Source organism: Leptodactylus fuscus, chromosome 1, assembly GCF_031893055.1.
Source record: "Leptodactylus fuscus isolate aLepFus1 chromosome 1, aLepFus1.hap2, whole genome shotgun sequence".
Classification (NCBI taxonomy): Eukaryota; Metazoa; Chordata; class Amphibia; order Anura; family Leptodactylidae; genus Leptodactylus; species Leptodactylus fuscus.
Window position 1 is genome coordinate 299,899,208 of NC_134265.1, and position 72,089 is coordinate 299,971,296.

General features: G+C 41.9%; 2 protein-coding genes across 2 annotated transcripts; one reads left to right on the forward strand and one right to left on the reverse strand.

The window, feature by feature from the left end:
• Positions 1–3,812: 3,812 nt before the first annotated feature.
• On the forward strand, positions 3,813–33,592 carry NEIL3 (nei like DNA glycosylase 3). The gene is made up of 11 exons (XM_075265840.1): positions 3,813–3,930; positions 8,318–8,321; positions 11,425–11,555; positions 13,978–14,112; positions 16,798–17,011; positions 19,319–19,393; positions 19,553–19,719; positions 20,169–20,332; positions 21,379–21,769; positions 29,235–29,409; positions 33,433–33,592. The coding sequence occupies exons 1-11, from the start codon at positions 3,836–3,838 to the stop codon at positions 33,589–33,591; spliced, it is 1,710 nt and encodes a 569-aa protein (XP_075121941.1). The 5' UTR covers positions 3,813–3,835; the 3' UTR covers position 33,592.
• A 4,118-nt stretch (positions 33,593–37,710) lies between these two features.
• AGA (aspartylglucosaminidase) lies at positions 37,711–58,738 on the reverse strand. The gene is made up of 9 exons (XM_075265851.1): positions 58,583–58,738; positions 57,177–57,330; positions 54,996–55,108; positions 53,304–53,416; positions 48,652–48,769; positions 47,268–47,343; positions 46,099–46,206; positions 45,576–45,709; positions 37,711–37,880 (listed from the first exon to the last, which is right to left on the reverse strand). The coding sequence occupies exons 1-9, from the start codon at positions 58,701–58,703 to the stop codon at positions 37,780–37,782; spliced, it is 1,038 nt and encodes a 345-aa protein (XP_075121952.1). The 5' UTR covers positions 58,704–58,738; the 3' UTR covers positions 37,711–37,779.
• Positions 58,739–72,089: the final 13,351 nt, after the last annotated feature.

A 72,089-nucleotide genomic window follows, 5' to 3' on the forward strand; every position in this document is an offset into this window, starting at 1 on the left:
TCCTCTTTAAGGAGTCCATGATAAAAACAGATTTCACACAGGATGCAACACAGCTAAGAAAACAGGGCCAAAATTGTAATATACGTATTTATATAATGTAACTAGCTGTACCCGCGACTTTGTCCGCAGACCCCCTGACCCTTGGATGAACCACCTGCAGCACGGCACGTGGCTCCCCGGCCGCCGCGGGCCCCTCCTACAGGATGGTGGGTCAAGAGGCCACGGCCTTGCTGCTGCACCTAGGCCTCCCCTTTCCCGCTACCCGGCCCTGCCCTTACCCACCACCCGCTCCCCCAGCCCCCATTTAGAGATTACAGTGACCTCCTACATCTCCCCCTTCCCCCCAGAACCAGCCACCCGTGACCCCAGTGACCTTAACCCCCCTCCCTTCCACATGTGCAATCCGGGCCCCCCTTCTACTCAGCTTCGGCCCTGTGGTCCCATTTCCGACCACCAGGCCCCCTCCCTAACCCCCAACACCTCCGCCAAACCACCCCCCATGCCCATTACACACCAGCTGTTGTAACCCCCCCTCCCCTAAGCAACCTGCTGATAAGTGTCCCCACAGCACTTACCATGTAGATACCGGGGAGCTGCGACATCAGTGGTCATGTGTGGTGTTTCCCGAGGCGTCTGTGTTGGCAGCCGCAGAGTACGGGGGTTACGTGCAGCTGGCCGCGTTCGGCCGGGTTCCGCTGCTGTATGGTACGCCGGCCTGAGGCAATGTGTGGCCAGCCGGCATATCAGCGGCGTACAGAACCATGGGGCCAGCCGCCATGTTCGGCAAAGTGTATCCGAGCGGTGGCCACGCCCACAATTCGCTGCAAACCTATGGGGCCGCTGTGCTGGCTCCCAATCCCGCCCACACACCACCATGCGCCTATAGGAGTTAGGTGTGATTACCAGCGCTGACGTCATGCCCGGGTCGACAGCGGAGAAGGAGAGAATGTTAGGAGTATTTTGGTTCATTGCTTTCTATTTTTCTTACCTGGGGAGTTTTTGGCTGCGCGGTGTCTGGGGTGGCATCCTGGCGCTGCGGGGTTGTCCTGTCGTGGGTATTGGTGCACACCTTCTGACTTGCACGCGCGCACTGCTGGTAGGCAGCTTTATTTCCTGGTTGATTAGTCTGTCCTCCCATTTGCACCTGGGAGGAGTGGTCTCTACTCTGTATTTAAACCCATGCCTCCCATGGTTCTGTGCTGAGTGTCGCTTTTACAGAGCTAGGCCTTAGCAGGAGGAGTAGGTGGTTATCTGGGATAGAGGAAGTTCCGTGGTTGGTTTTTGGGAGGTTTGGGTGAACAAGTTGGTGTGTGTGTTTTCCCTTCTGTGTTCACCAATCCTACCTCTGTGAGTTATTGACTGTGTGAGTGAATTGCCTTATCCTTTGATTTCTACTCAGTTTCCCTGTGTTTGTTTCCTAGTGTAAGGTTCCTTCCCATATTGGTTTGGGGGAATCCTTTCCCACATTTTTCCTGTGTGCTGCTTGTGTTGTTAGTCAGCGCACACCCTTGTCAGTCCCTGTCGGTAGCAGCTTCACTTGTTCGTTAGGGGTGACCCCCTTTTAGTCTCCAGTCCCTAGAGATCTTATAGGGCATTCCTTCTCCCACTTCCCTCTAGGCCTACGGTATCAGTGAGAGAGGAGCTGTCGGGGTCAGGCTTAGCCTGAGAACAGCCGACCCACACCCGTGAGGCAGGGACCGGGTTAGCTAGTGGGAGTAGTGCAGGGCGAGATTTCCTACTGCTATTCCTTAGCCCCGTTGCAGCTACCTGGACTGACATAACAGAGAAATTTTGAGGGTCGTGGTGGCGTTTTGGGGTGAGTGAGACACATTTAAAGTAGCCTATTACCCCTTCCTGGCCAATATGTAGGTGTATGTGAAATTTGTAAGAAATCCGTTCAGCCGTTCGGGTGTGATTGAGTAACAAACATCCAAACACACAAACCCACAAACATCCAAACTCACAAACTTTCACATTTATAATATTAATAGGATAATACTGATATGTTATCCCAAGTTTAAAGTCCCCTCTGGGAAAAACACTAAAAAACTGGCAGATTTTTTTTCCCAAAAATGATATGTGTAAAACAACGTTAAGGATGGGAACACGTGTGGAGTACTTGCAGTGGGTCGGGTCAATGTGAAATCGCCATTGCTAACCCGCTGCACAGTATCATTTAAAGAAATTCCATCCACACACTATAGAAAGAAACCTGCAGTACCAAGTGACTTGGGAACATGCAGCAGATAATGATTGCAGAGTATTTTCCTACAGTTTTCAGCTTCTGCATTGTAAAGACTGTCAACTGGGGCCAGCTACACATGAATCACAGAAGAAAGCCACAGCGAAAACAGCCACTTGCATTGTAGGACCTGACATGTGGGGCCCGATGGACCCGATTAAAGTCAATGGGGCTGATCAGGCTCTGTAACCTATTTTAGTGGTCTACATACAGTGCTGGATTTAGATGAAAAGAGGCCCTAGGCTATTCCACTTATGAGGCCCTTTCACCTGCCATTTTTAAGTTTGTAAATTACGTGAGAGATAATAAAATACATCATTACTGATAAGGTAGGTAAGTTAGGTAAATCCAGCACTGTCTACGGAAAGCCGACATTAATGTGAACTTAGCGTAAGGGGGCATTCACATGAAGTAAAGTGGCGCTGATTCTGCCACGATAACTCGCGGCAGAATCAGCGCTAATAAAAAGACTCCCATTGAGTTCAATGGGTTCCGTCTTTTGTCTAGAACTCAATGGGAGTCTTTTATCAACACTGATTCTGCCGTGAGTTATCGTAGCAGAATCAGTTAATATGTGATGGGCCATTATATTATATGGGGCCACTAAAGTAGGTATTATATTGTGGGAGGACCACTAAGGAGTGTTATACTTTGCAGGGGCCACTAAGAGGGTCATTATATTTTGTGCGTGTCAGGTGAAACCTTTATATTGGCCCACCAATGTGTTAACGTTGTCCTGTGTGTTCACATCTGCGTTGGAGTTCGGCTTGCGCAGAGCCTGACTGACACTAGGGTCACACCTGAGCATGGGTTCCTGTTATTTGGGTCCACTTGGGGACCTGAAGAACAGAAAACTAAGCCGTATAAAGCGATTACCAAAAATGTGGAGAGACAAGTCCTACTTGCAGGACTTTTAGCTTTGCATTTTTCAAGCGGGTTCGCCGATGGAAATCCCTGTGGAATGAAAAAGGCTTTTCAGTCTGGTGATCTCAGGGGAAATAATAATGGATACCTCACGTACCCATTAGAGTTATTATTGGGTTCCTCTGCATCTGTTGAGCCCTCTTATTTGATAGATCTTTTTTATTTACATGTTATTTAGATCATTTTTGTTTATTGTCTTTTTTATTGTTGATTTAGTACTTTTAGATGGACCAGAAGAATGGATGAAACAACATCAACAAATCCATAAGACCTCTATAAAACTAAAAGAGAAAGATGGAAGATAAAAGTAAAACAAAGTAAACAAAAAAAGTGAAACAAGACATTACAGTAATGATAATGTAACCTAAAGTGAAACTAACCTGCGCCCTCTGCTGGCCGCCAAGGAGAAGGACAATTCCTTACATAACATTGTATTAGTGCACATGCGCTCTCTCCTTCTGTAGACTTTCCCCGAAGCATCAAATTGATGGAGAGTTGTTCTGTCCAATCATGTACGACCTTTGTTGAAGTAAACCAATAGCAGGTTTGTGTACACGTTCCACTTCCTTACTCTGCGCCAATGAGAAGAATTTGGGGCGGAGTTTGGTTGTCAATCTGCCGCCACAATTTGAATGCTGGTTGTAGAGGTGAGAAGTGTCGTAGCCAGCCATGGTGGAGGGTCCGGGCTGTACCCTGAATGGGGAGAAGATCCGGGCCAGAGTCCCACAGGGGCAGCGTGTGCTGGGAGTGCAGTGTGCAGCACGGTAATAACGGGACATGCACTGTCACATCCCAACTAGCTAGTTGTATGTATTGTATGTGTCTGTATATAACATATATATATATATATATATATATATATATATATACCATTTCAATAGTTTCCAAAATTTCTGACACTTTATTATTTATTATTATTTATTATTAATATATATATATATATATATATATATATTTTTTTTTTAATGTGTGTTACTATGTTATGAAGCTGTTGCTTTTAAGGTCAGATTAATGCATTGATATGACCTGGTGTAGTTCGCTACCTGTGTCGTAGTCTGTATTTGACATCCCCTGTCTTATGGTCACACTTGGATTTCTTCTCCATTGCTCAGGTGGGTTGGGGGAGCTGAACAACACAGAGGTGGACCATTAAAATTGGTTACACAGAAACTGGTGGACCCCATAGACTATAACGGGGTCTATGGGTGCCTGTCATTTTTAAACTGAAACCAGCGAAAGAAAAAGTCCTCCGTGCAAGACTTTTTCCTCCACTGACTTTTTTTAACGGAGACTCCGCTGCAGATGTGAACGTACTGCACAACAGGTTTGTAAAAAAACAAACAAAAAAAACCAACGTGTTTCAGGCCGCAGGCAGACACCGGCGGTCACCTTTACAAACCCATTCAAGTGAATGGGTTTTAAAACTGACCACTGGGTTTCCTTCCCCTGTCCAGTTTCGCCTGGGCTGAAGACAGACACACAGCGGATACCGACTGTAAGTGTGAACAAACCCTTACTGATGTTAATGTGTCCGTTTTTTTTTTTTTTTTAACTGATCCATTTAATGGTTCAAGTTAAAAATAAAAATCAGACATACTAGCATCATTAGTGTCCGTGCCCGTTTTTTTTATACTGTCCAAATTTTTTTTTTTTTTTCAGTTTCTGCTTTCTGTGCATTTGCAGAAAAAAAACGGAAACAAAAAACTAAAAGCATCCGGTGCTTAAAATTGGCAGAGAGAAAAGTCCTCCAATACTAGTTTATGGGGTCCACAGGTAACTGCTTTTTAAGCAGACAGGTCCCCGTGCAAACCTGAACGACACAGTCCTGAAGACTAGTGTGAAGGGAGTATAACATGTATTAGTGGTATGCCGGTGTTCATAACTGTGCTCTGTTGTTGCAATGTTTTCACCTCATTTGGTGTCTCCGCTATTCAGGAAATATTAAATCTGTTCTATGACAGACTCAAACGGAGCTCGAGGAACTTTAATGGAGTCCGTAGTGTGTCTGTCATACGACTGTCCTTTTTACCTGAAGTCGCTGGACTTTTTTCTCCGTATTTTTAAAGCAGAATAGGGAACGGAATCCTTAGGGGAGAGTAGGTGCGGGTGTGAACCTAGCCTAAGACATATTTTATCTTTGCTGATGTTTTTGATCATAAAGCATCCTGTCATACAAATGATGGTATTTTGCAATGCATTAGCATTGTACCCTGAGGTTCAAGATCCCTAAGGGGTCTAATAAAGTGTATGTGTGTGTATAATATATATATATATATATATATATATATATATATATATATATATATAATTAAAAGTTCAAAACTGAAATTGCTGTGATACATACACATTAGGTATACCTGTGTCCGAAAACGCCCGGTCTACAACCTATAGAACATTTTTTTTTCCCACATGATGAAGAATCTATAGTGCCAAACCGCCATTTTTTCGCTGTTTTGCCTATAACAAATTTGAGTAAAAAGTGATCAAAGCAATAGACATTACCCAAAACAGTATAGCTAAAAAGTACCTCTGCAAAAACAGACACCCTGTACATCTCTGTACATGGAAATATAAAATTGTTACAAGTGTCCATTTATGAAGGAGTCAGTCTGGCTGTGGAAAAAAGAGTAGCCAGAGTCTGTGGTTTCGTTTACTGATTCCACAGCCATGTTAGAAATAGAGGGCCTAGGAGAGGTGAGTACTAGAGATGAGCGAGTACTGTTCGGATCAGCCGATCTGAACAGCACGCTCCATAGAAATGAATGGATGCACCTGGTACTTCCGCTTTGACGGCGGCCGGCTGCTTAACCCCCCGCATGCCGGCTACGTCCATTCATTTCTATGCGAGCATGCTGTTCGGATCGGCTGATCCGAACAGTACTCGCTCATCTTTAGTGAGTACCTCTTTACGCGTCTTCTTCCGGTGCACGCGGTCCAACTTGTAGGCCTCGGGCAGAGCTGACTGTGCATGCCCACAGCCACAAGAAAAATGGCCGCTTACACAGTAAGTAAGCAGCCATTTTCTTGTGCCCTATGGGCATGTGCAGTCGGCTTGTCCCGAGGCCTACAAGTTGGACCGCGTGCGCCGGAAGAAGACACGTAAAGAGGCCGTTCCTGAAGAAGATGGAGGCAGCACTGCAGAGTTCTCTCGCAGCATTGGGGACGCCCCCAGTGCTGTTTGAGAACTCAGTTGCATACCGACGAAAACCCGGATTTCTACGGAACGACAGTGTGGAGCAGACATCTAAAGGTAGGAGAAGAATAGCCTTTCTTAAGGCTATTCCTACAAGTCAACCAGAAAAAATTGTGCTTTACTGATAGGATCCCTTTAAAATGAGACGGTCAGCAGTAAATTCATTCTAAACCTAATCCCAGTACCTTGTAAAGGTGATTCTATAGTTCCAAATATCTCTGATATTCAGTTTTGGAGCCCAATTTTCATGTGATTTTCATATTTATGTATATGCAAATGAGTGTGGGGGAAGTGCCTTATGGGCATGTCTTAGCTCCTGGGTCTTTAGTCTAGGCTCTGAACTCCTTTTCAAAGTGATTTTTGCTTTTTCTCTCCTTCATTTTCGTATGAATAAAATAGCCATTTGCATGAAAATGGGGCTCCAAAACTGAAGAACAGAGGCATATTTGGAAACTGCAGAAGCCCCACAGCAAGGTACTGTCATTGGGTTTATAACCATTTTGCTGCTGGCAGACTGCCTAAAATGATTAAAAAAAATCCTTTTAAATTATTGAATCATTACTATTGCTGCTATAAGTGCCGTTCATTTTTTGGACACAATTTTTGCAGCAGCAGTGTGTATGCCCTGTAACCTTAGGATCAGTAAACCCTATCCCATCTACATCAACAGGACCACTATGAGCTTTGTAAAGAAGGCCAGCAGCGGGAAGGCGCATATATATTATGCTATATACGATCCTCCTGTCGGGCACGACGTGAGGCCATTTAATGACTTCTATTCTTCTATTTTGTCTGCAGTTCAGCGTCCCCTTTAATAGTTAATAGCCTAGATTTTCCTGCGCTGTTCTCTTTGATAGCCTTCTTCCGCCACCGGAATATGCTCCACAGTCATTTTACTTTTTAAATAGTATTTAAAGTGATGTCGACTTCATCTTTAATTACAGGTTTGTGCTCAGCCCTGAAACGAAGTAATTGACCATGGTGTATACCAGAGCATATGCCAATAGTGGCTTTGTAATTACCTGGCTAGGAATGAAAGACCGCAGATGAGTGCTACAGTCCATTAGTAAGACCTGCAGCTTCTTTTACATAATATCCTTTTCTTATCTGAGGTCCAAGGCTTTCTGCCGTCTCTTCGGGGTCTGCCTGCTATTTAGACTTTTAAATTGCACAAAGCCACAAAGACTTTGAGCCTTTGGAGTTATACATCAATGCTATTGTATCCCTCCTGGATATTTAGGGAACATTTTGCACTCTTATGACTGCAAGAAGTGATTTGTAAGAGATTTCATTACATTAAATTATTAAAACAAATATTCCAGCAGTTCTGTCTTCGATGTAATGGTGCTAGCGGAAAAGGGTAATTTCACTGTGAAATTGCTCTCAAAAGGGACAGTATAGGGGTTATCAATATAGCGGAGCGGCAGACATTTCTTTGACAAATGACAAGATAAAGCAGAAGGTATAATACCAGAACAAGGCCAGGGGTGGTTATAAATTTTGACTATGGTGCTTATTAGGGTTCCTTTAATACACCGATGTCATGACCATAGGGAGAGCTTAGAGACCTTGTTATCCTATGCAAAAAATATGCATTTCTACTGCACGGTATCTTATAAATCTGCTCCTAGTATTTGGAATATTAACAAGGTGACCTATTTGGGTGGATAAATCGTCATGGCTGCTGCCTTGTTCTTCCCTAAATCACGCCAGCTGAGCCATACCCATATGTTTACATCAATGACCTTTGCAGATCTACGCACATGCTTTTTTTCCAATTCCTAAAAGACTTAAAGGGTCTTGTGAAATGGCATAAATAAGCAAGTGCATTTAATGAGCTGTGAAGATTCACAGGCTCCTGTATCTTAGTGGGAGGCTGCGCACGTCTATTTATGTGTTTTCTGTTTGGTACCAAAATCCTTTTAAATGTAACGTATTCTACAAATGGGTTACAAAAGTTGTGTGACGCTGGAGTGTTCTGAATTATTTGCATAGGTGCAAGTGCTTTTTATTCTTTTATTGTACCAATGCTAGATTATTGACTTAAAGGGGGACTAACTGGGGGTAAAGATGAAAACAAAAAAAGTTTCCTGTTATTTTTTTATTTACTAGGGTTCCTTATAGACTCAATAATAAACCATTGCTAAGCAGCAGCGAGATTATGTTTTTGCAGTTGCCGATTTGAGCTAGCATGGCCACCAGTGCCAAGACGGTGGTTGGCTTGACTTAGGGTTGGACTGTGGATAGCTTGGTGTCAGTTGGTCTTGTAAAGTTTATAATCATGTAATGTATGAAAAACATTGTTATCTTTAAAAGCTGAATGCTAGATATAGTTGCTTATGCTTAAAACTGGTATAATGTTATATGAGAAGATGGCGCCTGTATCCAGGATGGGTGCAAGAAAAACAATGCTTGGCTTGCTGCCAGAAGACAGCTCCCCAAGGTTACCATGCAGGACCGGGAGTAGCTGGCTATATATGGAGCTGCTTAAACTTTTTCTGTTTGATTGAGATGTCCCATACCAATCAGGAATGAATATGAAAACTTGCATTGTTGTTTTATCACTTCCTTTCTCTGATACTATTTAACCCCTGTGTTTTTAATAAAAAGTGCGTCAGCACACATTCTTTAGCTGAGAGAAGAATGAATACCAACACATAGAGTGATGTGACTTCTTTACCGCCTGGCACTCAGCCTAATTAATTAGGACGACAACAGTTACCTGAGATTATTGGTCATTTAGTCATAAACGCGACGCTGACCTTATCAGTCTTACTGATATACATTTTTAAATTGTGTTGCACCAGAAGAGAATGGGGAGAATTCCTCAAGACTGTGGAGGATTCACTAGATTTCATCGGGCTATTCACCTCTACTGAAATGTATGCCAGCTCATAACTGGTATACAGATCTGTCAACATTTACAAAACAAGTGTAAATGTTATTGAATTTGGTACAAGGGTTTTGGTCCCACCCACACCCCGCCCACTTTTAGGAAAGTGGTGAGGCTGGCCAAAAAACTCAACATACAGCTGTATTAATTGTAAATGGTGTTTGTTTGCAACTTTTTCATGCCAAAATGCAGATTCTTATTGAGGTTGCCGCCATACCACTGAGGCACCATTTTTACATCCAGCTGCAGTGGTTTCCCTATAAACCATACAAGCTCCTTCATACACTGTATGTAGGGAGACATTCTTCCCTAGAAACAGTGCAAAAGAATATGACAGAAAATATAAACTTACCTTACCTTCTGTAAGCCAAAAATACGCTATGTTCAATCTAAACAGACACAGCTAAAAGCATTACATGTCCATAAGGTAGTCACTGCATTATAATGTAAGGATTGGTCCTTTCTGAAGAAAGCCATATTGATGAGTGGAGCAAATGTAAATCAGAAAGCATTTAATCCTTAGGGAGTTTTTTTGGACCCAAATTCACAGGATAAATAATAATACTACTACTAATTAGAGATGAGCGAGTAGTATTCGATCGAGTAGGTATTCAATCGAATACTACGGTATTCAAAATACCGTAATATCGAGAGTACTAGATCAAATACTACTCGCTATTCGAATGGAAAAATTTGATGCAGAACCAGCGTTGATTGGCCGATTGCTATACAGTCGGCCAATCAACAATGGTTCTTCTACTACCTTTAGAAGTCTTCTCCTTGCAGCGTCCCTGCGGCGTCTTCTGGCTCTGAATTCACTCTGCCAGGCATCGAGCCTGGGCAGAGCCGACTGCGCATGCCCGCGCTACAAGAAAATGGCCGCTTTGACTGTAAGCAGCCATTTTCTTGTAGTGTGGACATGCGCATTCGGCTCTGCCCGGTGCCTGGCAGAGTGAATTCAGAGGCGGAAGACGCCACGGGGACGCTGCACGGAGAAGACTTCTCGGAGAATCCAGCCCGACCCTCACTCGTGGACTTGGTAAGTTCTATTTGATCGAATGTTGCCTACCCCTGAAACGAGCATTTTTCCCCCATAGAGTATAATAGGATTCGATATTCGATTTGAGTAGTCGAATATTGCGGGGCTACTCGAAACGAATATCGAACATTTTACTGTTCACTCATCTCTACTACTAATACATTTCATTTATATAGCGCCAACATATTCCGCAGCACTGTACAATTTATAGGGTTCAAGTACAGACAAAAAGATACATTACAGAGTAATAGTCACTTCACACACTGCGACTGAGGGCCCTGCTCGCAGGAGCTTACAATCTATGAGGTAGAGGGGTAACACAAGAGGTAGTAGGAACGGCATCGGAGGTAGCATTGCTTATACAATAGTCAGACAATTTTGTAATAGAAGTTACTGTAATTACACAAGCATAATACTGTATGAGCTGTCACCAGTCGTGTCCTTTAACATGCAGATGGTGCCTGGACATATAAGGTAAGCCTGAAACGGCATCATATTGTGTGTGGTAATGTGGGAGCGGGAACAGAGGAGGGTTCATTTTAGGGTTTCTGATTGCAGTATGGAAGGGTTTACATTAGGAATTGTGATAGACCTGTCTGAAAATATGTGTCAGTAAGTGATTTTTGTTGGGTGTGAGTCTCTGACCCCGCACAGATCATCTGTTCTGGCAGCCGCTAGTGGACATGCACTGCATGGTGGGGTTCTGGTGAACTGAAGCACAGCTCCTATTACTTGAAAAGTAGCGGTACTACATGTGCTGTTTGTTCACTAGCAGCTTCCGGAGGTTGCCAGAACAGATTATCGGTGTGTGAAACTGACAGATGACTTACTGACAATTTATCATGTGGACAGGCCATCAGTTTGGGGTCAGAAAACCCCTTTATAATTCAGTCGCCTGCATTACGCACCAGTTTATCCTCCCCTACTTCTATGTAATAGTTCTTATTGCATACTGTATAGTATATATATATGAAATAAGTTTGAACACTTTCACTAGCAGTAAATAACCATTGGCGTTGTATTGGTATACATTTTGAATAGGGGTTAAGCACTTCAGTATCACCACTGAAACAATGATTCAATTTGGATTTTAAAAATATTCTTTTCTCTTTGTTTCTTTGATGGGATTTTAGGCACAGAAACCTGCCAGCAATGCAGTACCGAGTGCAAGTAATGTTCTTCAGTCTTTGGTTTCCTGTAACTATACTGGGGTGGAAACTTTAGGGAAAGAACTTTTTCTTTACTTTGGACTGAAAGTGTTAAGGTAAGATTGTTTATCAATTTATAACATCTTCTCATTATCATTGGCTTTACATTTATATGAATTAACATCCGCTTTTGCCATATTAAACTATGGACACAGTGCTGTGAGTTGCATTACAGAGATTCTAATCGTGTTCCCAGTGTCCTGCTGTATGACTGCTCGTATTACTGTTGCTGACATGGAAGATAGTGACTATAGCTGCTCCTGAAATCTAGCAGACGTCCTCTTCACCAGTTCTCTATTCCCAGTCTTGCAAACATGGCTTCAGTTTCACCTGTCCTGACGTCTTCAATGGGAGAGGATGTCAATGAGAACGGTGGGTTTACAGCACAGATTCTGTGACTTGGGAATAGCAAGTGAGACTCGCACATGAAAGAAGTTATCTGATATACATGCTTTAAAGAATTATTTAATTTTTTTAAGTTCTCTAAAAACTGTACAGATTAGTGTTTTACTAGTAACATGATTGGAATCACTGTAATGTAACCTGCAGCACTTTTCTTAGTTTAATATGGCAGAATTTTATTGTATGTTCCCTTTAAATGTTAACCTCCCAAACCTAAAGGTGACCAAATACCTTACAAAATGTAAATACCTTTTTAATGGCTAACTAATAATGATGACAGATTACAACGTTTCGGAACTCTCGGCTCCTTTCTCAAGTAAATTTAAAAAACATTTCTGAAGGATGCATATTTATGTACAGAGGGACACATAGGGATAGAATTCCAGGAGGAAGGGGAGGTAGTAATTGGTAGAAACAATGTAAACAATTCCAGGTTCTTATCAGTTCTCAGGGTCTCAGGTCAGTGATTTCTGTAAGATGCCATAAAACGATGTGACAGAGTTAGCCCCTTCTCCAGTGTTTGAAGCAGGGTCATAAGTATATACTCATAAATCCGTCGCTCTTTCTTTGATTTAAAATTCCCTCTTAAAACCAAAATTTTCATGTGATCCACCAAATACCTTACAGTGTAGTTCAGTATTGTGTTTATTTGAGGGAGGTGGTACCTCTAACCATGGCTTATCTATCTTGGAAATATGTCATTTTGAACCGCCATCATTTGCAAATGGGTAGTCCGAACACCCCACATAGAGAATAAATGGTCAGCTTGCTTTGCAGAAATGCTATACCTCCTCCCCCAATGGCAATCTGGTGGTGGCAGTTGTAGTGATGAGGGAGTTTAGTTATCACATATGATAACAGGCTGATGGTATGGCTTCTGTTATGAGGGTTATTGTGAAACCACCAGTGTTGGGGTGCTCAAATACCTAGCTCCAATGTGCTTAACTAATGTAGGGAAGAAATAGATTACAGGTAAGCGGGCGTTCACATTTATGCCTTGTGTCCAGTGTGGCATTCCTCCGGGTTTCCGTCCACAACCCCGGCGAAACTTTACAGGGGACGGAAACCTGGCGGTCAGCTTTAAAACCCATTCACTTGAATGGCTTTGTCAATTTGACCGCCTATGTCCGCCCACGGCCTGTCCGCGAGGAAACTGTTTATTTTAAGCCGGAAACAAAGTCCTGCATGTCCAACTTTGTGTCCGGCCTCCTTGTGAACTTACCCAAATAGGGACCAGCATCTTTTACACATTAATGGCATGTTTTAAGGACATGCCATAAATCTCTAGGAAGGGAATACCTCTTTAATGCCAGACAGAAAGAAGGTTCATGAGCTTGCATGTTTAGTGGACACTTCTCTCTTTTGCAGTGGCTCTCTCTTACTTTATAAGAGCAGATATATTATGTTAGAACGTTACATGTGATAATGGGAGAAATTCCAGCATGTTTTTCTATGTGAGTGATGACCTGTTGAGTTGCTTGGTAAGTGCATAAGTTTCAAGCAATAGCTGCTAGTGACAAATACATTATCCAGCCCGCCGTTCACCTCCACTCGGTGTAATATATTGCTTCTTGCGGCAGATCAGGCTTCAGTTCCCTCTTTATTTTGTAAAGCAAACAAAGCCTTGAGAACAACATGTAGCGGAGCTTCGGAGCGTCTGCTCAGTGACCTTGGATAAATATTTAAAGATCAACCAAACTAGATAATTTAATAGTAAATAATTCAATGGTTCAGCAAACACAAACATCAATACCCTACAAGTATACAAGGATAGGTGCAATGGATTCAATGGCTTTTTAAAGTGCCTTTTAACTTCACCTCTGCTGTTTACAGGACTCGAACTTCCAGAATCAGGACCGCAATGACCTATAAATTCAACTTGTGTGGAAATGTTCATCTCTATTGTTATCTAGAGCGGGCACACGTAAAGTGTTAGGTAACTTAACCTATATGCCTGGCGCCAAGCAAATGACCGGCTGATGAGCTGGCCGCTGTTTTATCCACTGCTGGTACTCTTTCCGCATGTTGCTTGCAGCTATAATCACACTTAAACAATGTCCTGTTGTTACATTGTAGAGTCCATTTTGGAATGAATGGATCAATGCGCATTAATCCAGCAGAGAGAAAGGATAAAAGTGGAACTCCAGCCGTTCTGGAAGTGCAGCTCACCAAGGACTTGATTTGCTTTTTTGACTCCACAGTTGTTGTCAGGTAAAGCTTTGGCCCTGCCAACTATTTCTAATGGCTCTGTGGGTAAGAGGACATGAACAAAGGTTATTAATATTTTTCTCTTTTTTTTTTTTTTTTTTTTTAATTTTCTGAAATTTGACAGTCCTGGTTACATATAGTAAGCCCACAGGCCTTCCTGCTTTTTATACGGTATAATCAATATCTCAGAGCTCTGATAGATACAGAGTTAATAGAGCTGAATGTTTCATTGCCACTCCATGGTTGTGATATTTATAAATGTTTTGGCATCACAAATAAATTCAATGTTGTGTCTTTATGTAATAATACCTGCTGTATATAAACAGATTTACTATAATTATAGCTTTTGAAATATCTGTAATTTTTCCTTGTTCAACACTGCCCCACAGAAAAAGAAGCATTATGCAATTCTATTCGGGTACTGTTTCTCCTTAGGAAACGTGCTATTGAAGTTATAAGTAGCCTTTTATAGGCCATACAATTCTTCCTCTGGAGAATAAAGGTATTCAAATTGTCTCTCTTTAGGCTACAGCCCCACGTTGCGGAAACACAGCCTTTTTTTTTTTTTTTGCAGATTTTGTTGTGGTTTTTTTGAGCTAAAACCTGAAATGGGCAACAAAAGTTCAACGAAAACAGTGCAACAAAATCTGCAACAAAAAAGCTGCGTTTCCGCAACGTGGGGCCTTAGCCTTAAAGTATAAAGTGGTACCTCCAGCTCCACCTGTGAGAAGGCAGCAAGTCAGTGCCAAACCCTTTACACAGGTCCTTCGGCCACAACTAGACAGTATGGTTAGGCGTACACCTTAGTGGTGTTGCAAGACTTGTTTAGAAGTTCTGGTAATGTTTTATAGCATTGCTGCCTTCCAAAAGGTGGCGCTAGAGGCGCCACTTTTTTTCTTTGCCGCTGCCAGTTTCCTTTAGTGGGGCTTTCTGTAGTGGCAGGAGTGGGGCGATGCTCTGGGATTTGAGGAGAGGGCATCCCAGCGGCGTGATGCCATCCTGGTGTCCGCGTAACGTACAGTGGAGACCCGGAGTTCTTTTTGAATATGCACAACATTCTGGTGTAAAGGGTAACCAGATGATCTCTGTTTTAATGTATCATGAACCCAGCAGCCAGGATGACATTCAATGGGTTGTCCAGGATAAATAAATATAAATATATATATATATATATATATATATATATATATATATATATATATATGTAATTTTATATTAGAGATGAGCGAGTACTATTCGAAGCGGCCATTTCAAATAGCACGTACCCATAAGAATGAATGGAAGCGGCTGGCAGACTTTGCCGCTTAACCCCCTGCATGCCAGCTATGTCCACTCATTCCTAAGGGTGCGTGCTAATCGAAACGGGAGTTTGGAATAGTACTCGCTCATCTCTAATATTTATTATTATAAATTTTTTTATTTTTTTTTCATGTAGATTGTGAGCCCCATACAAGGATCACAATCTACATTTTTCCCTATCAGTATGTTTTTGGAATATGGGAAGAAATCCTTGCAAATACAGGGAGAACATACAAACTCCTTGCAGATGTTATCCTTGGCAGGATTTGAACCCAGGACTCCAGCGCTGTAAGGCTGCAGTTTTAACCACTGAGCCACCGTATTGCCCCTTTGTATTTTAATATGTGTTTCCCCATTCACCCCCATCCAACTTAGTAATATACTTGCATTTTCTATTTTGCTTCTGTTGGGGAGGGGGGGCTGTTTGTAAATACATTTCTGGCTCTGCAACATCAGAAGAGAGGGTACCTCCTGCTTTATTGTTTGCAGCCCACCCACTCACTTCTACTGCTGTACATGCATAATACAGTAGGAACGCTGGAATGGGAAACAGGGAGGGGGAAACTTCTGAGTTCAGGACTTCTCCCATGCTGCTCCAAATATGTGGAATTTACTGCATTGGACATGAACATGACCATAACTGTACTCGTATATGATAACTGTGATCATCAGTGTGCTGATAACTGAAATGGCTACTGCTAAAAGATACTGCCTACAGAACAAGAAGTATAATCACATTATTTGATTTAGTGGCTAAAGTGAGTACTGCAGGATATTTTAATTTGCATAGAAAAATGGAAAGGAAAAAAAAAAACGCTTACACGGTAAGAAAGCGGCCATTTTCTTGTGGCCTAAGAGCATGCGCAGTAGGCTCTGCCCGAGGCCTACAAGTTTCACCGCCTGCGCCGGAAGACGACATGTGAAGAGGACGCTCCTGAAGAAGATGGAGGCGTCTCTGGAGATTTCTCTCGCAGCATTGGGGACACCCCTGTGCTATTTGAGCGCTGGGGCCCGCCCCCCAGTGCTGCGAGAGAACTAATTTGCATACCGATGAAAACCGGGATTCCTACGGAATGGTGGTGTGGAGAAGACATCTAAAGGTAGGAGAAGAATAGCCTTTCTTAACCTTTCTTAAGGCTATTCCTACGTGTCGATGAGAAAAAAAAATGTGTTTTAATGGTAGAATCCCTTTAAGATTCATATTAATATGATATTATTTATGATCATCACGAAGGTCTTACGGTTTTATAAGGTTTATGATCCTATATACAAATATCTAACACACAAGCAAAATAACTGATCACAAACTTGACTAAAGTGATTTGATATTATTTAACTTTTTCTTTTTTCTTTTTTTTTTTTTTGTTGCTGTTGTTAATTTTACTCAAGGAATGCATCAGATTGTCAAGAAAAAGTCCGATGTTATCAGGATTTGGATGTCTGCTCCCCCAAGTTCAGTTTCTCTAGAGCAGAGGCTGAGGTTAAGAAGCAGGGCCATCGTATGCTCTGTGATGTGCTCCTTGATCAGGCAGTGTTGCCTGGAGTTGGTAACATTATTAAAAATGAAGCTCTTTTTGACAGCGGCCTCCACCCAGCAGTCCAGGTACCGTGTATTCATCTCTCACATTCATTCTGTCATGTCAGGCTTCTGTCCTGGGGTTTAAACTGAAAATGCAGCAGAATACAGAGTAGATTAATGGAGATGTAGCAGAGTTAACCCAAACTTCAGCAATTAAACGGTTGCATCATGATATCTTATCGTTAAAGACTACACAAACCAATGAAAAGCTACTGGAAAAACATTTTTGTGCCTTTTCATGGTTTTTGTTTTCATTGTCTTCTGTGATAACCTAATACGCTGCAGCCATTTAACCCATTGCAGAAGTTTGTGTTAACTCTGCTACATCTGTACATGTTCTGTGAGAAATGATTCAGTATAACTTTGAAAACTTTGCTCACTTTGGGTTTAGTATTCTGGGTGGTCCTCCGTAGCAGTCAGTTACTAAATTTATGGACGGGGAAGGTTGTCATTCATGGAGTTGGACCACCTGCTGGATTTTTAAGCATAGAATGAACCCCTTCTTGCCGTAGGAAATTTTCATTTTTGACACCTTCTCTCACACCGTCCAAACCCCATACCTGTTTTTATTTTTATGCTGTAAGAGCCATATGAGTTCTTAATTAGAGATGAGTGAGTATATTCGATCGAATACCTCCCCTGCATAATTTGTGGTGTAAAAAAAAAAAAAAAAAAAGCGCCAGGGAAGGTGGGAGGGGAATCGAATATTTACCGTGTGGTATACGACCGAGTACACCAATAACTATGCAAAGGGAGATATTCAATTGAATACTACTATTTGATCGAATACTATTCGCTCATCTCTACTAATGTTTGCATGACAATTTGTTTCTTCATTATGCACCCATTAATTATTCTGTACAATGTACTGGGAAGCTGGGAAAAAAATTAGAATGTGGTGGATTTGTTCGACTTTCTTATGGGCTTCGTTTTTACGGCGTTCACTCTGCAGCCAAAATGACATGTCACTTGTATTCTATTGTCAGGGTCTGGGGGGTGGCATAGACACACAAGTCCAGTTTCTTTAATCCAAAACAAAGGTAGAGATTTATTTCCACTCAAAAATATAGTGCAGCAACAAAAGGAAACAATACAAAAATAAATACCTGCCTGACTAGGCTCTAACTAAACATAGAATAGGTTATCTCACCTAGAATAACAGAAATCCAAAAGCCAGTAGAATCATTCAAGACACAGCTCCAAAAATGTGACCCTCTGTTTGCTCTCCAGCCAAGCTCTGCCCAAAGCGTTGCTGCTGGAGCTGACTTCCCCATAGTGTAGACTGGAGGGGGTAGAATGACAGGTCCCACTACCAACCTACCTGCCATTCCTAAAAATCCAGCCCAGTACTGAGCATTTACCAAAATGCTCAGCAGAAGAAAGTTGTCTGCTGTGAACAAACATTCCTTCTGGAGTTTTCTCATCTCGCCCACCTGAGTAATCTGGGTGAGATGTACACCCCCTCCATTACCTGACCTGCCATCGGATTACACTATGTTTCGGTATGATTCCGGGGATACCAAATTTTATATGGGTTTATTTACATTTTAACCCCTTAACAAAAATCCAAAACTGCGCAAAAATAAAATTTTCTAAAAGTCGTTTTTATACTTTCATGTACAGGATGCATATGTAGTCTTTTTTTTTTTTTTTTTTTTTTTTTTTTTTTCCGCAGGGGCAGATGTACTTTTAAGTTATACCATTTTGGGGAATTGCTTTTGCTTTGATCACTTTTTATTAAACTTTTTATCAGAGGCAAAACAGTGAAAAAACTGGTTCAGCAGTTTTGATATTTCCTCCCCTCTACGGCGTTTACCGTATGGAAAAAATATTTTTTATATATTTTTGCAGATTTGTAGTCCGGCCGTTTTCGTACACAAGGATACCTAATGTGTAAGTGTTTTTTTTTTTTTTTTGCATTTACTAATGCATTGCAAAAACAGCCTTTTTATTGCAAACGCAACTCCCAAACGGCTGCCATATTTAAACACCCGAAATCCGTCGTTCTATTAGCGGATGTCGGGAAGGCGTTAATAGAGGTTAACAATAACAAGTGATAAGTTATCCTCAATATTTTCCAACAAAACTATATCTTAATCTTCCCAGCCACTCCTGCTCAAGATGGCAAGCTGCCTGTACATAGGACTACATTTTTAATGTGACAAAGTCCCTTTAAATTTTTTGGACATGTAACGACCTTCTTGACTGGAAAATTAATTGGATGTGGCCAATGTAAATTTAAGGTTTCTGTAATAATTGTTTAGTATGTTACAATTATTTCAATTCAGTTTATTAATTTTTTTTTTTTGTGTGGGTCTTGTTACATTATAGGCTGGTCTGTTAACAGATATGCAAGTGAGCCATCTGGTTAAAATGACACGGGACTTCACGCTTCTCTTTTATAAGGTAATTAGCAGGGTCCGATTAATTTCCATTATTTAGGCAGGGCGACATGTATATTTTTTTGCAGTGCTACTCTTCACAAAGTGTCACCAAGTTGCATGTAACTCGATTATTCCCAGACTGCATGCAGGTGTAGGTGAAACAATTGTCTTGTTTTTGCAGTGTCGAAAGAATGGCTCAGCTCTCTATAAACACTACAAAGTGTACAAAAAACCTGGTTGTGGCCAGTGTGGTACAAAAATCACGGTGTGTCGTCTGGGAGAAGACGACAGAATGACCTACTTTTGCTCAAATTGCCAAAAAGATAAACCTCAACAAGTTGATTTAAGGTAGAGAACTCTCCTCCTTAGCTTTAATGTTCAGTTCAGTTGGAAATTGTACATTTATTTTACCAAGTGTACTTAATACTGCTGCAATGGCTGCAATTTATAATTTGGTAAGTTAACACAGTAAGGGTGCTTTCACACTGAGTATACGCTCAGCTAATTCTGAACGTATACACGTTCAAAATGAGCGCGTACAAAGCAGATCCCATTCATTTCTATGGGTGCCAGCATACACGCGCTCCCCATTGAATTCAATGAGAGGCTTTTTTACCTATTGCTTTCAATGTGATATGCGCGTATGTCGGCTCCCATATAAATGAATGGGATCTGCTTTGTACGTGCTCATTCTAAACGTTTTTTACATTCAGAATGAGCTGAGCGTATACTCAGTGTGAAAGCACCCTAAAAGTCGATCGTAATATTAAACTTTGTCTATTGATTTTTCTTAAAAGTCAATTGCCAAAAAGAAATAGTATTCTGGGTTGGGCGTACAAACAAGACTCACAAGATCACGTGGCCAAAAGTGAAGAAGAAGAATGGGCCTGTGAAGCCTGCACTCTTATTAATAAACCATCAGACAAGAATTGTGATGCATGTCTTACTGCTAGACCAGAAGGTAATTGCAATATAACGTTAACACATACAGAATTTATGTTTGTACTTTCTGCTGAACAGCAAGAAAAAGGTTATAGTTTTCATTTGCTGTATTTATATCTTTATAAATTTTCAAAAACTTAGGTGGTAGAAAAGAGAAATAGGGATATAGGTGTAAACAAACAGGGTCCAATGGTTAACCCAACAAAGTTTTTTAAAAGACAACTTGCATGATCACCCAAGACATGTGTGATCATACAAGGTGCAGCTGTTGGGGCCTTCAGGGGTCTATGGTAAGTTTGTGACCAGTGTAGCCACAGAGGTTTGTAATTTGGGTCACCTGAAAAAGGGGCCCTGTAAAACCTGGACTACAGCACTATTCACAAGCATCCCCACATTTCTGGGGCGCGCGTCTGCTGTATATACGGAATTAAAAATGGCTCAATGTTGACTCGTTTAAAGAGTTTTTCAAACTATAAAACATTTTTAGGAAAATAAAATTGAAAAGTGGAAAGGGGAGAAGAAGCCTTGGTAGCTCTGTTAAACTTGTCCATTGGAAGAAAAAAATGGGAAACGTGTTTGTAGGGCTCTCGTATTGTAGTATATTGTAGTTGCAGAAACCTGTAAGGGAGAGTGCTGGCTGAATCTTCTGTAACTTGTAGACATTAAACGGAGTCTTGTCAGCACCAAAAAAATCTCTTTTGGAATCGGGGCTCAATGTCTGCCATTCAGGTAGACATGAGCCAACCTTGTATTCTGTATCATGTGAATGGCTGCCACTAAATTCCTCCTGCAGTTGCTACAGGGAATAGGTCATTGGAATTAAGTCAGTTCTGATAATCAAAATAATGGTGAATATGTATGGGTGTTTTTTGGTTTTTTCCAATACAGATACAAACTTGTCCCGCACCCATAACAAAAGCCAAAATAAACCCCCTGAACAGTAGGTTCTCACCAGAAAACAGAAAATGTCACCACTAGTGTTACTTATACTTTGGGGCAGGACATGGAGTATTCATTGTGCTATGCATGTGTATATTTATATTTTTATGTTTTTCTCTTTTCAAGCTCCAGCAAATTCAGCCACGGAACGTGACGCTTACGACTCGGACCTGATTAAATATCCATGTAATAATTTTGGAAAGCCATTGTCTGAAGTTAAGGTTAATAGAATGACTGCTTTTGGATTCACTACATTGGTGCTGAGTGATTTCAGTCCAAAAACTGTCTCGTATAAAGAAGAGGAAGGTAAATGTAAGTCTCCAGCAGACAATTGCAACAACATGCACATTGTGTCCAATAAGAGAAGAAGTGGAGAACATGAAGACTGGACAGATTCTCTGAATATTGCAAATGGCAGAAGAAATTCAGACAATTGTTCATTTACTCAACAGCAGAAGAAACTGAAGACTGAACATACCTCTCCAAGTAACAGAAGCAGTGCAAGCTCATCTGTTGGGTAAGGCTCTTAGTTTAGTAGACCTGGTGCAACAATCTTTTGTTTCCTGCTATCAGCCATTTCGGCTAGTTTCTGCTTAACTGACTGTTTTTATTGGGGTTGCTAATAGGAACTCCAGAAAAAACATACTTCTCCAAAATATATTTTAGTGTCCATCTAGAAGCCTCAAATAGACACAAATGTTATCTCCCTATATTATAAAAATGAATGTCTGTCTGTCTGTGCTCTAATGCGAACCAAACGGCTGGACCAATCTTCACCAAATTTGGCACAGAGATACTTCAGGTATCCGGGAAGGTTTAAGATGAGACTCCAACTCGCTCGGACGTACCGTTACTGAGATACAGCATTCCAAACACAATGCCCCCCCCCCCCCCTTAGCCAATACAAACCTGCAAGTCTTTCACTCATATTCCAACTGCAATACACATGGTCACTCCACATACACAACCCAACACTGATATCCAAACTGAGATACATGCATCAGAGGATTAGATACACAGATCAGCACACAGTATCACACGCCAGAGGATTAGATACACGCGTCTGCACACAGTCCCACAAACCAGAGGATTAAATATGCGCTTCTGTACACAGTTCCACATGCCGAAGGATTAGATACACGCGTCTGCACAAAGTACCACACGCTGGGGGATTGGATACACGCATCTGCACACAGTTCCATACACCAGAGCATAAGATATGCACATCTGCACACAGTACCACATGCAGTAGGATTAGATACACGCCTCTGCACACAGTACCACAAGCCAGAGAATTACATACACGTCTCAGCACACAGTACCACACAGGGAGGATTAGATACGCGCGTCTACACACAGCTCCACATGCCGTAGGATTAGATATGCACCTCTTCACACAATACCACACAGGGGAGGATTAGATACGTGTGTCTGCACACAGTACCACACTTTGGAGGATTAGATACATGCCTCTGCATACAGTACCACAAGCCAGAGAATTACATACACGTCTCAGCACACAGTACCACACAGGGGAGGATTAGATACACGCATCTGCACACAGTACCACATGCCAGAGGATTAGATATGTGCATCTGCACACAGTACCACACAGGGGAGGATTAGATACGCGCATCTGCACACAGAACCACATGCCAGAGTATTAGATACGCGCATCTGCACACAGTACCACACGCCAGAGGATTACATACGCGCGTCTGCACACAGTACCACATGCCGTAGGATTAGATATATGCCTCTTCACACAATACCACACAGGGGAGGATTAAATACATGTGTCTGCATACAGTACCACACTTTGGAGGATTAGATACACACGTCTGCACACAGTACCACATGCTGTAGGATTAGATATGCGCATCTACACACAGTTCCACATGCCGTAGGATTAGATGCGCACCTCTTCACACAGTACCACACAGGGAAGGATTAGATACGTGTGTCTGCATACAGTACCACACTTTGGAGGATTAGATACATGCCTCTGCACACAGTACCACAAGCCAGAGAATTAGATACGCGCATCAGCACACAGTACCACACAGGAAAGAATTAGATACGCGCATCTGCACATAGTACCACACGCCAAAGGATTAGATACGCGCGTCTACACACAGTTCCACACGCCGTAGGATTAGATATGCGACTCTTTACACAATACCACACAGGGAAAGATTAGATACGTGTGTCTGCATACAGTACCACACTTTGGAGGATTAGATACAAGCCTCTGCACACAGTACCACAAGCCAGAGAATTAGATACGCGTCTCAATACACAGTACTACACACAAGAGGATTAGATACGCGCATCTGCACACAGTACCACATGCCGTAGGATTAGATACGCGCGTCTACACACAGTTCCACTCGCCGTAGGATTAGATACACGCCTCATCACACAATACCACACAGGGGAGGATTAGATACACGCATCTGCACACAGTTCCACACACCAGAGGATTAGATAAGCACGTCTGCACACAGTACCACATGCCGTAGGATTAGATACGCGCGTCTGCTTACAGTTCCACATGTCAGACGATTAGATACGCACATCTTCACACAGTTGTACACGCCATAGGATTAGATACACGCGTCTGCATACAGTACCACATGCTGTAGGATTAGATAAGTGTGTCTACACACAGTTCCACATGCCGTAGGATTAGATACGCGCCTCTTCACACAATACCACACAGGGGAGGATTAGATACGTGCGTCTGAACACAGTACCACACTTTGGAGGATTAGATACAAGCCTCTGCACACAGTACCACAAGCCAGATAATTAGATACGCGTCTCAGCACACAGTACCACACGGGGGAGGATTAGATACGTGCATCTGCACACAGTACCTCACGCCAGAGGATTAGATACACCTGTCTGCACACAGTACCACACGCCAGAGGATTAGATACGCGCATCTGCACATAGTACCACATGCCGTAAGATTAGATATGCACGTCTGCACACACTTTCACTTACCGGAGGATTAAATACGTGCCTCTTCACACAATGCCACACGGGGGAGGATTAGATACACACATCTGCACACAGTACCACACGCCGGAGGATTAGATATGTGCATCTGCACACAGTACTACACCAACAAGGATTAGATACTTGCGTCTAAACACAGTACTACACGAGGAAGGATTAGATACAGCTTTACTCCAGGTATCCATAACAACTGATCACAGGTTTTTCACTGATATCCAAAATGAGATACACATAATCACATGACGCTTATGGACATACACACAAACCACATACAAAATACACCAGTGCAAAATTGGACAATTCTTATGGGGCCACTACACAAACATAAAATGTAATATACCCGTGCGAAGCCGGGTCCTCCCTCTAGTAGTTTATATAATGAAATGTTATACAATTTCCCAGTGTGTTCTGTATTCATTCCTCACAGTTTCCTAGATCTCTGCTTGCTGTCATTCATTATGCTTGCTTCCAGTGGATAAAAATCAGTCCCATGGTCATGTGATGGACACAGGGCACAGCTCGTTATAGTCACAGCACAGTAATTAGACATCTGTAATGAGCTTTACACCTGCGTACTCATCACATGACCATGGACTTTTATCCACTGGAAGTAAGCAGAATGAATGACAGCAAGCAGAGATCTAGGAAACTGTGAGGCATTGATACAGAAAGAATATTGAAAAATTGTACAACTTTTCATTATAGGAACAATAATATTTGTGTCTCAGTATTTGTGTGAAACTGGACAACCCCTTTAATTTTAGTAGTACAAAAAATTGTAGGTCTGTTCTGTGTTGATAAACATGGGTGCCAATATTTGGAAGACTAGTCAACATATTTTCTTGCAGCGAACAAGGCAGGCGAAATGGCTTACCATGTGTTGGCCGCGCAAGTAATGGCCGTGCTGGTAGTGCAATGACTGCTCAATTGTGCTTTCACAGAAGTGAAGAATCCACAATGGGGGACTGCCCTCTTTGATATCCCTATGCCATTATAGGGCACATGGACAGGGATTGTTTTTATGAAAAAATCCATTTAGAGCACATCTCCAACCCAAACCAAACTTTCCACTTGACTACAGTTAACCCTTATCTTACACATTCATCTGTCAAGCCCCTTGGAGGCAAGAAACTGTAATCTGGGCTACATTATCAGCCTTAGTGCTTTCCCATCACAAAATTGTATTATTCTATCAATGTCAATTCTAATCAAATTTCTGCAATTCTAATCAAATTTCTGCTTGCTTTGGAACGTGATATCATGGCAGACATTTTGGGCTATATTGTCATATGGCACACAAAAACGCCACAAAATAAAAACATAGCATGCCCGTTAGGGCAAATCGATTTTATAAGGGTTACATGTCCTGTGATAAAAACACACTATTACTTTGTACTATGTATGTCTACTCTTTACTGGTACAGTCTTAGAGTGGTTTTCAATTGTTTCCATATAGATAGTCCTTAGGATAGGTCATCAATGTTAGATTGTTTGGGAGTCTGACTCTCCACACACCTGCCATCACTTTTTTGAAGGGCCATGATGCTTGGACAAATGCTGTGACCTCTTTCATGTTGGATCACACACTTTCACACTGAACGTTTACTAGTAACTTTCGGTGGGTGTTTGTAATGTACTCGTATACATTAGAGATGCACATAGCTCGACTTGGCCTTAGCCTGACTTAACTTCTGCATTTGTCATATGGCCCAAACATTCTATAGCTCTACTGAACCAAACTTGGATCTCCAAATTCTTGTTTGGCAGTCTAAGTAAAATGGATTAATTCTCTGACCAGGATTAAAGAGGACCTTTCAGGCACATGCGGTTTTATATACTGGTAAAAAGTCCATAGCCCTGTACTGTCAGAGGAGGTTTTCCTTACCGCCCAGCAATGACGCTCCCCCAGTACTAGTCCATGGATGAGTGCAGTAAGTCATTGGGGGGGGGGCTTTCCTCACAGCTTGGCGTCATTGCTGGGCAGTAGGGCATGCCCCCTCTGAAAGTACAGAGCTATGAACGAGTACTGTCAGGTGGGGCATTCCTCACAGCCCAGCGTGACTGTCAGGAACACCCTTCTGACTGTGGGAAGACATCAGTACCGTTATCTCCAGCCCCGGGGCACATAACGGAAAAGCCGACAGTTTGCTGAATTCGGATCACTGTCCGCTATCAGTATATAAATCCGCATGTGTCTGCGGCTATGATAATCTAGGTGTCTTTCTCTCACCTGCTCGCTCTTCCTGCTTTTATCTGTCATTGCATAGTAACAGTCTTTGGTGATGCACTTTTTCTACTTAGTCTATGGTGATCTATATGTTACATGCACATAAAAAAGTAATTACATAAACTGTATTATAGAAGTTCTCCACAAAGGAAGATAAAAGCTTGCACAATTCTAATGTAACCGATGACTGTTCAGCCTCTCTGTATATCTATGATCTATTAGCTTATTCAGGAGAATATAGGGAGAAGGAAGAGATGGTACTGGCTCTAGCCAACCATGTAGTTATGTGCTGAGGCATAACAGGGACAGAAAGTAGAGTAAAATCTCAATGCAAGATGTTCTTTGATCAGAGGCAAAAAGGAGATTGAATGGCAGGGAGGTAAATCTAATATACATATGTTATAGAGTGAACTTCAATCAGGTGAGGATGCAGTGATGAAAAGTTGTTTCCCTAGAGGTCTTATTTAAAAGTTAAAACAAAAAAGCTTTTTTTTTTCTCCTATTTCCTCTTAATCTTATGATTTTTGTAAAGTTGAGAAAACATAAAAATTTTTTGAAAAAAACCTGTCAAGCGTTCATTCTCTCACCTACTCTGATCCTTGTTAACTCCATTTCTCTGCACATATCTCCTTCCATGCCATTAAAACAATGCGACTCCGTAATTGCCTTCTAGAAATGTCACTTTGTTTTCTCTGTGACAGAACCTCAGAAAATGATTAAAATATTATTCCATCATTGCATATACTCCTAGTATAGGTATCATTTATTCATGCCACTGTTACCAGCTGCAACTACATATTTAAGCTATTGTGTGCATTTGTGACCAACAGTAATGAAAAATAAATGAACTATTCCAGTACTTGACATACTGCATAGCCTTTAAGACATCTGTATAGCAACCCTGAAAAACTCAAAGTCCCATCATTTTATCAGGACATAAAACTTTGTTCGTTTAACTATTTACTAGATCCAGAAACTTCTGTGACTGTCCTATTCATCTAAATGAAGTTTGCAGAAATCCACTCACGTCTTACAAATAGTCATGTTCAGAAAAATGGAGCTGATCTTTAGCACCACTCTACTCTGCTGGTTGTGTCCATTACTGCAGCTCATCATTAAACTCAATTGGGCATGTTTTTATTAGGTTTATATCAGAGATCCAACGCAAAAAAAAAAGTCATAACCCTGGGGTTTGCAATTTTTAAACTCCAATTCCGACAATAATTCATAAATGTGGCCTAGTGGGTCCAAGATGCAATACCAAAGGTTTCAAGAGCAAGAATGGTGGTATGTCTGAAAACAAAAGCAGACCCAGTTTGCTAAGGGGGGCGTTTACACTGCCGCTGCTGTCCGCCCTGGGGTTTCTGTCCTAAACCTCATGGGAACTAGACAGGGGACAACTTGCCGGCAATCAGCTGTAAAACCTATTCATTTGAAATGTGTGTTTTTTTGTTTTGTTTTTTTAAGGTAACCACTGGTGTCTTTATGCAGCCTCTCCTCCTGGAAACCAGTTTTTTTTTGTGCAGGACTTTGTATCCATGCAAAAAAAAAAAAAAAAAATGACGGTTTCCAGGTGGAGAGGCTGCATACAGTCACTGGCGGTTACCTTTATAAACCCTTTCAGATGAATGGGTTTTAAAGTTGACTGCCGACAAGCAGTCCCCTGTCCAGTTTCCCCGGGGTTTAGGATGGAAATCCCAGGGCGGAAAGCGGCGGTAGTGTGAATGCTCCCTGACTTTTATGCCGTCTGCCACTTCAGTTTTCTGAATTGCCGATTGTCTTACAGCCATGTAACCTTCATAGAATGGGCAATATGAAAGAGCTCAGGCAGGCATTTTCAACATAGTGCTGTTGTAGTATACAACAATTCCAACAATAGCCCATTGGAGAGTATACGGTATTAGGGAAGGTTCACACGGTGTAACGTGGCACGTCTACGCCGCGGGAGCTTTTGCGGGCCGTACTTGCTCCCATTGATTTCAGTGGGAGCGGGGATTGTATGCGCTGCGCTATTTTGCGGCCGCAAAATCACGGCTGCAAAATAGCGCGACGTTACACCGTGTGAGCCCTCCCTTATACAATCTTTGGTTAAGATAATGGGTTTATAACATAATTAGAAGTTAACATATCATAACCCCTGAGGTCTCTGAAAGCATTTTCTTGGATAAGCCTGGTTCACACTAGCGCTTGGTCTCCGTTTGGAGATTCCATCCCCCATTCCGCTTGAAAAATGCAGACTTTTATCTCCACATTTTTTGGGCAGAAACATAACGCACCCCGTTAGTCTATTGGGTATTCCTTGGGTAACCACTTTTAAGCGGATTGGGTTTCCATTTTTAAGGTTCCAAAGAATGGAAACCCTTATGCTAGTGAGAACTGAGACCGACTTTCTCCCTGCTCTTAGCTACAGCTCTGCTCTTCCCTACACAGACACTGAATGCACAGAAAATTATTCATTCTGTTTTTGAGATGGACTAAAGTAGTGTCATGAAGGGTTACTGTGGTGGCTCATTGGAGGATTGGATGTTATATCACTTTTAGCCTAGCAGTATATTTTAAATAACAGAATAATCTCCTAAAACACAGACAGGGATGTCATGTAAACTGCTTGCATATGTATTATGTATTGAACCATAATCCTCTAGCCTCATTTTAATGTTAGACTTATTTTACATTATGCAATAGATTTCTGCATTTTACTACTGTTTAATCCTGTGACTCTTCCTTGCAGTTCACCTCGTGTTAACATGACAGGGGGCACATCTCCACCGAACACAAGCGGCCCCCACTGCAGTCAGCATAACCGGCCCTCTGTTCTTCGTGTTGTAAAAAAAGATGGAGAGAACAAAGGAAGACAATTTTATAGTTGCTCTCTACCAAGGGAAGTGCGATGTGACTATTTTGAAGTGAGTAACTTTTGTTTTCCTAGATTCAGCTGAGCATTCGGTCATACATATTCACCAAGGCGCAGATAGCTAGATCTCCCGTCACATTGAAATAGTTATGAGTATCTATTTTAGGGCAGTGAAAATGCTACATTCATAATGTCATTGAAGATCTAGCCTTATTTAATCTTCATACTAGTAATGCACATTTTATACACCTTGTGACTATGCAGGTTACTCTATAGCACTCCATGGAGAAAATATACATGGGAAACCTCTTTGAGCCAAATACCCAAATTTGCACAGAAAAAAAAGTATACAGAATGCAGGTTAAAATGTCTAATAGAGTCAGCAAGCATGTACAGCCCCCCCAACAATCATGAAAGAGCCAGAAATTGTGCCAGAAACATTTTATGCTGCAGCTTATTACACAGAGCTAGTTTTTGACTAGTACTAATACAAAAAAAAAAAAAATAGCCATGGCCGTATACACAAGTCACTACAACTCACACACTTCATTTTCTAGTTCGACTGCTGTCTCATTATTGGTCACCTGCATGGCTCCCACCTCTCCTGGTTCCAGGCACGGAATTTCTTTAAATAGTGGTCCTCAGAATGGCTGTTCTCCTGTTTCCCAGCATGGAATCCCTTTTAAATACCCCAGCGTGGGTACCTGGGTTCCCTCATTCCAGTACTCTAACATGACTCCCCTTTCCATTTCCCCCCACATTGCTAACCTTGGCCATACTTGCTGACATTTCATCCCAAAAGCCTTCAGATTCAATCTCTTCACTGTATGGGGGTGAAATCTGCAGCAAACTCCACATAAGCATTTTTGAAACTTATTTCAGTATAGAAGGCTCATCAGAAGCCATGGCAAAATACCACACTGGGGCAGATTTAGTCTTGGTGGACCCTGTGATGGCTTAGAATTTGCCAGGTTCATGGTGAGGTGTAAATTTTATGACCCTGCACAAGATTACAGCTTAGAGCTGATGTAGATTTCTGTTAATATTTACACCACAGAAATGGTGTAAGATATTGGCCCCACCCACTCCTTGCCCCTCCTACTTTTAGAAAAATGCTGAGGCTCGTGTAAAACCGCCACTTGTAACTATTTTAGTCACAAGTGGTATTTGAAAAATTACAAACAACTGTTTTGTGCCTTTTTTTAATGCCAAGTTTATTATAAGTTGCTTATTAGTAGAGATGAGCGAACACTGTTCGGATCAGCTGATTCGAACAGCACTCACCCATAGAAATGAATGGAAGCACCTGTGACGCCGGCTGGCCGCCGGCAAAGTCAGCGTCACAGGTGCTTCCATTCATTTCTATGGGTGTGTGCTGTTCGGATCGGCTGATCCGAACAGTGTTCGCTCATCTCTACTTATTAGTTCTATTTTTTTTACACATTGAGTGGCCCTTAAGGGCCGTTGAGTCTGTGAAAGAGTCATTTAGAAGTCTGCAGTGGCAGTACCTGGATGACACACTGGTATACATCCCAGATTGGTGCATAAGTGACATCGCCCCCATGTGGTATGGTGATATTTTTTAAACTGTTCATCCTTCTCCACATCCTGATGCATTGCCAGCTGTAAGTGATGGGGTATTATATGGTGACAGCTCCAGGTCTGGGCTTCATAATCTGCTAAGAACAAGATCTTAGCCAAATACTCCATTACAGAAGCCAGAAATACTGGATCGTTAGCACTGAAGTGTTTGGCATAGTTGCCTTTCCTCAGAAAGTGATGAATACAGCACAATAGAGACTTCAGTCCAGCTCTGGATATTCTGCTCATCCTGCTGCATTCTCTGAGGCACAGAATGGCTGCCAAACAAGACAATAACCAATAATGAGGGACATAGGCAGCGGTGGCTGCTAGTTATACCTAGTGCTGCTCTCTGATTGGTGGGAATCTTGGTGGTTCCCTTTCCTGATTGGTGGAGAGCATAATCAGTTGACAACTCGTAATAACCATTACCTCATGGGTGGTTCTATTTGTTTCTGGGTGGCGCCCTTTTCTGATTGATAGAAATTCAAGCCAGCTAAGAATATGTCCGGATTGGCTAGAAATCCTGCTAGATGTCACCCCAGAAAATACCTTTAAACCCCATTACAAAGTTGCTTAATTTTATATTCTTTAAGTGAACTTAGCCCCTTACACCAAACCTTGTTCATACACTGTAACAAACACATACTGATTGTTCTTGCCTACACTGACTCGTAGAAAAGTGAGCAAAATAAGAGGTTAAGTGGAGATAAGAAATATATATACGAATAAGTGAGTGTGAGTAAGAGCCTCTAATTTAGTGGGCTTAGTTATTATTCTATGTCACATTTCCAAAGTTTTGTGACCTTTTAATCACTAGTTGATCTTTATATTGTCTATGATGTTTTTGATCTGTCCAAGCAACTTTCCAGCACCATAAGGGGGAGTGGTGAGGGCACACTGGGTGCGGAGCCATCAACCCTGCCAGATCTATCATCAATTACGGCAAAACACTGGTGCAATCGTGGATTTAAAGCTCATATCTTTAAATCTCATATCTTTCGCTCTATGTGGAGGATGCACATGGTCATAAATGACGCAAGGGATATGAAAGACTGGAGTTGATTCTTTATAAATCTCCCTACCATGTCTAGGTATAAGATAGAGCTGTAGTATTGTGCAGAAAGGCAACTGAAGTCTGTTTTTAGAAGTAGTTTCCATTACTGCAGAGAAACCTTAAGGGTCTGCAAAAACGCCTCACACATATTTCATTGGGAGCCGCTAGCGGTTTTTTTTTTCAGCTAGCGGGGGAAAAAAAGTGACACTACCTATCTTCAGGTGGATTCCGTCTGGAAAAACCCATTGAAGTCAACGGGAGGCGGAAAAACCACAACCAGTTTTTTTGGCGCGGTTTTTGCAAAAACCGCTTCATTAACCGCTAGCGTTTTTCAAAGAGTAGTTTCCAGGTCCATACACTGTGCTGGAGCAAAAAAACCCAAAAAACTAAAAACTCCTCAAAATGTTCCAAAAAACGCCTCATAAAAGAAAATTGCATCAAAAAAACTTTTCCTAATTCCTGAAGCAGATTTTTTTCCACTGCCAAAAAACTCAGTGTAAAAATACCCTAAGAAGACATCACAATGCCAGTGCTAGAATATCCCAGAAGATCCTAAATATTCCTCACATGTTTTCCATGTCTCTCCTTGCACCTGCTGTTTACCCAGACATGTAATGCAGTCTGTACTTTCATAAGTCTGCGCGAGGGGTGGTAATCTTGTCAGTGTGTGAAATACTGTCTTGATCCAGTAATGCAGCTGTAGGACACCATGTGTATAAATACAAACGCCGTAATCCCCAGAAGTAGTAAAAATGGAGAGTCTGACCAAAGGACCTGCCATCCATAGCATATAGTCAGTATTACCTTACCAACAGCCAGTGCCCCTCAACTGGACACCCCTGATCACATGTATGGTGCTGATCTGGCCAGAGCAGTGTCATGCTGCAACTGTACTGTCGCGATGGAGACTACAGCGGCATGGGCCCCTACTCCTCTGGGCATGTACTTCCATTACTTTGTGTTTGTGCTATTGCCAGTCAGACTTTATGGGAGAACTTTGTACCAATCTGACAGTCCATATGTAGCTGAATAAGAATCAGCAAGACCCTAGACCCTCAAGGGTTATACATTTTTTTCTTTACTTCCCTGCTGAAGTGCACATTTCCTAGTTTGATAGCCCATCATTCTTCATCCTCGGCATGGCTCTCCTCTCATTCCTAGACCCCAGTATTACTCCCCTTTCCATTCCCCCCCACCTTAGTAACTTTGACCATGAGAGTTTGTTTACATTGAAAGCTGCAGTAAAAATCGTCTGATATTTTGTAGTCCGTTAGGCCAGCCTCAAGATCTTAGAAGAATGATAATCTAAAGTGCTTGACCTCACAGACCAAATCCAATGCCAAGTTACTTCCTTTTGTGAGGAATTGACCTTTGAGAAATGTCATCGATGCAGCGATTCTCATACTGTTTACACATCTTTGTGTTCTTTTCTTTCAGTGGGCTGACCTGCATTTTCCGTTCTGCAACCATGGAAAGAGATGTATTATGAGAACAGTATTGAAGATTGGCCCAAACAATGGCAAAAATTTCTATGTTTGCCCTTTTGGTAAAGATAAGCAGTGCGGCTTCTTTCAATGGGCAGAGCCCACCATGTAACAGTCTGACATGCTTTGGTGTCTAAGAGAATATATTTCTTAATCTGCCTTCCCTTTCATGTTTTGCTCATATGAATCACATACTTTTTCTTTCCAAGCAACACTATACGATAAAATCTATTTTTGCATCACATGAATGCGTGGTTCTGTTGTGGACATTGGGGGATGAAATAATTAAAGTGGTATTTCCATCTCAAGGATCTGATCTATAATTCTCACGTATGTAAATTCAAGAGTTTTCCTAAACACATTGCTTAACAATGCTTCTTTGCTTGCCTCCTATGTGAAATTATTCCTCCCATTGTTTACACATAGTTTTCATGGCACATGGCCTATGTGATGAGCAGGATGGATGATGTTATCTACAGCTCTGCCTGCAGGATGATCAGTTCACCTAATTATAATTTGCTGATAAAGGCTCCAGGAGCTGTGTCTGTTAGCTCCCTATGTAAATGCAAAGAGAACACTGAGTCTGTTCTCTGTAGAATCATGTCAAGTGTTCTATACAAACATGTGTAATGTAATATACATTTACTGTGCATCTTATTCATTTCTAGTACACATAATCGCTCATGATTATGGCTAGGTCTATATTGTGGTACTTCATAGTGTTCTGTTCATCGCAATCAAAGCCTCCTCCTTCTAGCTTGTGGAAGAATATAGGAAGTGAGAAGAAAAGACAGCAAGCAAAGCTGATGAAATGGGGAGATAGTAATATTCCAATTAAGTCACTAACTCTGGATTTTTAGCATTTGTTTTTGCTCTTTGTTGTGCTATCTAAAAAGCTTATACCATATATAACAAATTCTCCAGCATTTTTGAATTGGTAAGGATATAATTAGGTAAAATGAGAAAGAATTAAAATAAATGAAGTTCTCATACAGATGGATGTACTGCACCCACAAGTGCTGGCCGATTATGTCCGCAACATCGTAGGGACCCATGTTATTTTGGGTCATAAAATGTATGGTCAGGGCAGGATTTCAGCTGTGTCCTAGCCATTTAGCAGAGAAACAAATATAGTACAAACCATGCACAATCAAGGGTTATTCCCGCAAACATGTTAACCCTTAGTGCAAATTATATTAGCCCATAGTAAATATGTCAATATACCACAGAATATCATCAACCGAAAAGAAAAATATTGTGGGAATGACACAAAATTGGAAACAAATATAGAAATATAAAACATAAATTTTATTAAATAACAGATTAAAAGACATAAAAGAGATGCAGGCACAGCAAAAACAATGTCAGACAATGGAGCAGAGGTGTATAGAAAATATCAAAAGTTCTATAATCATGGTGAGAAGCTAAGTACTAAAGCTTCCTACTGCCAGCCATTAAAGCTAATGAGTATATACTGATCTTATACAACAGATTATGAAGGTACAGTGACACATATAAATAAGTGAAGGAGGCAAAGACACATAAGTAAGAAGTCAAACATGGATACCCATACCAAAAGATAATAATCAGCTATATCTCTGTACCGCTGACACGCATCTGACGTATGTTTTGGCACACTGCCTTCAACCCTTGCATTTACTATGAGAGATTATTAGATTACTAAAAATCATATATAAAATATGCAAAGTTAATTGTATACTACATGACACTGGTTACTTGTAGTAAACTCTGTTAATTTTGTGTTTACATAAAAAGCTAAACAATGTCAGAGCCTTTATCAGCAAACTGTAAACAACAGTTCCAGGGAGCTGTGAGTGGGTCATGTCATCCAACTTAAAGAGGACCTTTCACCATATCCGGGCACAGGCAGTGTTATATACTGCCGGAAAGCTGACAGTGCGCTGAATTCAGCGCACTGTCTGCTTTCCCGATCTGTGCCCGGTGTAAAGAGCTTACGGTGCCGGTACCGTAGTGCTCTATGGTCAGAAGGGCGTTTCTGACCATTAGCCAGAGACGTCCTTATGCCTCGCGGTGCCAATCGCGCTGTGCTGTGGAGCGGGGAGGAACGCCCCCTCCCTCTCCTGATAATACTCGTCTATGGACGAGCTGTGTGAGCAGAGGGAGGGGGCGTTCCTCCCCGCTCCACAGTACAGCGCGATTGGCGCCGCGAGGCAGAAGGACGTCTCTGGCTAATGGTCAGAAACGCCCTTCTGACCATAGAGCACTACGGTACCGGCACCGTAAGCTCTTTACACCGGGCACAGATCGGGAAAGCAGACAGTGCGCTGAATTCAGCGCACTGTCAGCTTTCCGGCAGTATATAACACTGCCTGTGCCCGGATATGGTGAAAGGTCCTCTTTAAGTTAAAATAACCAGCTCGGTGCCTTGACAACTATGTGTAAACATGAAGCCTGTCTTAAAAAAGAAAAAAAAAATGTGTAAACAATGGGAGGAATAATTTTGCATAGCAGGCAAACAAAGCAGCATTGCTAAAGCAATGTGTTTAGGGACAATTGTTACACTTTCATAATCTACCAGTATACGGTAGATAGGATGATCGTGATGGTAATAACCCTTTAACTACGGGTCATTACTTTTGTACCACCTTTTTTGAATTGCCATGTAGGATCTTGAAGAGGGGGATTGGAAATGAAGTAGACTTCAGTTGCAATTTATAACAGTCTTTGTGTATGACAGTTATTCATAACTGGGCTACTACAACACTTCAGTTGGATGCCCACATGTCTTCATTCAACTGAAACGATGTCTTTATGATGCAGATACGTTAAATACTTTGGCTTCCTGCACCACCATTAAGGCAGATGTGCTGTCTGCAACTCAGTGTAGACCTGCAGAAAACTCTAATGCTAGGTTCACACTAGCACCGAGCTCTCATTCATTCGAGTCTGTTGGAGGACCTGAACTGCTACAACCGTGGTTACACACTGTCAGTGGAACACTCCACTGACTATAATGGTGTCTGCTGACTCAATACTGAAAGCAGTGGAGAAAAAAAGTCCCCAACCAGTAATACCACCATATAAATAAACAGTAAAACATAAGCTGGGATCACATTTGCATTGGAGTCTCCTTTGCAGAAACCATGATTTTTCAGCGGCATTACTGTTTGGAGCCATATACAGTTAAAAAAAAAAAAATATATTTAACAGTATCATCTGTAAATGCAGAAAAAACACTCTGCTTAAAACTGACTTTTTTTTTTTGTTAATTATAGTAGGGGTTCCACAAGAGAACTTTCTTTAAAATAATTTTCGGCTAATTCATTGGGTGGGGGACAGTGCAATGGGCCAGGCCAATTTCCCATATTAACTACCGTATATACTCGAATATCAGACAAATTTTTCAGCACAGTTTTTGTGGAGGGGGGTCTATGACCAGCCACAATAGTAATGTATAGAATCTCCCATAAAATAGTGCAAAAAAAAATAAATAACTAAAGTTCTAAATCCCTCCTTTCCCTAGGATACATACAAAAGTAGAAAATTACTGTGAAACACATACACATTAGGTATCCCTGTGTCTGAAAGTGCCCGGACTACTGAATATAGGGGATCTGCTCCAGTTCCGTCGGGAAGGGGTTAATAGGAGCACTGCAGATACCCTATATTCAGCCAGACTGAATTCCAAGTGGGGGAAGAACAAACAGTCCTCAAGCTCAGGGAAGGGGCAGACAGACAACCAAAACACCCCCTCCCCTTTCCCAGCATCCAGCAACTACTGCACCCAAAAACTCTGACCATTTTAATTTTTGAAATTTTCCAGTAGCTGCTGCATTTCCCCCCCCATTTTTTGTGGTAAAATTAGGGGCCTCGGCTTATATTCCGGTCGGCTTATACTCGAGTATATACGGGTAATAAGAAAAAAAAAAGTACTTACTGGATTCATTGGGGGGGGGGGGGGGGGGGGGGGGTTGGGCATGGCACCAAGTATAGAGACCCCACCACTAGCAGCTGGGCCTATACCCATGTTGCTGTGTCTGATTTTGTGAATTTTGAATTTTTTCTTCCTTGGATATGTGGAGTCTGGAAAAGTTGGCGCTTGAAACACTGGTTACATAAACCACTTATGTTCTGCACCCTGGAATATGTGGTTCCTTTGTTTTAGATATTATACTTCTGTTAATGATGTAATCGTATGTCCTATACTGCTTAACATAACTTATAGCAATATGGAAAAAAGGAGCCAATATAGTAATATTTATTTTATTTGACTTCTAATGATCTAGCATTTGCTTCCAGTAATCGGTTCCAGGTACAGCTACTGACAGTCTACCACCTCTTCCAACGGCTGAGACCGACCAGGCTTAAAAACAGAGTAGTGAAACTGAGTGAACCCTGGAGCTTTACTGCAGGCAGCACCTATGGATGAAAAAAAAAATAAAATTATCTAGTCAATTTTATTTTTTTTAAAGATGAAATAAGTAACATGTCAAAAACCTAGTAGAATGATAGAAAATGTATTCACCAACATTTGTAAAATAAGTGACTTGTTCCATGAAATGACCTTACAGCATGAAACGCGCTGCATGCCAATAAAGTACAACTTAAAAACTATTCCTGTAACTTAAAACAGAAAAAAAAAAAAAAAGTATGGTATCTTAATGATTAAAGAGTAACGAGCTTCTCAGAGTCTAATCTCGCATACACAAATCTGTGGGAAGTAAAAGATCAAAGTATAAAATAAGCAGTCTAAGCTAATAAGTCTTATTGATCGGTAAATTGTACTCTCTGCTAAACTAAACCGTACTAATGAGACATCCCGCACAATGACTGATCTCTCATTGCTTTGATGTTTCGGGCCTTTCTATATATTTATGCAAAACAAAGCTTGATTTAAACACGCCACACTCCATCATTACACCGGGCAATTTGTAGTAGGGATTGCGGAAGATTTGACGCGAACTTGTTCAACAGAGGGCTTTGCTGAACGGGACTTGAATTCAACTTTGCCTCCTTTTTGAGATTCCATTTTTCGGTCACATCAAGGTGGACCTGTATGTTGCAGGTGTAACTAGAATAGTGATACTGATCTATAACCAATATTGAGTAATTACAATATGCAGAAAGTCCAAAGGGTGGTTGTCCGTGCCCTCAGTACTATGGCCTGTAGGGAGGAAAGTCCTATCAGTGGATAGGGTGGAGGAAATCAGACTCAAAAGTTCACAATAAACTTAATTGAAAGATGAAATATCATCTGCCATCAAATACTAGAAAACAGTCCAAAGTACCAAGTCCTTTCCTGTATATAATGGGGCTGAATCTGCTGACAAATCTATTTTTAAAGGCAGAGCTGTAGCCATTACACAGGGCAAAGGGTCAGTTCCCTGCCCTTACTCTATATCTAAATACAACTATCACCCCCAACTACACCCTTGTTTAAAGGGGTCTAACAATTAGAAAAATACACCCCCCCTTCCCCCTAGAAACCATGCCATGGATTGTATCTGGTATTGCTGCTCAACTCCATTGAAGTGAATTCGGAACGGCAATACCTGGCACAGTCTGTGGCACGGTTTGTGAAAGAAAGCTTTTTTTTTTTTTTTTTTTTTTTTTCCCCTTAAAAAAACAGCCATGTGCGATCTTTATTTAATCGGCCTGATCACGGATTAGCTTTATAATTATCTATGATGCTCAGAATTCGTGCACCCCAGGGATATACTGGTCTATAGTGATTACAATACAGTATATGCCTGGGAGGCAGAAACTCAGCAGCATATATAACTACACTGTCTACCAATAACCTGTGGTAGAATAGAAAAACATTATTTATTCATATTGAATAGTTGGTAGACCCCAGCAGATGCTTCCTTACAGATGGAATTGAGTGACACAATACTCCTGGATGCCTGGTGAAACTCCTGGTGTATGTGAGCCATTGGTTGGGTGCGGTTTCTCTGGCCAGCACTCGTCGGTCTCTAACTCTCAGGGGTCTGCCGACTCCGGGCACATTCTTACAATCACCGTTCACTTTCCACTTCGTAATCACATAGGCCACTGTCGATTTTGGGTAATTCAGTTCACTTGCTATGTCTCTTAAGGATCAATCATTTCTGTGGTACCCCACAATTACCCCTTTCTCGAAATCAGACAACTCTGCACTTCGTGGCATCTTGCATGTGACTAACGCCAATGCCGTTCCCTACTTACTGGTGGAAGGCGTGACGTACATCACGACCGCAGATATCTTCATTTGCATAGATGTCCAAATACTTATTGGTAGACAGTGTATAACGCTAGGGGGCAGTGTCCCGGCATACTATTCAGGCCAGTAACTAAGTCTCGCACACAGATATAGTTTCGCAGATGGAACACAATGGGCTTCATGGGAGGGATATTTTAAGATGATTTTTATTTATTTTTTAATATTCTGGTTATATTACAAAGAAAACATGACAAAGCTAATGAGTAGACTTAGAGGGCTTCACACAAAAATGCTAAATAACCTATAAGCCATGAGGTTGTAAGGCATTAAGCCTCATAATCCAGGACAACTCACATTGAAGTAACTTATGCTTCAGTGATGATCTGCAGTGATTTTCTTTAATATCTGCCAGAATCCAAATATTATTAATCTTATTTTAATAAAGTAAAACTGTATTTTCTAACACCTGAACTACAAGCAACTGACAATAAGGCAGTAGATCTTGTAATTTACATAACCACTTTCTTGTGCTATTCCGTATTCGAGGCAAGAAATCCACTTACGTTATAGCGGCAGCTAGTAATAAATACTTAGCATTTGCAGTTAGAAGTCTGGTTAAAAGTTGGGTACATTATCAATAGGCCTTTACTTTTCGATTTTACCTGCTTTTATTTTTGTGGGAAATGGCAGCAGAAAACTACTACTATCTGAATGGACAACATCAGTAAGTTATGTTTGCCCAGTAGATTGTACCCTGTACAAAACCTGGCACTGATCATTTGTAACTTGAAAATGTCATTTCGGACATTTAATAGCTGCTCCGCGGCGGATTCTGACACAGTTGGAATTTTCTTAACCCCCACCATTCCCAAGCAAGCAATGCTGTAAGTTTTGGTGTCTGATATGCTGATATACTTTTATATGTATTCTAGGGAAAGGAGGTGAACTTTTATTTATTTTATTTTTTATTATATTTTTTTTAAGTGTTTTTTTTTTTTTTTACTATTTTAATATCCCCCGCCTAGGGGGCTTGAACCTGCAATCATTTGATTGCAAGTCCCATAGACGGCAATACAAGTGTATTGCCGTCTATGGGAGATTCTATACATTACTATCGCGGAGGGTCATAGACCAGCCGTGATAGTAATATATATCTATGACAGGCCTGGGAGCCTTCATTAGGCTCCCGGCTGTCATCGGAACAGGTCGGCTCCTGCGGCCTCGCCGTGCAGGAGCCGGCCTGCATCACTAAAGGTATGAGGCCGGGGGGGGGGGGGGGGGCTAACTGACTGTCGGGACCTGGGGAGGAGCAGTGGGTTTGCAGCATGGCCGCGCTACTGCCACCGCTGGTTTTCTTCAGTAGCGCGGCAATCTGCAGGCCCCGGCAGCTAAGACAGTCCCCGGCATCTGCTGTAATAGACCGGCGGATGCCGGGGAGTGTCTTAGCTGCCGGGGCCTGCAGATTGTCACACTCCTGCCGCTGAAGAAAACCAGCGGTGGCAGTAGCGCGGCAATCTGCAGGCCCCGGCAGCTAAGACACTCCCCGGCATCCGCCGGTCTATTACAGCAGATGCCGGGGACTGTCTTAGCTGCCGGGGCCTGCAGATTGCCGCACTACTGCCGCTGAAGAAAACCAGCGGTGGCAGTAGCGCGGCCATGCTGCAAACCCACTCCTCCACCCACATTCAGACTATAAGACGCACCCTCATTTTCCTCTGAAATTTGGGGGAAAAAAAGTGCGTCTTATAGTCCGAAATATACGGTACATTGCTTGCTCAGGAATGGTGGGAGCTATAAAGAAAAAATTCTAACTGTGCAGGAATAAATGTAACAGTACCTATTAAAGGAAGAATAGAGTTGGGGGATGTGGTAAAATGTTTATAAGACAGGGGTCCTCAAACTACGGCCCGCGGGTCACATGTGGCCAAGGACATTTGTCTGGCATGTGACCCGCGCGCTGTCGCCCAGATCACTAACAGGGAATCCAGTACAGGATTCCCCATTAGTGATCTTTTGCCGATTTGAGTTGTATGTGCAAATGCCACGGCCTACACTGACTGCAGAGTGTGACCTCTGCTACCTGTGATCTGAAGGAGGATGTGCGGTGGCTCTTCATGGTCAAGTATAAATAAGAGTGAGTGTGTGTGTGTCTGTGTAAGCACGTATGTGTACTGAGGAGCATATAATACTGTGGGGGAGGGGCTGCTGTGGAGCATATAATACTGGGGGGGGGGGGGGCTGCTGTGGAGCATATAATCAAATTTTTTTCAACCTCAGAACATGGTGTCCCCAGACAAGTCGTTTATTTATATATATATAATAATATATTATATATATTATATATATATAATTTTTAAATGAGGTTTTAATCAGTAAAAAAGTGGTAAAACATAATAAATCTAATATCTTTTGACATAATCTTAATGACAGGTGGACAAAGTTACCATGTCATTATTAATAAAGAGCGAACGCTGTAAAAACAAAATCAAAAAGATTATGATCGCATTGTAGGTTTTCAGATGAAGTTCCCAAAAATGTTAATGAAAGCTTAATCAATATATGTAACCCAAAATGGTGCCAAATAAAAGTACAACGTATCACACAAAGAATAAGCCCTCACATAGCTATGTCGATGTAAAAATAAAAAAGTTAGGACTTTTGGAAGGGCGATAATTGAAAATATGAGAATTAACCCTCAAACTACTCTGTATCTTTTAAGGGTTAAGAATAGAGTATAGGCTCCTCACCACTGGGACCTCTACAATAACTAGAATGGGGATCCCAAGTGTCCGTGCAGTGAAGAGGAGTCAGAATGGAAGGATAGTTGTGCTGGGAAAGGAGTTTGCTGCTCACATAGGAACTCTCTGGAATAAGAGGAGGAGGGGAGGGGAGAATGGCAGCATGACGGTGCAGGAACATGAGGCAGCTATGTGGGTTGGAAGGGGTACAGGAAGAAGTATCAAGGTGGATAGTTGGAACTGGCAAACCCTAACAAGTTTGACAAATTGGCCGATGGGATGTATTCCTCTGGGCAATTTCATATTCCACTATGAAGGGGAATGACAGGTGCTAAGAGTGGAACAGACACCACAATCTCTCACAAAGACTGCAAAACAGTGTATGATCATACTGAAGCGCGTTTGACACATCGTGGATTGGGTTTATATATTATTGAAGGTCTTTGGAAGAAATAAAGGATTGTTCTTAAGAAGGATTTCAGGGAGTTAGGTTGTATGCTGAAGACTAGGACCTGTAAAGTAGTATTTTCTGAGATACAACTTGTACCACATGCCACACCAGAGATACAGAAAGATATTTGGTAGAGAACAAGATAATCCAGACAGAGAATCAGGAGTTTAGTAATGTAACGGAGGGAGGGGTGAGCCAGAAGTCTCACTAATAAGATAGAGGTATAAGAAATGATACTACTGGAAGAGGAATGTGACATAGTGGAGATAACATGAGACATTCATTTGACTGTTCATTTACAGGGCCTATTAAGTAAGAGCATGTAAATAGTAAATGGGAAGGTGTTTGCTTGAATGTAAAATCCTGGAATAACCCGATACTGTATGATGACGTCTCTGAGAAATATGAATAAATGGAGTATGGGTAAAAAATATGCAAATCTATTCTGCAGGATGTAATTAGGAGAACAGTGCCTCTGTATGCTGCCCTCTAGAGGACAGCCCCCTTAACATCATGCATGACTCAGTTAATAAGCCTACTAACATGATGCGGGGTTTATCATGTTAGTAGGATTATTAACTAAGTCATGCATGATGTTAAGGAGGCTGCCCTCTAGAGGGCAGCATACAGAGGCACTGTTCTCCTAATTACATCCTGGAGAATAAATTTGCATATTTTTCACCCAGAATCCCTAGTGGAGCAGGAATGACTTGTAAGTCTCCGTACGCCTATGTAGGCACACACACTCCCTAATGTGTATGATTATTCCGTAAATGGAGTATCTACATTATGGGTGGAAACAAGGAGAGGGGTAAAGAATGATAAGGGTTTGAAACAAATCCAAATGCAGAATGGAAGAAGCAGAAAACATACTGACAAGGCAAATAGTTGAGACAGCAAAACATAATGAAGGTCCAACAAAGGTAACAAGTTTTTTTTGTCAGTAGCAAGAAACAATTACCTTTCACAACTAGTGCAGGAAGGGAGAGGAGAGGATCTTTAAGATAAATTTGATGAACAGACCTGGCAGATTTTCAAAAGTAGAGGCCAGGGGTCATCTAGGTAATAGTGACCACAAAATAATAAGTTTTCATCTATCTTTTAATAGGATTTTTAGTTGACAGGCTACAAAACCGCAAAACGTCAAGAAGGTCAATTTTCGCCGACTAGGAGGACGTTAATGGCCTAGATCGAGACAAAGTTCTCAAAAGCAAAAGTACACAAACTAAATGGGACATTTTCAAAAACCTCTTACTAGAAAGTGTGAAAACTTTTTTGGGAATAAACAAAAAAAAAAAAGTTAAGGCGTACAATAAATTATAGAAACTAACACAAGACGGTAGTGACATGGCATTATTATCAAGCAAAAAATAAAGCATGTAAAAGGCAAATAACGATATAAAGAATAATTGCCAGGTAAAGTAAAAACAATCAAAAGTTATTCTTTTGTAACAAAAGTAATAAACTAAAAACATAACGGATATAATGGTGGAGGAGGTAACAACAGTTCTATTAAAGGGATCCGATCATTAAAACTCATTTTTTTCTGCCTACCACGTAGGAATAGCCTTAAGAGGCTATTCTTCTCCTACCTTTAGATGTCTTCTCCGCGCTGCCGTCCGGTATATAATCTGGTTTTCATCGGTATGCAAATGAGTTCTCTTGCAGCACTGCGGGTAGTCCCCAGCACTCAAACAGCACTGGGGGGCGTCCCCAATGCTCTGAGAGAACTCCCCAGCGCTGCCTCCATCTTTTTCAGGAACAGCCTCTCTTCGCGTCTTCTTCCGGCACTGGCTTCAAACTTCTAGGCCTTGGGCAAAGCCGACTGCGCATGCCCGCCGGCCACAAGAGAATGGCTGCTTATACAGTATTGTAAGCGGACATTTTCTTGTGGCTGCCCGAGGCCTAGAAGTTTGAAGACACTGCCGGAAAAAGACCTGTTCCTGAAGATGGAGGCAGCATTGGAGAGTTATTTTGCAGCATTGGGGCCGCCCCCAATGCTGTTTAAACGCCCCAGTGCTGCGAGAGAACTCATTTGCATACCGACGAAAACCTGATTATATACCGAATGGCTGCGTGGAGAAGACATCTAAAGGTAGGAGAAGAATAGCCTTTTTTAAGGCTAATCCTACGTGGTAGGCAGAAAAAAATGAGTTTTAATGATAGGATCCCTATAAACATCTACTCTACTGTATGTACACAAGGAAATTCTATAACAGATAACATGATAAGGAATAATGTGAATTTTCTGTTATATGTCACCTGTGTATAACCTGGTGAGAAATAGATCACGGTTGGGAACCAGGGTAGTTGTTAATAGTAAATACTCAGATTGGATAACAGTCTCCAATGGGGTGCCACAGGGGTCAATATTGGGCCCATAATTGTTTTTAATATCTTTATTAACACCTTGTGCATCACCTCTGATTCAAATCCATCTACTGAAGGAGACAACAAAATACAGCGCTTACCTGTTTCTATCAGCCGCACAGACCGTGACTAGAGCGTCAGAGCGCAAGCTCAGATACTGCTGCATACAAAAACCTCCATACTGTGGTTGTACAGAGAGGAGGGAATTGGGGCTTAGGACTCTCGTACTGGTGATCGGCAGGAGTCTAATCTATCATCTTTTCAGTCCGCTGTCCCGACCCAATTCATCCTAGATTAAGGTCACCTATTTACTTAAATTGTATCTAATTTAATACAAATAAACATAAACTTACCATAACTTCCTGTCCTGTTGGCACAGATGATGGCCCCAAAAAAGACTGGGACATGTTTCTGAATCTTAGCAATAGCCTTCTGACATGCAGCGGTGGGGTCTGCTCCCATCCTCATGTTCTCTACAGCTTGATAACTGAAAGAAATCAGTAAATAGTATTCACCGTTATACTAACAATCTACATAACTTATGGTCAAAGGCCAGAAAAAAAAAAAAGCTACGCTGTCATATCTTATATATATTAAAGCAATAGTTTAATATGTACACCTAAACCCTTTAGCACACAATTATATTAGAGAACCTTTCATGTCATGCACTAATGAAGTACTTTGCTTGCAGAATAAAACATTGAGTTATAATGTAATAATGCAGGAACACATTTTACATAAAAATCTGTACAATCCAGTGTAGGTATTTAGCACCATGATGTAATGCATGTAAACCATGCCTCGCTAAGCATTGCTAAGAGATGACATTTTATTCATGTAAGCTACCCAGAACACTATGGCTTGCATTCACATTACCTTGGTAAGAATCTCATCATGGTGTCCCCATCTCCAGTGGCTGCTGCTCCTCCAACTGAACTGTCCGCATAAGATCCGGCTCCAATCATTGGCGAGTCTCCCACCCGTCTAGACATGCAAATAAGCTATTATCACATAATACCTTCCTCAGTATCCCTGACAAGTTGATGTTCACACAGATGCACCCCAAAAACAGGGTGCTGCTACATGTCTGGTTGTGTGCCTCTTACTGACGCATTACATTCCAGCCATTTAATGCAGGTAAGTAATGAACAAGATGTTACTGAGCCTCAGAGAAAATATCTTGATAAAAATAACTCCTTGATAAAGGAAGATATTACAATATTGTGGTTCTGGTTCCTTTAGTGAAAGGATAACAAAAGCCATGCAGTTATTGTATTTACTTATGGCGTTTTAGACACTTAGGGGCATATCTACCTAGAATGACCCTCCATACCAGTCTTGGAGCTTATTCACATGACTGGTCATATAGTGACTCATTAATAAAGAAGTAGAACAAGCTCTATTTTTTTTTTTATCAATAGGCCTCTTGGGTCCATTTGTATGGACCTGATTCACCCACAGACGGACATACCCACAGGTATCCATTAAACATATGGCCAAGAATTGACTTGCCCATATGAGAAGAGTTTAAATATATTTGGTGCTTTTTACTGTAATGAAATATGGATTATGAAGTACATGCATCTTTGATTGTCCTTACATTAATATAATTGAGATTTTAAAAGTCCAGACCCAAATCAATTTTCCATATTGATGACCTATACACCAGCAATGTCATCAGTATCTGCTCTGTGTGGAAGTCTGAGATGTGGACTACACAGATCAGCTATTCAAGTAACAGAAGCAGCACAACAGCCCCACCCACTCTATAGTGGTGGTTCAAGAGAATTGCATCCCTGTTCCTATTTCTTGAATAGTAGAGTCTACGCTCTCCCTATCCACTGCTGTATGTTCTGGCAGCATAACAGCTGATCAGTGGGGGTGCCGGGTGTTGAACCACAACCACCACCAATTAGATACTGTTGATTCTCAAGATAGCTCATCTATATTTTTGCTTGGAAAACCATTAATATCTGGTTTGAGAAAAAAAAAAAAAAAAAGGCACTGCACATGCAATGGGTAACTATAGAAAAATATTCACTTACCCAGGGATTTTATGAGATGCTCCATTTGTGGAGGTTCCAGTGGCAACATTTCCACTTCCATCAACTGCGATCATTCCTGATTAACCGATATTCAAAACAAAAACACACTATAAATACTATACTTTATAAGAAAGAAGAGAAAGGGGATGAGCATGAGTGAAACCTTTCAGGTATTCCTGCAGCTATGAACAATGTTTAGTAGATGAAAATGCAGGTGATAATAACAAACTGAAATAAATCCTAAAGACATATGCTTGTTTCACCCCTGCTCTGCTCTGTCTGTCTCTATATCTAGCCTCACACATAGAACTCTATGGAGAAGGGAGGGGTGTACTAGGAGGCAGCTGCAAGCTTGTTAATAGATTATGTAGTGTGATAAAGTTTTATCTGGCAGATATATATTAGTATTAAGAGATCTGCCTCACTCAAAGTGTAGCAGCAGCGATTATGTGAGTGTCTTCTCCAGGAGTCTCTTCCTCTCCCTCCCCTCTTCATAGACATTTATGTTGAAATTAACTCAGCCTGAAAAGTGAGTAAAACATATTTCTTTAGTAAGATATATGATAAAGTTTCTTATAATCATATGTACTATTAATGTATGCAAAATTGTTTGTAAGTTTAGCTATGCCATAACTATATTAGGTAAAAATACAGATCAGGAGTGATTTTTATTTATTTATTTTTTTAATTAAAAAATAAACCCAAGAACAAGTGGGCATAATCTAAAATTAGATGTAAGAAGGCTCAGAAATAATGTGAGAAAATATTATCTTAATGTAAGGGTTACAAACGTCTAGCAGTTGTAGTTGGGAAATCTGCAGTAAGTGAATTTAAGCTTGCCTTGGATAAACACATGACTATGCGAAGATAAAATGGAAATAATATAGGGGCAACCTAGATGGAAGGTTTCTAAATAGTCCCCACTGTGGGACTATTAAAAGATTATCTTATCTTATATTAAAGAGGACCTTTCACCTCCTGGGGCACATGCGGTGTAATAAAGCGTACTATCGGCTTTCACGATCTGTGCCCCCCAGTGAAGAGCTATCGGTGCCGGTACCGTAGCTCTTCACTGTCAGAAGGGCGTTCCTGACTAACTGTCAGGAACACCCTTCCTCAGAGTAGTGTCTATTGCGCTATACTGTGAGAGGAGGCGTTCCCTCACCACTCTCACAGTACGGTGCTATAGATGCTGCTGTGAGGAAGGGCGTTCCTGACTGACTGTTAGGAACGTCCTTCTGACAGTGAAGAGCTACGGTACCGGCACCGATAGCTCTTCACTGTGGGCACAGAATGAGAAAGCTTTCTAGCGGTATATAAAATTGCAAGTGCCCCAGGAGGTGAAATGTTCTCTTGAAATACAATATTCACATCAAACACTTACCAATTGTATCATGGCTGTGCAAATCCACTTCTTTCTGTAAAGAGGATGTTTTTCCTTCTGGTAAACCTCTAACAGGTTTATAAGGGCCACAGGATTTTGCAGGATCTGGAGTCACATTCTACAAGCAAGATATAACAAGGTCCAGTCTTATGTTAAAAAGGACCTGTCACCACCTTCACCAGTTCTTACTATCTGTTAGTAGTTGGTGCTCCACCGATTCCAGTGCAGTTGGAATTATTTCTCTAGCCCACACCATTCCGGACCAATAAACGCAGGTGGATTTGGTGCCCGATGCGCTATTTCAGCTCTGCAGAAGGGCCACCCCTTGTCTGCTCCTGCCTGACAGCACAGATACTAGATGGTATATCCAACACCAAAAATAAGAGCGCAGATTGCTCAAGAATGGTGAGATCAGTGGAGCAGCAACTATAAAATGATGTAAAGAACTGGACTTGTTGTAGGTGGTGAAAGGTCTCCTTTAATGACACGTACATTATACTTGGTTAAATCTATACATTTTATATCCTCTTTTACAATGTGACATACAATCTGTGTGGTAATGCAGAATTATTTGGGGTCTGTAGCTGAACACAGATTTTTATACAGACTAGTATATAGCGGGTATATTATTTATGCTGTTTATACTGGCAGAGCATACAATAAGTGAAATGCCTATGCTTCTCCAGGATGTGCTTTATTCACTCACTTCTCCCCTCTCAAACATGGCGTCAAAGAGGGAGCAAAATAAACACGGAGCCCAGGAAAGGTGAGTAACACTGTTTTTTGTTGTTTGTTTGTTTGATCAGCTCCCCTATTCCTTTACTAATTATACTCTGGACCCTACGTCTGACCCATGTCAATGATCTGTCACAACCAAACCAGCTGTTTGTGGATCGTTTTCCTCTCCTTTTGGATTGGCTTTATTCTCAGACAATGGGGCGAATTTATTAATCCTGGTATATCGTATGCCAGTCTTAAAGGGATTCTATCATTAAAAATCAAATTTTTTCTCGATCACAAGTAGGAATAGCCTTAAGAAAGGCCATTCTTCTCCTACCTTTAGAAGTCTTCTCCGTGCCACCGTTCGGTAGAAATCCTGGTTTTCGCCTGTATGCAAATGAGTTCTCTTGCAGCACTGGGGACATTTCCAACGCTGTGAGAGAAATCTCCAGCACCACCTCCATCTTCTTCAGGAACACCCTTTTGCATGTCTTCTTCCAGAGCTAGGTTCAAAATTCTACGCTTGTGCAGTCGGTTCTGCCGTCGGGCCTTGGGCAGAGCCAACTGCGTATGCCCGCCTGGTGTAAGTGGCCATTTTCTTGTGGCCGCTTACACAGTAAGCTAGGGTAAGCGGCCACAAAAAGATGGCCGCGCGCAAGTGCAGTCAGTTCTGCCCGAGTCCCCATGGCAGAGCCAACTGCGCATGCATAGAAGTTTGAATCCAGCTCCGGAAGAAGATGGAGGCGGCGCTGGAGAGTTCTCTCGCAGCATTGGGGATGCCCCCAGTGCTGTATGAGCGCTGGGGACCGCCCCCAGTGCTGCGAGAGAACTCATTTGCATACAGACAAAAAACAGGATTTCTACCGAACAGCAGTGCGGAAAAAACATCTAAAGGTAGGAGAACAATAGCCATTAAGGCCAATAAGGCCATTCCTACGTGTGATTGAGAAAAAAAATGTGATTTAAATGATAGGATCCCTTTAATAAAAGCCCCAAATGTTGCATAGAATGGGAGATTTAAGAAGAAGCCACAGCCTGTTCATAAATCTGTCAGACGCCACTGCATCAGAATGGAAAACACCGTCGGTTAGGAATTGGCGTAGATTTCCATTCTAACTTGCACCAAAAAACTGACATGAGTTATAATAAACCTGCCCTGCTCCGATCACATTTGCACAAGAAAGGGCTTTGCACCAAACTTGTGTCTCAATATCATCCCTCTATGCAAGAAAACTGGCATAGAGGAAATAATGAATTCCCTTTCCCCCACCCAAATGTCTTTAGGTTTTACAGAAAACCAAGCCTTGATCTACTGAGCGTGCAAACATACAAGGCAAAGTCACAAGGGCCAACTAAATAAACATCTTGTAGGGCAAAAATAACTTACTATAGTGACTCCTGACAAATTCCTGTTCTGCAATTGTCAGTTTTTCTAAAGAAAAAAAGTTGACTCTCCCATTCTCTATACCCATGTGGTTTGCATACAATGCATACATTATATTCACATTCTGCGAGTTACATTGATAACCAGTGCCACGTACAATAAAATATATCTTATCTCTATATCCCTTGCTATCGCTAAGTATATTTTATCAGAAAGCTTATAAGAAAACTTTTTCGTCCTTGATTAAATGCAATTTCCTTCCATCTGTATTATACAAGGCTGATACCATATTTCACTCTGCATGACAAGCTGTAATCTATCAAGCGAGATTTATTTCATCAGACTTGTCATGCAGTTTTGTTGCCCAAAGAGCTCAACCCCTGGAAGTTGATTTCTAAGTTTTATAATAGCAATTTATTCTGATGTGGTACAGATTCATTTACAACCTAAAATACTGCAACAATGTCTGAAACCGTTGTATGCAATATTGGAAGTAAACCTTTAATATTAAAACTACATTTGTTTACTGCACCAGCTAGTACACTTGCTTCTAGCTATTTATGTTGGGGGGGGGGGGGGGGGTCACAGGACGTTCTCTAGCCATTATAAACCGGAGTGCCTGTTAACATGGCATTTGTCATGTCCTCTTGAGGAGGACCTTTCATGTCCTCGGGTACATGTGGTTTTATATACTGCTAGAAAGCAGACAGTGCGCTTTGCCTTATGTACCCCGGGTGAAGAGCTATCGGTGCTGTTACCGATATCTCTTCAGTGTCAGAAGGGCGTTTCTGACAGTATGAAGAATGCCCCTCCTGACCATAGAGCCCATAGCGCTGTACTGTCAGAGGGGTCGTTCCTTACCGCCCAGCCATAACTGTGAGCAGTGAGGAAAGCCCTCCCCCAGTACTAGTCTATGGACGAGTACTCTCAGGAGTGGGGGGGCCTTCCTCACCACTCAGCATCATCGCTGGGCGGTAAGGAACGCCCCCTCTGACAGTACAGCGCTATGGACAGACTCTCATGAGGGGCGTTCCTCACAGACCATCAGAAACGCCCTTCTGACACTGAAGAGCTATCGTTAATCGGGACAACAGCTCTTCACCAGGGACACATAACAGGAAAGCAGATCTGCGAGTTCACTGAATTCGGCTTTCTAGTGGTATATAAAACCACATGTGGCCAAGGACATAAAAGATCCTCTTTAAAGGTATTCAAGAATGTATATCAGACACTAGAAAATTTCATGCAAGGAATTATTTTATTCAATGTTGTAGATGTAGAATATGCAATCCACAAAAATGGGTAAAAACGTTTTTCGGTCCAACCATGGACCTTCATCAGACCCGAATTGCCTTAGTAGGAAAAAAACCAAAGATGAGGGCAGAGCACCAGGAGAGGAATGAACAATGTCATCGCCAAAGTATGGCAGCATTAACTGATCCTGAAAGGCAGCTCAATTAATTATTTCTATTGTTTGCATCCCACCATCCTGTCACATACTGCCATTGGCTAAAGGATTGGCATGAGCCTCATGTTTTTTTTTTTTGCCTTCCTCTGGATCAACACTGTAGGGGACTTTAGGGTTACAGGTTGAACTTGATGGACCAACCTCATAACTATGGCATTAACTGTACACTATCCAGTCAGGATAGCAGATACGCACATGACTGAAACCAAAATTCAGTGGCATGGTGTGGCCTCACCCAGTCGTGTAGCCATCAAAATTTAGTCTTTTCTCAGACATTTACCCATTTTTCCTGCTTTTACCACATCAACTCCAAAAACTGATTATTCAGTTGCTACCTAATGCATTTGAGAGGCGTCATTGTAAGGGGGCATGCACACTAGTGTCTGCTGTCCTCCCAGCTGTTTCCATCCCAATCCCTGGACAACCTTTATAGGGAGACAGCTTGCCGGCGGTCATTTTTAAAACCCATTCATTTGAATGGGTTCTTAAAGCAATCCGCCGGTGTCCAAATGCAGCCTCTACGCGGGGAAACAGGTTTTTTTTGACGAACACAAAGTCCTGCATGTCCGTCTTTGTGTCCATGCAAAAAAAAAAAAAAAAAAAAAAAACCGGACAACACGCTTTCTCCGCGGAGAGTCTGCATATGGACACCGACTGTTTGCTATAAGAACCCATTCAAATGGGTTTTGAAATGGACCGCCAGAAAGCCATCCCTAGCTAGTTTCTCTGGAGTTTAGTATGGAAACCACTTGCGGACAGCAGACGCTGATGTGAACGCCCCCTAACAAGATAATCAATTCACTTTACCTGTCGGTGGTTTTAAAGTTATGACTGATCGGTGTATATATAGTATACATTTATAGGTTATCAAAAAGATAGTAGAATCACAATCTAAAAAAACAAAAAACAAACAAACAAAACATGGTGCTAGTCTCCAGGGGAATACTGAAAGGGTGTCCAGATGCAAATACTGCATAGGTGAATACAAGATCCACTTAATCATTTATTTTTTACTTTACACCGGATTGCTGCTTCTTATCTTATTTTTACATATATATGTATACCACAGATATTACTTACCTTCCAGAAGTTTGGCTGACACTGCTGAGTGAGCCATTTAGAGTAAATGGAGAATGATCTGTTGGTGGTTAAGTCTTCACACACAAAACCCATACTCTCAGCAAACAAGGAAGCTAAAAGTGATATATTTATAAGTTACAGTCTGACTTTAATTGTTATTATCCTGCATTTCTTACCGCCTCATAAACCGGATGTTCACATTACACTTTAGAAAGTAAAATTCAAATCCATTTCTAACACTCAAGACAGCACTTTATAGAGCCACAAAATGTGTCGGCTAACATCAGTGCAAACCTCTGTCACATTCATAATGGTGACATAGACCTTGGAACAGGGCAGAAGAGGAGATGCTAATAACTCCACTATTATGTTTCCAAATATCAGTGACCTTACAAGAATGCTCAGCCTGTCTTCCTTGCATTGCTACCTAATAAATTTGCATATGTCCTAGAGACAATACAATGGAAATAAAACTGAAAAAAAACAGAAGTCATGCCTTCTAGTGCTGGATCGGAAACAAACGCTGTGGTTAATATGACTGTACTCGCTGCTGTAAAAAGAAAGGGCAGAAAACACAAAAAGGAGCTTTTGCATAGCCCAACGTGGGGACTGACTAACACAAATCGATTATAGAACTTTTCAATCAGCGTTTGAGTCTTTTAGTCTAGGGCTATACAGCAACTTCATTTGCAGGAAGGATTCAGGGGACTTTGCTTCCTAGTTTTCTGATTCCTTGCCGAGAGACCACCATATAGGTGTGTGGAGACTTATTAAGCCTTTAGCACTCCACTTCGCAAGGGACCATGGGAAGAATATGCAAATCTGTCTTCCATGATGTAATTAGGAAGTCAGCTGCTGCTTCAGTGTTGCAAACCAATAGAGGGCGCTTCCTGGAATGTGCACGCCTGTCTTCCCTGATGTAATTAGGAAGACAGGATTTCAGTGAAAAAACCCAATAAAGGTTTGCGCCCCTCCTCTTGGAAGGTCGAGCATGATGCTAAAGGGAGCTTATTCTTCCCATGGTCCCTTGCGAAGTGGAATGCTAAAGGCTTAACAAGTCTCCACACACCTATATGGTGGTCTCTCCCCAAGGAGTGACAATATCCCCTTAACCCTGTCTAAGCCTCTCACCTCTACTATGTTATAGTCTTTTCTACATCGGGCTGACGAGATGCAAGTACATCGAAACGGCTGTCCTCGGTTGAGAGACTATACCTGGTAATAATCCCAGCATCATTGCAAAACAAAGGCCTCTTGGAAGGTCGAGCATGATGCTAAAGGGAGCAAACCTTTATTGGGTTTTTACACTGAAATCCTGTCTTCCTAATTACATCAGGGAAGACAGGCTTGCACATTCCAGTGAGCGCCCTCTATTGGTTTGCAACACTGAAGCAGCAGCTCACTTCCTAATTACATCATGGAAGACAGATTTGCATATTCTTCCCATAGTTTTCTGATTGTTACTCAGACCCCAGCAATCTAACACGTATGCCCTATCCCTTATGGGATTTTTGTTGAGCAGCAAATGGTATTAAAAAAATAAAAATAAGTAAATAAAATCTTTACTCTCCACTTCATCGGTTTTTATGAAAACAATTGTTAATTCACACAGAACATAAGGAAGTCTTTTTTTAATAAATGAGATGAAATGAAAGGTGAACACAAACACTACAGCCGTTCAGATCTACATACCAGATTCCCCCACTAGAAAGGTGTGCTTTGTGTGCTCCATGACAGCTCTGGCCACACCAATGGCGTTTTTTATCCTTCGAAGATTGGCTACTGCACCAACTTCCATTGTGTTGCTGAAATACAGAAGATACAGATACATATAACCAGGTACATATATTTCTACTAACTAGGCCTTTGTGATGTATGTGGACTTCATGTGACTAGGTGGTAAATGTACATACGGTATACATAGTACGGTAGATATAAACACTTATCAACCATGACACCAAAACCACCTAATATTGTATAGGTTCTCCTTGTGCCACTAGAACAGCTCTGCCGAAGAAACGGCTCAATAAGATTCCTGAAGGTGCCCTGTGGTCTTAAAGATCGTAATCCCTCATGGGCAGGGTCTTTCTTCCACTGTATCAGTCACCTAGTTACAGTAGTTCATGTTTATTGTACGTGTGCCCTAGAATTAAATGGGTTATCCCACTTCCAAAAAAATAACTGCAAATACATCCACAGCAGTGCTAAATACTCAATGCTCCCTTGTACACCTTTTGCTTGGCTTTATTTTACTTGCTGCACCTTGATATTTACATGCTGTGAATCTGTGGACAGACTACATTTTTCATGGCTGCTCTCACATCGGATCCTGGAGAAGTGAGTAACAGTGTTTATTATGTTCCCTCACCTCCCCTGGGGCTCCGATTATTATACTCGGGAGTCTAAAAAGACCCCTTAGTATAATAATAGTTCATGGGTGTGCAACTGTGGGGCATAATAGTTGGGTGAGCAACTGCGGGGCATAACAGAGCTTGAAGGGTCCACTGTGATCCCTGTAACCTCTATTATGCCCCACAGTGGCCCCCTGCCACCTCTATTATGCCCCACAGTCTATAATGCCACTGTGGAGCATAATATAGGCTGCAGGGGCTGCTGTGGGAGATATATAGGGGTTGGGTGTGTGGAGAAGTGAGGAGTCAAAGACGTCTGTGTTGTAAAGTTTACAGAGTCAAGTCACAGCTGGCAGAAGTGGTCATGGCGGTCCAAAGGGAAGAAACAGGAAATGTGGGAAGACGTCTCCTGTGAGTATTACTGCACAAAATATTACTGCATTGTATTTATTGTAGTGTTACCGCTAGCACACCCAACCCCCCCGCTGCCTGAGGCAGACGATCAAAGGATGAACACTCCCCCCCCCCAGACTTTCGAGGGGGGGTGGGGGGGGGAGCTCCTTTGATCGTCCGCCCCAGGCGGCAGAGAGGCTAGGTTCACCACTGCCTGAGCTGTTCATAACTGACAAAAAGGATTCATTGATTCAAGTTCTTTTGCCAAATTCTGACTCTCTCATATACAAGATATAAAAGAATTATGGACATGCCAGCCCCTCTTTTACTATCAAATTAGTGGTGGTAATGTTTTAGCTTTTTAAGCAACTGTATCATTTGTCAATGGTGGCCAGATCATTGAGACACATTCTGTACCAATGGGATTCTGCATTCTTGTTTACTGAGAAAACAGAACTGTAATGATGGTCTAATACTGAGAACTACTGGTTGTTGCTGTGAAGTCTACCTGTAGATGGTAATAGAACAATGCAATATCAGTACAGAAGTGTTTTTGCCCCTAAAAAGTGCTGCAGTATGGAGGGACATCTTCATACGGTACACAAGGTACCCGCATAGCAGAAAAAAATCTTAAAAGACCCCGAGTGAACTGCTGTGCAGGCCTGAGCACGAGGTTCCTTGTATAAGAACCCTAAGGGTACAGCAATAAAGTGTAGAGTAACCTCAATAGAAACGTGACTTGTGTGGCTGTAGGGAAGGCCTGGTTCAAATCTGCGTTCGGTATTCTGTTCGGGGAGTACTTTTCGGGACCCCAATGAAAGCACATGGACCCCATAGACTATAATGGGGTCCGTATGTTTACCGCGCAGTGTCTGCACATATCATGTGGAGAGAAAAGTAGTTCTTTAAGTACTTTTCTCTCCACATGATTTGTGTGGACACCATGCGGTAAACACACGGACCCCATTATAGTCTATAGGGTCCGTGTGCTTTCATTACTCACCACTTTTTAATGCATTCGGTATTCCATTCTCAAAAGTACTCCCCAAACGGAATACTGAATGCAGATGTGAACCAGGCCTAAGAAAAAATACTGCAATGTGAAATCTGTAAATGAATAGATTGTTACCCATTCATGATCATTGCATCCAGTGTAGTTTCTCCAGATTCATCAGGGCTTCCTCCATATCCCACCGTGCCATCACACTGGTCAATTTCACACTGGGCACAGCCCTTCTCAACCGCATCCAATGGAGAGCCACCTCTCGCTAGCACTTTCCAAGCTAACAAGAAGAGAACAACCAAAGTCAATTCACACACAAAGCATAGGCAGGAATCACATGCTTTCTCCCTGATCTGCCAACAGTCTATAGCGGCTCATGCACCTTAGATGTACAGTATATAAGCTGAACCCATTGATTCTGACAGGCCCAGGTACCCATCTAATATATATGGGATCTCCTACTGCAGTTGTCAGGTTCGATAAGGACTGGGCTGGGGAGATAAATCGCTGTCAGAGGAATCTGTTCTCTCCCTGTTCACAGGTCTATGGAGGAGTAGGATGAGATCTGACATTGAGGACCTACAGTGTCCTGAGTACGGCCGCTCAGATTCCTTTCATGTGAATGGGAGCTTAGCTGCAGTAAGCGGACCCCGCCACTACACAGTGAACAGAACCTTATAGGTCTGGCTCTGTACACTGTATAGTACTATTATGGATTATTATGGTTATGGATATTCGACCCACTCCAGTCTGATATTGATGGTCTAAAGATGGGTAATAATAAATAATACAGCTGAATGAAGCCCCATGTTGCATAAAAGCCTAAACATAAACCACAAGTGGCCGTACACAGGGCTGGTATGGTGTGTGGACCTATTTATCAGTATATGAGATGGCATACTAGATGCCCAGACATGCAGTAAATGTTGTTTTTGCCATGTCTGTAGTCTGATAAATGACTGATGCCTATATAGTGGCGTATACTGCAGTCTAGTCAGACTGGTATATAACAGGTTTAACAAAACAAAGAAACCTGGTCAGATATCGGTCACTTTGCACAAACGACAAGTATTGCCAATGACTGCAACCTGCATGGCCAAACAAGAAACACAACATGTCCGAGGACTGTGTACTGAGATGTCACAAACACCGGCAGCAATAACTAGTCTGATCTGTAGATGGAGGAAACATAAATCACCATTATTCCATTGTTTGGCTACCTTAGACCCCTATAAGGACACTGTGCTTGGCAGAGCTCTTTACCCCTTTCCCTTTGTCGCACCCTACTGGTGGGACAGGGAGAGACACTGGTGTCATGTGACATATCAGAAGGCAGAATCTGGGTCACGAGACCACCAGCTGCCGGGTGCAGAATGTCCCCTCATATTATCGCGATACTTCGTGCCCCTGTATAGCAGCCTGCACCGCCTCTCCCACATCTCTATAGCCGTGGTCCCAGTACTCGGGGGGTCCTGCAGCGTGTGCGCGCCCGTCACAGACGACCCCCGGGGCTGCCGGCCCTCCCGCTTCACCTGCTTGTGTCGCGCTGTGGAAGGGCCATGTAGTGATGACCAGGGGCAGCTGGGGCTGCGAGTACACCGCGTACAGCTGAGCCGCCAACATGTACAGCACCGGGGAGCCGCCGCCCTCCATCTCCCTGCCGGAAATACAACAGTGTGGACGGCGCCGAGGGGAGGGCGGAAGACACAGCAATCTTATAGGGAAGCCGTGACTGCCCTGAGTACAGAGTCCGGCAGGAGCTGCCATTGTCAGCAGTCACCGCAGCCTGGACTGGGGACAAGCACCATGATGTGTACATGGCTGTGGGATGTGGTGGTGGATGCAGCAGGGCTCTTGTGGCGGGAATGTAATAAAGTCTGCCATAGTGCCTGCCGTAAGTGGGGCAGATACAGAGCCCTCACAACACAGGCACCCAGAGGAGAGAACTGGACATGGCACCACATTCACAGAAGCGGGCACACTGCCCTAGTAACTGAACCAGACAGCGCTCCTGTAACACAGCCACGCATATTGTACTGCCCTTATGGACTGTGGGCCAAACCATTGACAGCCATGGTCAGAAAGAAGCATTAAAGATCCTCTAGTTCAACAGCGCTCATATCAGAACCAAAGTACACTTATAGTAGAGCCCTTATAGCAGGGTTAGACATAATGTCATTACAACAGTTCCCTTATAACAGAGCCTTCCATAGCTCCCACATAAACAGTCAACCACAGAGCCCCTAATAGCATAGTTTGGATATATTAAAGGGGTTGTACTTTGGCCCTTCTTTATATGTGCTGCAAATGTGGCCAGTAAAAATAAAAAATGTACTCACCTCTACACAAACCTCCATATTCATCAGTGATTGCAGTGTACAGATCCCCTGGCTGACATTAGTGACATTCCATTATGTGAGGTGACTCCAGTAGCCAACCATAGGCCTTAGCGGAGACATCTTCACAGATTTTTTTTAATGCTACATCATGATACATCAAATCATATAATTCAAAGAGGGTGGACTTTGTTTTTTTATTTTTCATGATTGTATTATTACTAGAGATGAGCGAGTACTGTTCGGATCAGCCGATCCGAACAGCACGCTCCATAGAAATGAATGGATGCACCTGGTACTTCCGCTTTGACAGCGGCCGGCCGCTTAACCCCCCGCGTGCCAGCTACGTCTATTCATTTCTATGCGAGCGTGCTGTTCGGATCGGCTGATCCGAACAGTACTCGCTCATCTCTAATTATTACATAATCGCCAAATAAAGCCATCTGTTTCCGTCATCCAATACTGTGTACAGCATTTATACCAATGAGGGGTTGATATAGGTGTGGGCAAATTGGGTCACTCACCAGTCAATGTGACCAGACAACAGAATATAAAAAAGCCACATGAATGCCTCTGCCTGCAATCCTCGCCATCCTGAGAATATTAGTGTGTATGTTCAAGGCATAACCTGTCGGTGATGTAATCAAACCCTCACTAGGTGACCTAAGAGCAGTGTAATAGCTACCATTCAGGATGCCATAGGCGGTGTGTCAGCACTATACTGAAGTGGATGATGCAGATTTCCATTTCAACTTACATTGCAAATATATAAAACATTATACAACATGTGGATTGCACATCCTATGTTGGTCTTCATTGAGCCTTGTCTGTTGTACATGTCCTTTAACCCTTAAAGAGTAACTAAACATTTATTTATTTTAGGGGCAGCATGGTCGCCTTGCAGCGCTGTACCAAGAGCAGCATCTGCATGGAGTTTGTATATTCTCTCTGTGTTTGCGTCAGTTTCCTCACACATATACTGTCCATGGTCATGTGATATAATGCCCATGTTACACAGCTTTGTAACAGACAGATGTCGGATTATTGTGCTGTGACTGTAAGGAGTATTTTGTTACTTTTTCTTTCCCACCTCTCTCATTTCCTCTTGTTTACCCTTCCCACCAGGCTGGTTGCACCTGTGATTGATATATACTTTCTTCTATTGATATAATGTATTTTTGATGGAAAAAATACAACCATCATCTAAAGAGCATTGTGCAAATTACCTCTCTTTTTTTATACTATTCTGAGCCTTTTTTCCAATATAAAATATTGTCCAGACAATCCCTTTAATAATATCTCTGCGCAAAAAAGTACAAAAAAAAACCCTGCAGCAATATCTCTCGCCTGTCCTAAATTAGAGGTTATGTATACATGGCTGCTGAATTCAATGATGACCCTTCATTCAAGATTTTTTGGAGCCCATTATACATGAGTCCCCCTGCGAACTTCCGGTTGGCACATGCGCAATGGAAGGGCGGCAAGAAGACTTCCTGTTCCTTAGTGAATTAACCAGGGCTGGGTATGTACTTCAGGGTATGGTCCTCGGGTTACGACGAGCCTGCTGCAGAACCTCATTTTCTGAATGCTATACAGTGTATAGCATTCGGCAAATGAAGGCTGATTGTGTAGCAGGCTCGTCCTTGCTACGAGCAGGTAAGTATGCTGTTACCAGTTGACTTTTTCTCATTGAAATGAATAGACCAGCGTTGATTGGCCAGTTGCCAGTGATTTGGCCAATCAACGCTGGTTCTGCCAGAGGCTCGTCTGAGGAGGCGGAGTCTAACATCGGACTATTCATTCCAATGAGAAAAACTCTTGCCTGCCCGTGGCAAGGACGTGCCTGCTGCAGAATCAGTGTTCATTTGCCGAATGCTATACATATATATAGCATTCGGCAAATAAATATATATACTGTATAGCATTTAGCAAATGAGGTTCTGCAGCAGGCTCGTCGTAACCACGAAACAGTATGCCTATACCCCTGCTAGACATGGCAAACTCTCAAAACCGGAAAGAGATCTTCGACCGGAAATAGGAAGGGCGGGACTTAATCCTTTGTTATTGTTGTCAAAGGGGGACTCATGTATAGCAATATTAAGGGCAGATACGTTTTGAAGAGCCTGTATTGGGAAAAGAACATAGATTTGGGGCTTGGATATTGAGGAAATCAATGCACATATCTCCCTACGGCATTACTATACAAGGTGTAAGGTTTAGTATACTGTACTGTATGTGTTGTACAATTCAACAAGATAACCTATTGAAACCAACTGTTATCCTACTGAGAATAATAGGATTAGAGTTAACATGATTTTCTTAGTCATATATTGACATTTTGCTTCTCAGCTTTTTGGCTGCGCTGTATTGCAGAAAGCTTTGAAGGTCTTTTTATGAGAATCTAAATATAAGCATTGAGAACCTGCAAGAAGAACCTTAATGATTTTATAAGCAAACTCCACACACCAGGCGCTACCATCCCTACCTTCAAAGCCTTATCTTTCCCTTTAGTTTTGATATATTCCGTCGTTCTATAGCCAGAGGCAACAAGTGAAAGGCATACTTAAAAAGCAAATATTGACATTTTGAAATATTATGAAATTGACTTTCAGTTTAATTCTTCAAAACTACGTTCCAAATGAAAAGCTCCATTTCTAACATTTACTTTGAATTCCTTTACTTTTCAGTTTCCAAGTTGTAGGGTGAGACATAAGGTATAAGACACTTAGCCAGATACTTTGTCCATACAAAACTGAAGTGAATGGCCAGCTGTTATTCTGCACAAAACTAGTAATAGGTTGGCTGTAGGGTGCCAAAGTATTCTGCTTGAAGTCAACCTGAATGAAAACAGAGTCTTATCTGAGGGCATCGTGTTATAGGGAATAACTGGCAACTTATTGATCTAAATCCCTGCTTATTCTGGATTTAGGAGTCCAGTAGGTGGTCCTGCTCAGTTATTTGACAGCTGCCTTTATACGCATGCCATACGCAGATGAGGACCACCCACCGGTCTACACCCAGAATGACGAGAGATTAAGATTGATAAATTATAAATTATACTGAATATTTTGCTGTAAAACTCATTATACTCAGCTCCCCCTGCTCTGTAACAAGCTGTCTGCGGATCAGACTGCATGTATAACTTGACATGTTCTCTTTAAACCATCTCCATTATACAGAGGTCCCACAGTATTTCTGAAGACAGACCCCACTGTTACGGTTTATTCACACATCCTCATGTGCTATCCGTCTGGATCACGATCAGCACACAAATGTTGGCATAATGTCTATGGATGATGTGTTTTTCACTGACCTTTTTTCTAAGTTTTCTGTTTTTCAATGTATTTTGTCTATGGAAAACAGACAACATCCAGGTAGAATCTGAGTGCTATTTGGGATTTTCACAGACACATAGGGGGGAAATTTAAACTTTCTCTACACCAGAAAACTGAGTAGTGGGATGATATTGAGGAACACACTTAGTGCAAGTTCCTTGCACCAAATGTGTGCCAGAAGGCTAAGACCCCACATGGCGTCCCGCAGTAAAAAAAGCTCTACGGGAAAAAACGCGACGACAATACATCACGGTTCTTCCCACAGCGCTTTAAACAGAAAGTTTGTAGAGGTTACCTCTGTGGACTTCATTTATTTCATTTATACTTATGGGGAACTGCCGGCGTTTCCGTAGGTATAATTGACATACTACAATTTCCAAAACCATACCGATTTTGGAAATCATGGCGTGTCCACAGCGCAGTTCTTACAGCAAAGTGAGCATGGGATTCACTAGAATCCGATCCATTTTGCTCAGACTGTAAAACACCACAATTTTTTCCTGCGGCATTTACGCCACGTGAACCCCTGGACTAAATCTGGGAATGTGAGCCTAGCGGGCAGGCTAAGGCTGTCTGATTTACAGAAACTCACACCAATTTCCTGGCGTGAGTTAGCACTGCAGCGCTGGAGTCCTGGTGTTCAAACCCCGCCAATGGGAAAAAATCCATCTTCAAGGAGTTTGTATGTTCTCCCTGTGTTTGCATGGATTTCCATCCCATATTCCAAAGACATACTGATAGGGAAAAATGTACATTGTGAGCCCTATGTGGGGCTCTCAATCTACATAAAAAATAAAAAAAATAGAATGGAAATCTACTCCAGTTCTGGCACTGGGGTTGCAGCCTCTTCATAATTTTCTCGGTTCCGGTGCCAGTCATGCTGCTTATTAAGACTGACGTATCATATGCTGGATCTAATATACAGTATTTGCCCCACGGACATTTGGTCTGCAAGACGGACCAAAATTCAGCATGTCTCCAATTGTCTGTTTAAAATCAATGGCATTATTTGCTATCCAAGATCAATATGGCCAACACACATCCATTAAAAGCAAACATGTGAATAAGCCCTAAGCATGCAATCCTTTTATAAAGAGTCTTATAAAAGTTAGGACTTTTGGAAGGCAGGGAAGAAAACAAAAAAAGAAAAATTGACAATTTGCCATGGTGGGAAGAGGGTTAATGCATACTTCTTCTGTTCTCCAGGGTATATTGCTAAGGGTGATAAGCGGAGAACACATTTCAAGCATGTTGAAAATGTACAACTTGCAACTTGCATGACAAATATCTCTTCAAAGCTTGCTTGGCTGTCCGTAATGACCAATTAAAAAATCATCAGGATCCGTCCGAAGCTGGAGCGTGCTCTATTTTTCTGTTTTTAAACTGATACTGATAATTGCCCATAAGGAACATTAGCCCAGAAGGATGTCAGGTTTACATGCCGTTGGTTTCACTCTATATAATACCCAATACAGCCAAAGGCACTTGACTGGAAAATGTATTAAGAATATGAATCAACAGTGTATACTATGTGCATTAAGTGTAAAGAATTGTGGGATGAAGTGTTCATCACCCTCTACGCGAACATATTTTTTATATTACTGTACATAGTTTGTAACAGGAATATTATCATTCAGATAGGGAGACCAGCTGTGCAGTGTGGGACCCAGCTGTTGGATTCTAGAGTAAATGGGCATCTGGAGCCTGGTGCGATGTTGTTAGATTCCAGCTGGGTATTTGAGATCCTGTCTTGCATTCACAGTTGGAATGAATGGGTGCATAATATTCTGCTGAAGTGGCCCTTCTGGAATTTTTTTTTCGCCTTCTTTTGCAGAGAGCACCAATGAAGCATTTCTGATTAGATTAGCGCTCCTCTCTTTGTATCATTCTGTGTTAGGCAGAACAGAAAACTTCACTTATTGTTTGTCTGTGTTCCATTACTAGATTATAAAAAAAAAAATACTGCATTTAACAAGGAATATTTTACCAAATAAGTTTTGAACGTGTGCCTTGATATAGTAGATATGAAAAAAATATATGCCTCTGTTCTGGTTAAAAAAGTGTCATTTCCAAGGTTCTATGGAAGCTGAAACCACCGCAAGGCATATCTCTAACAAGCTAGAAGTAGAAGTAGCAGCACTCTTACCTTATTCACATGCACGGTGCCGCAGTGGAGTCCTGCGCGGTGCATGTGAGTGAAGTGGCTGTTGAATTGGTGGAAATGGTAGGTGGATAGGGGAGAAGCAGACTCTGGGTAAAGGGAGAAAGCACACCAGTCTGGCTTACTTCATCAGTTTTGGACCTCAGATGGTTTTAATAAAAGGGAAGAGGTATACCTTAATTTATCAGTCACTGAGGCCGGGTTCACATGGGGTATTTTGGACCAGAATTTGATGCAGAGACCGCCTCAGATTCCTTTCCAAAAAACAGGTAGCCGTGACTGAATGCGACCGGCATCCAGTTGTGGCACTCCCATCTGGAATAGGCCCAAATAAATGGCCTAGTCGGGAGGGAGTGTCTTCAAGCGGATGTCGCGAGGCGGATCTGCCTGAAGAATGAGCATGTCGCTTCTTTTTGCGGGAGCCAGAACAAACTGCTTCCGGAAAAAAGAACTGACCGGCTCCCATTGATTTCAATGGAAGTCGTTTTTGGTCAGGATTTTAAGGTGGATGCAGCCTCAAAATCCTGACCAAAATAACATGTGTGAACTCAGCCTTAGAAGGAGGTAAGCATAAGTTAATAAGACCATATCCAGGCTTGATGGATTTGTAGCATATTTGCAGTACAAATCCAGGACCACAGTAGCAGTAATGTACTATACAATGTATGGTATGTGATTAGATTTTTCAAAATCCCAACCATGCATTGCAGAAAAATCCTACAGATTTTTAAATCCACAGCAAGATCACTATGTTGTGGATAAGCCACGGATTTCACACTATCAATGTATGGCATGAAATACAGTTCACACTGGATCAGGGGCCACTAATTTTAATATATTCACAGAATTAGTGCCCTCCAAAAACAAGATTAAAACTTAACTTTTAATATATTAAAATTTAAAATTGAGGATTCAGGGAACAAGAGTGGCCCCTACCTAGAAAATGTGAGAGATATTACGTTTCTCACTGGTTGTAAAATGCCTTTGCGATCCTCGGATAAAGGTTATGGATATTTAGGGGTAATTAAGGCGTTGCACCCTCTCTACATCTATGAAAGACTCTGTTTGTCTGTCTTGTGACAACTCTATCTCTCAGAGGTTGTTAGTTCAATTGATCATTTTTCATAGATCCACTCGTGTCTATAATTCTGTGGATTTAAACACTGTCTACAATATCTGCATCCACTTGATTTGTTTATGTAGCATTAGGGGTAAACGTACAATGGTGTCCTGGAATGGAGACAATGTTTCTAAGTATCCACTCCTAAGCACATGTCCCTATAGTTTTGAAACACATAGCCATATAGTATTAAAGCCTGCATAAGTCTGGTCTATGAATTTGCCTACATGTGTCAGTTATAGGCATATACAGTATATGGAACATGCCACCCCAAGTCTAGTTGAGATAAATGGTTAACTAAAAATCCCAGGGTTGTATACATCGGGTAAAATATAAACCAGGAGAATTAGTATGTTAGTTATTTAGCTGATTCCCACAGCTGCTAGAGCTGAGCCGGAGGGTTCTTTGTAGGGTCATGGTGGCGATTTGGGTTGAGTGACCCACATTTAAAGTAGCCTATTACCTCTTCCTGGGCAATATGTGTGTGTGTGTGAAATTTCAACAAAATCCATTCAGCCGTTTGGCTGTGATTGAGGAACAAACATCCAAACACACAAACCCACAAACATCCAAACTCACAAACTTTCACCTTTATAATATTAATAGGACTACCACTGTTAGACATCCTGTAGGCCCCCTCAGCCCTGCACCAGTCAAGGCAGAACATAGAAGATCTATTTGATATTTTTGCCACCATGACGCACACCACAGCGACTACAACCTCCATCCTCCTGGCCTTCCTCTCAGGCTGCTGTGTATGTTTTACTGTGGAGCATTTCAGCGAAGACATAGTGTAGTTACAAGTGCAAAATAATGTGCAATGTCCCGGGAAGCCCACTAACATGCTCAGCTGGATTGATAGGTCTCCCCCATTTCCATTCTCACTATCCCATTTCTGCTACATAATTTTGGAGTGACATATAGTTATTTGTAAGGGAATACAGTAGCCTTTTGGGATTTGATGCTGCCCATGGACAGACTCCCTTTAATATTTCTTCTAACGTTAATGATCATCGTCCATGTGGATACCTTTGTAGCTATGCTCTCAGCTCTTATAGTCCTTTACCAGTTTTGAATTTGACATTCCCAGATCAAGAAGAATATGCGGCAATCACCACAAATAATACCTTTCATCACAGTTTAGGTGGTAATTAGGGGCATTAATTATTCCGCTAAAACCACATGATTTTGTTTTCGCCTCGACCTTGATTTACATTAAATCTTGAATGGAAAACAATTTTTTTTCTCTCTGCATTATTATTAAACCCTTTGAGGAGCAAATTGCAAATAACTACTTTTAGTTAGACAAAATCCTTAAAACTGTATGATCAGAAATTAAAGGAAAATGTATTCTGTCAACTGTTTAAAGATAAAGTATGGTAATCTCTAAGAACATCTGTAATTTTGGAAAATTTATGGCATCCTGCTGATTGAAGTGTTAAGAACGGGTCTTGAAAATGAATCCGTTGATTATCATTTGTGCAAAAGTGCAGATTTTCAGCAATGGTTATTTATGTCTAGGTAAGATAGTCTCCATTATTTGATGTATCTGTTCAAGGCTCTCTGCACATAGCAGTATTACAGCTCTGTACAATGTCCAAGATGTACAGATCGATAAGAGAGCATCCATAGTCAGGGCTGTTTTAATATATTGGTGGGCCCTGTGCAAAGATTTCACGAGTAGCCCCTCCTCCCATCACCACAACCTAGAAATACCTGACCTGTGCAAATTATAATGCTCCCTAAATGGCCCCCACATAGTATAACACCCCTTAGTGGCACTCATACATTATCCACCTTATAATGACCCCCTCCAGGTTGCCCCTTACAGATTCATGTCCCCCTCCAGGTTGCCCCACAAATTCATGTACCCTCAACTACCTGGCTGCCCCCACCATGTCACCCCCCCAAGTTGCCCCCACCGTGTCATGTCTCCCTCAGTTGACCCTACAGTATCATGTCCCTCCACACTGACATGCCCACCCCCAGGTTGCCCCGCACAGTATCATGTCCTCACACCACCATAGTGTCAAGCACCAGACCCCCCAACCCATATCATGTCCTGTCATGGCACTGACATGCCCCCTTAAGGTTGCCCAAACAGTATCATGTCTTCACCCCCCCCCCCAGGTTGCCCAAACAGTTTCATGACCCCCAAAGGTTACCCCCACAGTTCCATGTTGTCCCCGCCCCCAGGTTGCTTCCACAGTTGTATTTCCCCCACTGTATATATCACAGAGAAAAAAAGAAAACTTAATACTAACCTTTCCCTGTTCCCCCATTCACTCTTGTCTCTGGTCCCAGAATATTTAAGGAGTAATAGGTGTGATGTAAGTGATGCCACTACATCACTCCTCCTGCTTCCAGGACAGGGTGGTGAAGCAGGGAGTGAACGTCACCCTACTTCATCACTTGCTTCAACTCACTAGTGTCCAGAGGATGCCGATGAGTTGATGTAGCTCAGAACCACTGCCCTGGATAGTGGGACAGCAAATGTGGGACTGTCCCGCTGTCTAAAGGGGTCCCCCACTACCATAGGGCCCAGTACGAGTGTACCATTAACCCCATGGTTAAAGCGGCCCTGTCTATTGTGCTATGAGGGGTCCTACTCTACCTCTGCGTTCCTTCTATTTCATTCATACTTTTTTTTGTATATTTCATACACTGTATACATTCATTGAATGAGTTTATCAAATGTGCATTATATATAGTGGTAGAATAAAGGCACCTGTTAGTAAAATTGTCAGTAAACCAGATTTGTAATAAATATAGGCGGAACCCACCATGGGATAAGAGTATAGCAAAAGTAGTGTTAAAGGGGTTTTAAGGACCAAAAATATTGATGGGCTATCCTAACGATAGATCATCAGTATTGGCTTGGAGGAAGTCCAACACTTGGCACCCCTATCAATCAGCTGTTCTCAGTAGTTGATCCACAAAAATGGAGCAGGAAACATACAGATCTGTTCTCTTTTTAGTGGCTAGATGAGGTTAAAGCAAATCAGCTTCTATTCACGTGAGTGTGGAATAACCTGTAATGACTCGGCTTAGCCAGTACAGAGAGCTGCTTCCACTTTAGACCCCAGTGTATAATATGCTGAAGTCGAGGGGATGTGACAAACATAATAAACAGTGTTACTCACCTTTCCAAAGCTCTGATGAGGGTCTTCCCTCCTCTTCTGATCTTAGAGACGTCATGAATTACATCTGAAACCAATGAGGCCTGTGATTGGGCCTCTGAAAAAGTATTTATTTATGCACTCCACAGTATCACGTTCATTGAGGTGCTAGTGAAAAATTAATAGTCCAGAAATACAGAAGTCTCCACTGCACTTGTGATCTTTGTGCAAAATATATATAAAAAAAAAAAATATCACATCAATATAACATGGCACAGATAGATCAGATGTCAAGACTGGGCCTCAACTCTCTTGGATGTACCATTCCTGAGATACAGTATTCTCAAAACAATGACCTGCATTAGCCTATAGAAACCTGCAAGTCTTTCACTCATATTCCACCTGCCATAAACACAGTCACTCCACATGCACACAGCATTACTCCAGGTGTATCCAACACTGATATCCAATACTGATAGCCAAACTGAGATACACGCATCAGAGGATTAGATACACAGCTCAGCACACAGTATCACACGTTGGAGGATTAGATACCCAGCTCAGCACACAGTATCACATGTCGGAGGATTAGATACACAGCTCAGCGCACGTCGGAGAATTACATACGTAGATCAGCACACAGTATCACACTTTGGAGGATTAGATACGCAGCTCAGTACACAGTATCACACGTCAGAAGATTAGATACGCGGCTCAACACACAATATCACACGTCAGAGGATTAGATACGCAGCTCAGCACACAGTATCACACGTCGGAGGATTAGCTACGCGGTTCAGCACACAGTGTCACAGGTCTGATAATTAGATACACCACTCAGCACACAGTATCAAACATCTGAGCTTTACGTCAGGTTTCCATAGCAACCCAGCCATTTTTCTTCACTGCTGTTTGTCAGCTTTAAAGGGGCAGGGCGCTGTGGATGACACTGTCACACAAGGTCACACTCACACAGCTCACTCAGACAACACTGTTTATTATTTTTAATCACCCCCCTGGGGCCTCCAATCATTATACTCTGGGGTCTGAAGATATAAAAATGGCTCATGGGTGGCAAACCTCCAAAGTTTTGGGTTCGAGGGGCCCCTATAGGGCATTATAGTGTGTGGAAGGAACACTATGGGGCATTTTACTATGTGGAGGGGCCACTATGGGACATTTTACTGTTAAGAGGGACCATGATGTGGCATTGTAGTTTGTGGCGGGGGCACTATAGGACATTATACTGTGTGCAGGGGCTACTGTGAGACATTATATTGTGTAGAGGGGCCTCTATGGGATATTATAATTTGTTGAGGGGCTATTGTGAGACATTATGGACAATAATGACCAAAGTTTGAGAATAATACTGTGCTGACTCCACAAGCATTTGATATAAAACAACGCACTTTATTGGATTTGAACATACGATGTCTCCACTGGCATTTCGGGGGTAACCCCTTTATCAAGTGTAACAACAATACACAGATATCCTATGGATACGTAAAACAGAACCAAAAAGAAAAACATTTACCATATATTCCATTACATTAAAGTTCAATACAGAATTGTCTGGGTTTCAAAAGAAATCCTTCTATACCACAAAAAGAATGGGGTGCAGCAACCCCTATGTGTTGCAGGTAAGTGATTGTTAATATCAAGTAAGTGGATTGCTAAGACTGTCAATATCAGAGCAAGTGGGTAAGTCTCAAACGTTTAGCAGAGTGACCAAGAGTGTTATTTCCTAATCAAAAATCGATAATTAATAGCCAAGTAAAATAATGTACCTTCCAAGGTGTTGAATATCGCCTCCTTGAAGGGACTTTGTCTGTGTATCTGTGCGTCAAACAAGTGAAGCCGACACGAGTGGCGTTCACTTAATAAGTCCAATTGTACAGGCTACATGTTGGAACTGCGCATGTTGAGATCAAATTGTTTCTGTAGCCTATAAATTCACACGGGGCTAAGGTATTAAGCAAATCCCTGGTTTGGGATTGCGGCCAAAGTGTAAGTGACATAATATTCCCAAAGATATATATCTAATTGTCTTCTGTCTTCTGGTGTCGCCCGGCGCGCATGTTCATTAGTGTCTGGCTAGCCTTCAGGAGTTTCCGATAGTAGTCAGAAACATCCGAAGCTATGCGCATGCACACTCCCATATAGGGGCTCGGCAGTTTACAGAGATGTCCCGAAGCTCCGATTTGTGTGCATTATATGTATAAGCAGCGCAGCTGATATTGCGCTCTTGGTATGAATGAAACGAAACGACTTAAAGGGGTTGTCCCATCACAAGGATCCTATCTATACTGCTGGTTAATGTGAATGTAAGACTTTTCCTAAATACACTGCTTCAGCAAAACTGCTTTGTTTGTCCACTATCTTACTTTATTCAATTTTTTGTGGCCAAAGCCCTGACTTAGCTGCTCCTGAGTCAAATGATGTATCTGCTGCTCTCAGGGGGGAGGGAGGAGGGGCTAAGTGCAGGGAGCCTGTGTATCTAGCTATTCCTGTGTCTACACCACGTGACCTAGGTCCTGCACTCAGATAGAGGAGCTGCTTTCATTTCTTCTGTTCTCCCAGTTATCAGGCTAGCTAATTCAATTGTGTTCATTATGGCAGAGACAGGCAGTCTCTGTATGTAACACAGAATGGAGTTGCTGCTGCCTGTACTTCATAGTCCAATGTGGGTGGGCGGAGCTACACGTGAATTTGGGGGCGGAGCTAAACGGCAGGTTACCTGTGAAACCCCGCCCACCAAATGATGCAAGAAGCCAGGAAGAAAGAAGATTTTACAAGAGTGAAGACTGCTGAGTATGTGAGGTGGGAATACCCCTTTAAGGATCACTACGGATTATATTAAATGATGAATTTGGATGTCTGAACCGTAGTTTTAGGATCCATCAATAACCTGAGTGTTAAGAACTATTATTAGGAGCATATAATGTATAAAAATGGATGAATGGATGAG

Bases quoted from the DNA above. Each gene is read 5' to 3' on its own strand.
- AGA (XM_075265851.1), bottom strand. From the start codon at position 58,703: ATGGAGGGCGGCGGCTCCCCGGTGCTGTACATGTTGGCGGCTCAGCTG. The intron at 47,344-48,651 runs GTAAGTGTTTGA...TCGGTTAATCAG, and splicing joins GCACAGCCATGATACAATTG to GAATGATCGCAGTTGATGGA. The intron at 45,710-46,098 runs GTAATGTGAATG...GATTTCTTTCAG, and splicing joins ATGATGAGATTCTTACCAAG to TTATCAAGCTGTAGAGAACA.
- NEIL3 (XM_075265840.1), top strand. From the start codon at position 3,836: ATGGTGGAGGGTCCGGGCTGTACCCTGAATGGGGAGAAGATCCGGGCC. The intron at 14,113-16,797 runs GTAAAGCTTTGG...ATTTTACTCAAG, and splicing joins GACTCCACAGTTGTTGTCAG to GAATGCATCAGATTGTCAAG. The intron at 21,770-29,234 runs GTAAGGCTCTTA...TCTTCCTTGCAG, and splicing joins AGTGCAAGCTCATCTGTTGG to TTCACCTCGTGTTAACATGA.